Source organism: Astyanax mexicanus, chromosome 13 (genome assembly GCF_023375975.1).
Source record: "Astyanax mexicanus isolate ESR-SI-001 chromosome 13, AstMex3_surface, whole genome shotgun sequence".
Taxonomy (NCBI): Eukaryota; Metazoa; Chordata; class Actinopteri; order Characiformes; family Acestrorhamphidae; genus Astyanax; species Astyanax mexicanus.
The window spans coordinates 43,480,038-43,550,297 of record NC_064420.1 but is presented as its reverse complement, the minus strand read 5'-3'; the positions used below and the strand labels follow the sequence as shown (position 1 = coordinate 43,550,297).

Genomic DNA, 70,260 nt, shown 5'->3' with positions numbered 1-70,260 from the left:
GGTCAATTAAATACTGCATGAGACAGAGCACTAAAAGCCTGTCCCGTGAGGAGAGGAGTGCTCTGTGTGTGTGTGTTCATGTGTGTGTGTGTGTGTGTGTGTGTGTGTGTGTATAGTGAAGCATCAGTGCTCAGTGCTTTGATTAAATTTGATGAAGCAGCAGAGTTTTTGTGAAGTGAAGGATCTAGTTTTCTTCGCTTTAACAAGACAGCAAAGACACTGTTCCTTAAATACACACACACACACACACACACTCCCACACACACACACACACACACACACGTTTATCTCAGCCCTGGTCACAGTCAGTCTGAATGGAAACTGTAATAGGAAGTGTGTGTATGATTGTGTGTCTGTTTGGGTATTTTGTAGTGTATGTGTTTGGTGGTTTGCTCAGATTTCAACTGCACAGCTGTAAAAGGATGTAATGTGAATCTGCGTCTTTACAACCTGTCATGATGAATGGACCAATGGAAATGCTCCAAAATTGCAACAGAATTGAATTCCAATTAAAACATAAAGTGTTTTTCCTCCTACTGTAAATGTAATTTTTATGACAGAGGTGACAACATGTACTGACTCATATTAAACATATTAAACATATTAAATAGAAATTAATAATTTTTTTTCTGTAAGATTGTATGTTAACAAGTTTGTACGTTTGAAACTATTTTAGAGCAGCGTAATTTACTGTATGTTCTACCTACATATTTTAACAGCATCAGAACTGTTCTACTTAATGGAGGATTATGACTATTGTACATTGGAATAATAAGAGCCACACATTTGAAGTTGCAGTCAGTGCATGTGTGTTAAAAATACACGAGTGACCTAACCTAAATACACACACACATATATATATATATATATATATATATATATATATATATATATATATATATATATATATATATATATATATATATATATATATTTTGTAGATGGTTTCATATTGATTATCAAATTATATCAAAGTAGAACAGTCCACAGTAATAGTATGTAAGTTGTATTTACACCTGCTGTCCGCTCTTTTCTTACCCCTGTGGTGTGTTTACAAGTGTCCTTTGTAAACTGATATCAAAATCTGCATGTTAATGAGGTGATAAATATTGATGGGTTTCTTCCTCAACACCTGACTCACTATCCTAAAAAAACAAAAGCATTTTTAATAGTTAAAGAGTTTTAAATAGAAGGGTTAATATTTGTCTGTCTACCAACAGTACAACACAATGAGTCAATAATAGTGTTATTAACTCAGTTGCCTGAAAGGTTGAACTCTGAAATTCTGATACTCCATGGACTGAACACAAGTTCCTGCAGATGATCTGTTTCAACCAAGGCTATCAATGATTTCATTTCTAGGTGAAAAATTAGTATTACCTTAAAATAAGGCTCTCTCATAAAGGGACTATGAGTATAAGTCTATAAATGTTTTTTTCAATAAGGTTGTAAAAACTATAATAGACATGGTGCTCAATACAAACCAATCAAAAATGGCCTTTTAATGCATTTTATTTAGTGAATCCATAATGTGAATCAATCATTTTTGATGCTCTGCTTGCGTGAGCAAACTACATTACAGAGAATTTTTTAATGCAAGGAAAATAAATGGTAAACATTCATTACTGAAACTAAAAATTAGTTACTGCTGTGCTCTTGGCTTTAAAACTGGCCTAACTAATTATATGTCCAAAAAATCTGCTAGAATCTGTGACAGAAACCATAAGATCAGTAAAATAATATCAGTGTAACATATCGTAATCACAGTGGGATTTGATTTATATGCAGATTTAAAAAAATATTTTATTATTATTATTATTATTATTATTATTATTATTATTATTATTAATAATAATAATAATAAATTATTATGTTAATTGTTTTTTATTTTATTTTACTTCGATTAAATTTTAACATATATTGTCCTTTGTGAACTATTTTCTTGTACAGGTTGAATAACAAAAAAATAGTGTGGGCGCCTTTAAGACGCTGAGAAAACTATTTCAGGTGACTCTACCTCATGAAGGCACTGAGATTAAAATACCAAGAGTGTGCAGATCTGTCCTCAAAGATAACTTAGAAGAATCTAAAGTATAAAACATATTCTGGTTTGTTTAACACTTTTTCTGTATAAAAAACATTCTGCATGTGTTATTGTATAGCTTAAATGTATTCAGTATTAAATTTAGAATGTACAAAATCATAAAAAGAAAACACTTGAATGAGAAGAGGTGTGTCCTAACATTTGACTGGTACTGTACTTCTGTATCTCTATATTTTCTATAACTTTGCACTTACCCAATTAAATTATATATATTTTTAATTGCTGAGTGTTGTGTGTGAACTCCACTGTGTTTGCTACTAAAATTTTGTTGTAATGATAATATGATAAAGGAATCTATCTGTCTGTTCATCCATCTACTGTATCTTGACCTGTATAAGAACACAGGCCTGTAAGGATGCTATACTGACGCTATGCACTCTTTTCGTTTTGTGGAGTCATTGTGTAGCCATTATCACGCTCCCTACCGTATCAGTGTCGGCTAATTCAGAAGATGCACATCATTCCATTGTCCTCGTTGCGTCCTCATCGTTAGTGCTGGAAATATGAGAAGCTCCTCCTATTTTTACCATTGCATATGCAGGAACCAATGACAAAGAATCCTCGGGTGGATCTCCAGTGACCGGATGATTAGAAGTGTGCTTAGCCTATGCTAAGTATTGTATAACTGCAGTGGAGGCTAACGCTGCGGGGCTAATTTTAGAATGAAGAGGTAGCAGTAGATGCTTATGGGAGACGAACAGCAAGGCAACCTAAGAGGAAAGGAGGAGGAGAGGAATGGCTCTCCAGGACAGGAAGAGCTATCAGTGTGTGTATAGCTGCTGTATTGATTGACTCGGGGGCTAGCGGGGGCTAGCTGAACCTGCTCTGCAATCGAGATGAAAGGTTATTAAAGTTCATGATGTTTCTGCTGGATTGGCTTTCAGCGCATCAGCGAAATATCTCCAGGCTTTGGCCTCGTGTGTAGAGCGCAGTCATGTGATATCACCTATGGCTTCTTCCGAGCTCTTCTGGTGGGTGTATAAGAGCGGAACACTGTATGGGTCTATTTTAGGGTGATAGGAACTAGGCAACAGCAATGGAGAACACCTTGAACGTCTGAACTGAAATAGCAACATCCGCTGTAACAATCTGTGTTTGGGTGAACCATTACTGAGCCATAATGGACTGTCCTGAAATACAATATGTGGACAAAATTATTGAGACACCTGCTCTTTTAGTGTCTTCTGAAATCAAGGGTATTAAAAAGGAGTTTAACCTACTTCTGTTGGAGGAAAGGCTTTTTTTTATTTTGGAGCATTGCTGTGAGGATTTGATTGAATGATCACCACCCCACCAAATTCCTTACTCCACAACTCATCAAAAGTACAGAATAAAGCAACATAATTGCAAAATACACAGTTCTACACCTCCATTTGCTTTATAACCCTCAATGCCAATAGTCAATGCCAATAGTCAATGCCAATAGGTTCATGTTTAGCTGCTGTAGAGTTCTATTTTATTGGCAATCCTTCTCTACACGGACTAGATGAGCTGTGTGTGTGCTTTTGCACATCTGTGTCAGCAATGGGAATGCACAAAAGGCATGTACTATATGGGTTTGTGCACTGCTGAGTGTCCATGTGTGACATTTTGTAACAAGAAAGGGTGTAAGCATGTAGAGGATGCACCTGCTGACAATATACTGCCAAGATAGCAATGAGTGTCTGACTGATGACATCTGTCTAGGTTGTTTTCAATCAGTGGCGCACCTGTGTTTCTCGTTGCCAAGATAGCAATACGTCAGAAATATACCTGAACCGCCATTTCCACAATATTCAACAGCATAGATACAGTATATTCACACATAACTTTGCTATTTAAATGACGCAGGCATAAGGCGTACAAATAGGCTGTTGGGGTGTTGTAAGATAGCAAGGAGCCTTACACAGGGTGTAAGATTTGGGCCCATGGTGTTTTACATGTTTATACATTTGAATCAAGTCAGTTTGCAGCATTTCTATTGGTCCATTCATTAGGAAATTATAACACAATATAAAAAACAACAGCCAGATTCACATTAGGCCCTAAGTGAAAAGTTAAAAACAATGTAGCTAGATAGGTTATATATCAAGCTGTTAAAATGATCACAGAGAGTTGGCCCATTGGTTGTCCTCTGTTTTGAGGAGAACATTTGCATTGTTCTTCAGATTCCCACCACGAGCACCTTCCACCCTGCCCCAGCCCACCCTCCACATTACAACGCTTCATCAGCCTGCACCCGGGCGGCCCGATCGGCCACATCAGCCAGAGGAGGAAAGAGAGAGAGAGAGAGACAGAGAGAGAGCTATATTTAGAGACGTAGAGAAAAACACACAGTCTTCTTCCTGTCAAGTCCGAAGGCTATGAGAGAAAAAGAGAGAGACAAAAGAGTAAAAGACAAAAAGAGTGAGGTTTGCTTTTCTGTACATTTACTCAGCCTACTCTTTCTTTCTTTCTTTTCTCTTTGTGTCATTGAGTTCAGAATTGATACTTGCATGTCTTCACATACAAATAGTGGTAATAGGTAATAGTTAAAGATGAATTTATCAGGTATTATCTACAGGAATGCCCATTCCAGGCATATTTTAATCGATCAGGTATCAGTAGTTTTGACCCTGATCCAAGTTTTAACCTCAGTATTTACAATGCTACCTTGTGAATAGAACCCCAGTCTCCAACATGATGTATTATTATTTCTATTCTATTCTATTCTATTCTATTCTATTGATAATACTTCGCATGAACAGGGACTAGACATGTTGCTTGTGTGCATTCATTAGAAGGGGTGTCTGCAAAAAATCATATCAATATATGGGAATTAATGAAAGCACTAGGATTATCTAGTGGGTGATGTGTGCAGGAGTAAAAGGAGGACAGTCTATATTGTGATATATTTATTGTGTTACTGAATGCAGCTTTCATTGACTATGAGGGCTATGCAATTCATTATATTGTTATCGTTATTGTATGAATTGAAAGAGTTATAATTGATAATGCTGTGGATAACAGCAAAGCATACAGAATCTAATGCTGTGTTTTTTTTTTTTTTATTTGATCTTGAATGTCAGAATATCCTAGTTCCAAAAAGGACATTTTTACTGGAATGCTATTAGGTCGTAAGTAGTTAAATCAGTAGCATTACACAGTTTATTTGCACTATTTGTGTTTTGTATTCCTGGTCACAGCCTACCATGATACATACTTATTGGGGAACCATATTTTATCTAACCATAGTTTTCTAGATTTATATTTTTTGAAGATTGGGTTAAAAATTGCTAATCAGATCAATAATGGCCACAGCAACGCAGGTGTTAGGTGTTGGGTCATCAAGTTTGGTTAACTGTTGCTAGTCAGATCACAGGGAGAGTACAGTGTAGTGGAAGGGAATGGGCCCTATGTGTAACCCCAAGATGATAGGAGCAGGTTTTCTCATCTTCATATTCTCTAGTAATTTTTTGTATATCTAGATTTTTCTTTTTAAATATTTCCTGACACTTCTTCTGTTCGGTCCTCTGTGCTGCTGTAACATTGCAAATTACTCCTCTGTGGGATTGATATAAAAATATATTTTCTTATCTTATCTTATCCCATTAATTAAATCAGTTGTTTCATTGTGTTTGGATGCACAAAATATTGCACAATGCAATAAAACATTCAGCTGAGATCTGAATGTTTATCTGGAACACAGTCAACTCCTGTGTGATGTCAATCTGAGATCTGACATCTGACATAAATTGAACACATTAATAATTTAGCTGGTTTTATATTAGTATCTGGATATCCAACAGTGTTGCATAAGATTAAAGCATTAAATCAACACAATCACAGCATTTACGGCAAAAGTAAGTAAACTAAAGCCAGAACAGTGTTGATGAGGAAGGTAATGAAGGAAATGTCCTACTGAGGATGGAACTGAATAATGTGGTAATAATCCCTGTATGAGGTAAATGTTGTACTGTAATGAAGGATGCAGTCACTCGGCTATAAAAAGGTTCCTCTGGTCTGTGTAGTTGCCTCCAGCTTCATTGTGTGTGTGTGTGTATGTATATATATGTGTGCGTTTGTGTGTGTATGTAGTGAATGCACTGGCATGTTCATATTATTATTTTTTTCTCTAAGCTCTGAACATGCACGCGAGCGCACGTCTTAAATGCCGTCAGAAAGCATGGCTCCGGGACATTACAGGCCGAGAGCTGCGCTGGAGTGCACTTAATTCTCAGGCAGGCCGAGCTGAATGAGCAGGAGCGCATGCTGCCAGGATAATGGACTCCAAAGTAGGACCCGTATAGCTCGACGGCAGCCTGAAGGCCTGCGCAGCCACACAGACTGAGCAGGGTCTGGAGAAGGCGAGGGCAGGAATGTGGCACTGCTGGAACGCAGGCAGCCCCGCTGAGAGCTGGACCAGCCCGGCTGCTGACTCACCTTGCGTTTCTGGAGCGCTGTGCATCACCCTGTTGTCAGAATTGCACTTCAAAGGCATCTGTCCCACTGGAACCTGCCCGCTTCTCAGAATTCCTCCACTGTGTGAGTTAAAGGGCCAGCATCCTGTTTTTCCTGAGTGGCCCATTTCTGTGGGTTTAAAAAAATGGTTGGATAACCTACTTCCATTCACCTTCAGCATTTTACTGAGAATTACAGTTCTTTTAGCCGATGCTCCCAACAGGTTTACAATTGCTTGTGATAGGGGCATAGTGTTTCCTGTACAAACAAATCCCTGATTTTTACACCATTAACAACCCAAAATAGCTAAACATTCTATTGTTAGAATTTAGAGGGCTCTGATATTTAAAACAAGGCAACGAGAACTTTGAAATTGCACATATCGTTTTTTAAAAACCCTGTTCATACACACAGTACATTTAGGTAGATATCTGCATTTAGGTGTACATTTAGGTGCTGCCATCCTAAAATTAAGTCATGATAAATCAGATAGCAAAATTAATTAAGTGAAAATGCATGAATTCCAGCTGTTGCTAAAAATATCTCTATAATATCCATACATTTCGACTGAATTAATTTTGCTATCTGTTCCTCTATCCTACCTATTCGTTCGTGCTCATCAGGCGACTTATCATGCCTTAATTTCAAGATGGCGACAATTTATTTGTGTTGGCATCACTATGCCCCAATAGTTAGCATTGTAAGTTTGTTGGGAGAATTCGGTGAACAGAGGTGGGCTATTTGACAAAAGTTTGTACTTGTTTTCATTCCATTTCACACCAGATTTCTCCTTTAAGATCACTGATATCTTGATGACCTATTTGTTCCTTAATCAAAATGCAATCTAGTCTGAAACCCTACTTATAACTTCAACATAAATGGGTGGGGCTAAATTGGTATAGGATTTTATTAAGCAAAATTCACTTTATGTGATCACCACAAATGAGAGAATTACACATTTACATGGCAACATACATCAAACAGCACTTGGTAAACTGATCATAAAGTGTTATCTCAGAGCATAGGGCTTGTGAACACCCACACCTGCACATGTTGTGAGTGGTTATGTTATGTTGTCAAAGTTGGAACGAGGCCTGATAGTTGGTGTCAGATACAGATACAGTATGGGACTTTCCATTTCTGAAGTTGTGCAGACATTTAACATTACTGTATCTGTGTACCACAAATACAACATAGAGGGCATTACCACCCACAGTGGGCAGTATATCCCACAGGTCAGTGCAGTGTCCATGAACTACCATAAGACATGACATGATCTCTAAAGAAACAAAATTAGCTAAGAAAAATATTTTTGTTTTACTCAGATTTTATACATACAGCTCTGGAAAAAAAATAAGAGACCACTTCAGTTTCTGAATCAGTTTCTATGATTTTTCTATTTACAGGTGTATGTTTGAGTAAAGTGAACATTCTTGTTTATTCTATAAACTACGGACAACATTTCTACCAAATTCAATATTACAATATTGAAATTTAGAGCATTTATTTGCAGAAAATGAGAAATTACTGAAATAACAACATATTCGTAAAGTTTTAAGAGTTCAGAAATCAATATTTGGTTTTTAATTACAGTTTTCATGCATCTTGGCATGTTCTCCTCCACCAGTCTTACACACAGCTTTTTGATAACTCTATGTCACTCCTGGTGCAAAAAAAGTTGGTCAAATAAAAAAAACTCATAATTTTTAAGTGGTCTCTTATTTTTTTCTGGAGCTGTATATGGTAGTGTGCTTTAATATTATGAGAGTTTTCCAAAAATTAGACTTAACCAAATGCATTATCACCCTGCTTACATATAGATTAAATCATAATTTCTGTATAATGATATTGTAGCCACAGACAAATTGCTGCATCACTGCTATATTGCTAACTACATCAAAATGTAGGATTTCTTTTTTTGTCTCCAATCCTCTAACCCTAACTTGATCACACCTATTTCTCAAGGAGAAGCAAACTTGAAATTAATTGTGATTCCAGATTTAGTTCACCATGGGATCAGGCCTGAGGCTTCAGAGCATGCTGAGGTCCCATTAGCATGAAATGCAAAAGCTAAACGGCGTAAGGCACCCAGATAGTCATCGCCTGTGGTGTTGGATCTGTCTGCTCGCCCGTGAGTGTGATGTCAGACATACGTCCGAGATTAGCAGAGCGTTCTGAAGTGCGACGGTGGCTAAAAACGCTAAAAGGCAAATGATGCTGTGTTTCTGACTTTAGTTTAGGATGGCAAAATGTGGTGATCCTCAGAACACTTTCTAGTGAGCGAACTAAAAAACTTTACTACATCCTGTCATCCTGAGTCTCTCTATACTTCATATTAAATGGTTTGTAGAATGTTAGTTATATTAGAGTTTGGCGAGACACTTTCAGCTGTTGTGCTGAACTCTAGCTCTCTGATTCTGACTCCCCTTTATGTACATGCTTTCACCCCACAGCAAAATAAGTGTAAAAGATTCTCTTCAGATTTCTTTATTTTTTTATAAATAAGGGTTAATCCACTGTTACAGTAAATTAATTAATTCCCAGTTTAAGCGTTAGTGTTCATACTGCTGCGTGACTTTAGTTTCCACTTGTTCTCGTTTTTCTGCCCATTCTTGGGCTCCCTATCTCCTTATTATGGTGTTTTTTTAGCCGGGGGAGCGGTACTGTTTTGGGCCACGACCCTGGCAACCCAGGTTCGATCCCATGTGAGAAACGATGTGTTTATTTGTTCCTTTCTTTTTGGGTTTACCTACTTTGAGATCAACTGTTCTGCAATTGGGTTCAACAACCCTCTGGGCTGGAAAGTTGCTAGTCTGTACCACTCCATCCCATTACACTTCATTTTACCCTAATCTTACATTTGAATAATTTTAAAACACATTTGTTACACACTGAAGAACCTCTCATCTTTGCTGACTCAACCTTTAACAGATACTCCTTTTGTACCAAATCATGATTACATGACATCACCATTACTATTACAACTAGGTCCAACAGTGGACTGTGGCTGTTGGTCAGCCTGAGATAATCACCTTCATTTGCAATGGTGTTCTGAACGAGACAGCTGAACTGCTACGGACTGGTACTACATATTCAGGTTCTGCTTTGGATCCGACGGTGGTCAGGTTGATTTCTTCAATTCTACCTTTGCTGTGAGGTGACACATTACCTACACTGCTGGTATGATTGTGTATGACAGTGTGTCACCCCTAGTAGAGACACGAGGAGCATTAACAGCTCAGAAATATGTGCAGAACATTCTGCGGACACGTGTGTTTGTTGCATCTCATGTGGGGGCTGCAATTTTACAGCAGGATAATGTTCGCCCACACACATCAAGGGTTTCCTTGGAATGTCTTTTTTCACACTTTCTTGCAACAGTTTCTTGACCTGCCTGGTCACTAGATTTATCGTCGACTGGTCCATGCAACCTTTTAACCAATGGAAAACCTGCAAAGAACCTTACTTAGAGCTTTGTAGTGCTTTAAAGTGATTGGAACCTGTTTATCCATGGCACTTTTTAGCTTAAATCACTTATGGTCCACATGACTTGACTGTCTGAAAGAAACCCACCTCTGAATCTGAATTTCTCCATGATCCACCAGTACAGGACATCTAAAGCAGCTTTAGATGCTGCTGCAGCCTGTGTGAGATTCAGAGCAGAGCAGAGGCAGGCAGTAGAAAGCTGCAGAAGCAGTGGGAGGGTGTGTGTGCGTGTCTGTTCGTGTGTGTGTGTGTGTGTGTGTGATTGTGTGTGAGTGTGTGCACTCGCTCGACTCGGCGCAGCTCCACTGCTGCAGTCAGGGCATCAATTTTGTATAGGCGCTGAGCAGGAGCACTTGCTAGCACCAGGCCCTGCTCTCCTCTTCCATTCCCTTCATCCCTCCATCCTCCTCCTCCTCCTCCTCCGCCGCTGCTGCTGCTCTCTCCTCCGCTTGGTCTGCCAGCCTGCTGCTGCTGCTGCTCTCGCTCCTGCTGGCCATGGAGAGCGGCTCCATCCGCCTCTGAGCCATGGAGCCGCAGCCCAGCCTGAGTGTACATGCAGCATGTCTGCGTCTGATTCCAGTGCAGCGCTTCTTAGTGGCAAGGTAAGACCACCTCTTTCTCTCTCTCTCTCTATCACTCTCTCTCTCTCTCTCCCTCTCTCTCACTCCTTCTGGCTCTGTATTCATCTCTCCATCTCTCTCAGGTGGTCTTATTCTTTCTATCTGTATCTCTCACTGTCTCTCTCTACAGCTCGCTTTCTTCATCTATACCTCTCTGTATCCCTTTCTCTTTCTTACTCACTCTCTCTATTCCTCACTGGCACACACTGTTTTTTTTCCTCTATCACTTTCTCTCTTCATTTCTACACCTCTGTATTTCATGCACATTTCCCTTTCTTTCCTTCTTGCTCTTTCTCTCTTTAACTCTCTCTCTCTCTTGTTCTATCACTCACCCTCTTTCTCTAGCTTGTTTTCTTCATGTATATCTACCTGTATCTCTTACTCATTCTATCTCTCCCTTTCTTTCTCTCTCTCTTTTTAGCCCTTGGCCTCTCTTTCTTTTTTCTTCTTTTTATCTCAGTCTTGTCTGTATCTGTTCAACATTCTTATACCAATTAACAATTTATCTACTTCTATATCTCTCTCTCTCTCTCTCTCTCTCTCTTACTCCTTCGGGCTCTGTATTCATCTCTCCATCTCTCTCAGGTGATCTTATTTCTTCTATCTGTATCTCTCACTATCTCTCTCTATAGCTCCCTTTCTTCATCTATACCTCTCTGTATCCCTTTCTCTTTCTTACTCACTCTCTCTTTTCCTCTCTGACACACACTCTTCTTCTCTATCACTTTCTCTCTTCATTTCTACTCCTCTGTATTTCATGCACACTTCCTTTTTTTCTCCTCTTTCTCTCTTTAACTCTCTCTCTTGTTTTCACACTCACCCTCTTTCTCTAGCATGTTTTCTTCATGTATATCTACCTGTATCTCTTACTCATTCTCTCTCTTTAGCCCTTGGTCTGTCTGACTCTCATTCTCTCTATATATATCTCTTTTTATCTCATTCTTTGTCATTCTTGTCTGTATCTGTTCTACATTTTTATACCAACTACCAATCTATCGCTCTCACTCACTTACTTTATCTCTATAACTCACTGTCTTTTCACTGTCTCTTTGTATGTCTCTTTTTGTATTTCTTTCTTTCCTTCTTTCTTTCTTATTTTCCCCTCTCTCTACAGCCTAGTGCCTCTTGTTGGTATCTGACTGTCTGTTGCATGCATCCACATATATACTATTCTCTCTCTCTCTCCCTTTGTTTTGCCTTTTCTGTGATTCCTTTTACTTCTATCTCAATGGCTTAAAATCTGCATCACTATTCTGTCTCTTATTTTCTCTCTTTCATATCCACAATATTCTATTTTTCTTCATTCTCTCTTTCACTTTGTTGTCCTCTTTTTTATTTCACTTCTTCTCGATTTCTCTGTATACCATACCATGAACCCTTCCCTCTCTCATATCTCTCATATTTCTCACTTTCTCTCTCTCTCTCTCTCTCTCTCTCTCTCTCTGCATTATTTTGTCTATCTCTCTTTCTCTCTCTCTAGCCTAGTGCCTAACACTTTCACTCCTTCTTTATTTGTCTTTCATTCTTGTTGGTATCTGTCTGTCTGTTGCATGCATCCACATATCTACCTCTCCCTCTCTTTCTCTCTCTCTCTTATTGTTTTTTTCTGATTCCCTTCATCTCTCTCTTACTTGCTTCAATTCATCATCACCCTTCTATGTCTGCATTATTATGTCTCTCATTCTCTTTCTCTCTTTCATATCCACAGTATTCTATTTTACTTCATTCTCTCTTTCACTTTGTTGTCCTCTTTTTTATATCACTTCCTCTCGATTTCTCTGTATACCATACCATGCACCCTCTCTCATATCTGTCATATTTCTCTCTTTCTCTCTGCATCCACACAATCTACCACTCTCTCCCTCTCTTTCTCTTTCTATAATAATTTCTGGCCAGTGTAATTAATGCATACTTCACTCTCTGTCTCTCGCTCTCTTTTTCTCTCTCTCTTTCTACCTTTAGTACCCCTCTATATATCACACACACTCCCCACCCTCTTTCTCTCATATCTACATTATTCTGTTTTACATGCGTCCACGCAACCTACCATTTTCTCTCTCTCCCTCTCTCTCTGTCTTTCTCTCCCTCTCTTTCTCTCTCCCTTTCTCTCTTTCTCTTTGATGTCTCTTTCTCTCTCACACACAGTTTTCTTCTCTCACTCAGTGACACTGTTTTCCTCTATGTTTTCCTCTTTCTTTTACTTTCTATCTCACTTTCTCTCTTCATTTCTACCCGTTTATCATTACCCCCCCTCTCTCTCTCTTTCACTCTCTCTCTCTCTCTCTCTCTCTTTCTCCCCTTGCTATTGTCTAATCCATCATTTTCAGTGCTTCCATGCTGAAGCGAATGAATTTTGCATGCATGCAGCACAGGGTTAGGTTCTAATAATAACAGTACGTCTTATTTTTTGAGTTACGGACGGCTCTGAATTTGTGCATAACAGGGTCTTATATAAGCCCATGCTGAGAATCAGAGCCATGCAGATATATGTGATTCATGGCTGTGCCATTGACAGTGAGCGTGTGGCTTCATTGAGAGTTCTGCTCGTCTTCTCTCGGTGCTGGTTCTGTTGCACTGTTGGTGAATTGGAAGCTACAGTGGCTACAGTGTGAGCTTTATGATGCTGAAAGAGAACACATGCCACTGCTTTAGGCTACAGGTTGTTATTTTCACTGGTTGTTGCATTTGCACACAGAAGTCTCGCATGCATGTTACCATCCCCAATGCAGGCTTGAATCTCTGCTCAAGAGGCATAAAGCCCCCCAAGCTTGTGAGCTGTGGAGCAGTGGAATTGTGTATTATTGTGTACAATATTAGTAGCTGACCTCACTAATGCTTTTTTGGCTAAATGCAATCAAATCCTCAGAACAATGATTTAACACCTAAAGTAAAGACTTTTGCCCGAAAGGGTGGAGGCTGTTACTGCAGCCGCAGTGGCTAAAGTGTGAGCTTTATGATGCTTAAACCGAACACATGCCACTGCTTTAAGCTACAGGTTGTTTCTTCTCAACATTTGAACATTTGCAACATTTTTTTTTTTTAAAACAGGCCAGGATGTTTGTCTGTCTGACAATACACCACTAAATCTCAAGGATTTCTATTTAAGCATTACATAAAAAGGTTTCATGTTTAATAAGGAACATTACTGAAAAGCATAATTGTAATTGTAATAGAAAATATAATAAAAAATATTAATGTTAATCTGCTAATGTCAAAATATAATGAATAAGATCATAAAATTGGCATTTTCCTGAACTTCCTGAATTTTTACATCAATATTTTCCTGAATACAAACCAAACAGTTAATGTCTCCAAATCTTTAGGTTTGATATGTTTGTCCGGTTTTACATCATTTTTTTTAATTATTAAGATTATTAAGTGGAGTAGAGAGAGAACAGGCAGCTTCTCCAAGTGTCCTGTAGGAGATTTCAAAGCCCTCAAATTTTCAGAATGTAAATAAGTTATTTTACTGCAGAAAAAAAAGGATTTTGTATCACCTACAGCTGTAGCCTGTATATGGGACAAGGCATTTTAAGGGGTTACTGAATGCAATCAAATCAAAGTGAAATAGGATTCTGTCTGTTCATATGGACAGTTCTAACCAGACACCGCCAGTCACGATCATTACCATCCACTGCACTGTCCACTGTGCCTTCTATGACGTATTTCCTGTACACATGTGACTCTGTGGATTGAGGAACGTTAAATGTCTGCACAAATTCAGAAATGGAATATCCCATCCATCTGGCACTCCAACGTCTATAGTTCAAATTGACTTGACCATAGTTCAACCTCACTCACAAGATAACACCTCACAAGGTACACAGGTATGGGCATGCCCAAGCTGTCCCCAAAGGTAACATTTCATGATCAATTTAAAAACTGCTGTCCCATGACTTGTGGCATCTCAGTGCAAAGTCCATAAATGGAAGCTAAGCTGCAAAAAGCAGTGATGTTTTTTCTGATGTCATGAACACCACCTCATTTACATATGCCGACTTATTTAGCCTACAGCAGCTTAGGTCTCGACCTTTCACAAATGCTACAGCCAAGAGTGCTTTTTGAATGAGGCACGATACAGGGCGGCCAATCAGCGCATAGGTCATTTGCATACATTTTTAAGTCACAGTAACAAAAACACAGACATTTTTTTTGTCGCTGACTAAAATAAATCCTTGTATGATTAAATAGAAACTTTTCATGAAAAGGAAAATACCATTTAAGCCTGCAAATAAAATCAATGTAAAAAGATATGTTGGACCTTTAGTGTGTGTCATGCAGCTCCAGGGTCTTCCTCTCTCTGGTCACTGTCTGTGAGATGTTTGTTTGGTGTGTTCACATGGATTTCTTTCCTCCTCCTAAAACACATTTTTTTTTGTTTTATTATTTGGCTATTGAATATCTTCAATAGCCATTATTTACCCTGTGTCCTCTTATGAGGGCGTTATATTTCTGCATTTCTGCATCATGATTCTACATTTTTTTTTATGTAAACCCTTTGTCCTTATATGGAGACATTGCCTGTACCATCTGGTGGTCGCCTGACAACATTACAACATATAATTGATTAAAAATAAGATGGTGGGAATCCCAGGCACAGGTTTCTACAGCCAGTTCAGACAGAAACATGGGCCAGGTAAACTTTCTCATCCAATTTTACATTTGAAACTAGTTTATTTACTTACTATAGATAGATAAAATTTTGTTTTTGGACTAATTGGGTTCTTCTGAACATCTTTAAATGTTAAAATAAACTATTGTGTCCTTATAAGGACAATGTTATTTGCAAACGACTTTCTGTACAAAGACAAAGTTTAATTTTTAAACTGGTTCGGTTCTACTGATCCCACATAGAAATAATACATTAAAAATGCACACCATAAAAAGGTTTCTCAGGAGGATATACTGTATAAAGGTGCAAGTTAGGGCTGAGCATCCTCATTAAAATGTGTACACAGTTAATATTCACAAGGCAAATTTTATGAAATGATACTGTGGTGTATTAAAATGGTAAAAATGTATTCATATGGAATTGTATAAGGAGTCTGTCTGTCTGGAGTGAGGGTCCTCTGAGAGATGGTGGAATGTTGGGCCAAGAGCAGGAAAAACACCATTACATCTGTTTTACGTTAAAAATTGTTGGACTCAGGCCTGAAAACATACATGTCCGTTTATGGTAAAGAAACGTGATACGCGTTGATCTTAACGTATAAATACTCTGGGAACAAAGAGAGACGGAGGGAGAGAGCTTCAGACACCGTGAATTAGGACAACTCATCTCTCCACTGTACCTTCTGAAACTCTGTTATATAATAAACTTAACCTGATTGATAAAACTAGAAGACAGTGTGTTAAGTTTCATTTCTTCAAGAACCATCCATCAAGAGAAGACACCACAATACAACTTTCTTGTTGTTTGATACAAAAGGAAAAATCACACTGTTCTTATTTTTTCAGCCACATCTACATATCTGCCCAAAAAAGATTACTTGGGTACACAGAGGGCACTATTAATACTGTGAAATATGTCACTTCTGTTGAAATCTGGTTAAAGATCCTGTATTTCTGTAATTTTGTAATATACAGTGCTGTGAAAAAGTGTTTGTTTAATAGTTTAATAATTAGATCATCAAACAAACTTTAAGATAACCTGAGTTAAAATAAAAAGCATTTTTTTAAATTATCTTTTCACTCATTAAAGGAAAAAAGTAGGGCTGTCAACAATAAAGAGTTAAAGCCAGCAATTAATTTGGAATCAGTAACTTGATCTGACTGATCTGCTGATAATTCACAGTTTAATTTGATATATTAGCCAGATAATATACTGCTATGAACAAACGCTGTCTCTGCTGCTCCATGTTGTTTTACAGAGAGCGCAGTATGTGCTGCATTCACTGCTTGCAGCCATGTGACTCTGTTTACTACATCTGCACTGCATGTCCCATTGAAAACACTGTGTTTGTAAGCGCAGCGGCAAATTTTTAGTGTCCTGTGTTAAAGCAGCTTCACACTGCATTTACTTCTCATTAACTGATCCGGACCATAGAAACCACTAGAAAAAAAAGCAATCCAAACCAACCCTCATTTCAAGTATGATAAAGTATGCTTTATTGAAGTATCATAAAATAAATATAAAAAAAGCAAAAACAAAATAAATCTTTAGGGGCAAACTACTCACTGTGGATTTATTAAGAACATACAATTAAACTCCAACTCGTGCCAAATCAAAATCTCAGTTTCTGGAGCACAAACACTTTTTTTGTGTAGTATGTAATTTTTTTAATGTGTCCCTTAATTTTTTTTGATGTCTTCAATATTAATCTACAATGTAATTGAGTAATTATAAAGTAACTGGAGTGAGTGATAGAAGGCTAGACCCTCTAGTCAATTCACTGTAAATTTCAACACACAGCAATTTCTATATTCCCTCAGTTCTACTCCAGAATGACAGTATTTGGATGTGAATGTATAAATGCTGCATGCTGTCGTTCCTCAGAACAGTGTATATCTGTGTGTAGGCCGATCCTCTTATTATAAGCGTGAAGCCTCTAACTGTCATCTCCACGTACTACACAGGAGCTGAACAGCATGTGGTCACGGCTCTGGGAATCAGATTCTGAGCGTCTGAATCAAAATAGGGCATGAAAGTGTTTGAAGTGCTGATGAATGAATGTTTGTGTTATCTAACAGGCCGGGTACGACGGGCGAGCTGCGCTGCCCCCTCTGCTGGCTGTGTTCTGGCATGTGGCGTCTGGGTGTGTTGGACTCTCAGGTTCATTACAGGATCCATTAGCTCACTGCGCTCGCGGACAGCCCACTCTGAGAGTCTGAGAGTCAGAGAGTGATGAGGGACAGAATGAGCTTCACCTGATAAACAGCTCATTCACTCCTGAACATGTGTTGTTCTCTTAACTAGGGGTGAAAAAAGCATCAGTGTGTTTCAGACTGATGAGGCTTGGAGGTGACGAGTCCTGCATCAGTTTTGGACTGACATAGCAATATAAATCTTTCAGTAATTATATATTGCAATATTACAAAAAAATATAGATAAAAAAATAATGATTAATAGTTAGTGATATAAGTCAAATATAATCTGTCTGGTAGATATGTTGAAAAATGTGGAAAATAAGAACAACACAAAACATGTAGCATGATATGTTTGATGTAATCTGAGATTGCTCCTGACATTGCCATCATATATATTTCAAAATGAACAAAAATATATTGGTCAAATAAAGTATATTTAAAACTCCATTTTAAATGTATTTAAAATAAATATTTGTAATACATTAAATTGGCCAATTCATATATATTTTTAATTAAATATGTTTATAAATAAACATTTGTCCTAGTTTTTAGTTTAGAAATAATTCAAATAAACTGCACCTAGAAAACGTGTTAGCATTTTCAATGAATATTTGCTAATACTTCATATAAAATAAACTATATGTCTGGTTTAATATTTAGTCATACAATACATCAGTCAAAAGTTGGGAAACACCTCTCAAATAATGTTTTTTTTTCTTTATTTTGTATACTGTATATTAACATTGAAAACATCTATAAATTAATGCATAATCTATAAATTAATGCATACAAAATTTATAAAGTGAAGAAAAAAGTGTTAAACAGGCAAAAATATGTTTTATACTTTAGATTCTTCTATGCATTACATTTTGCTTTGATGACAACTCTGCATTTGCATTCTTCTCTTAGTCTGTTTTAATTGCTAGAACCTGGAATATATTGGTCAAATATATTTAAAATGCAATTTAAATATTTATTTAAAATAAATATTTGTAATATATATCAAATCAGCCAATTAATATATTTTTATTAAATTATAAAAAATACATTTGTCCTAGTTCTTGGGTAAGATATAATCCAAATAATCTAAATGCATTCTTACATGCTAGAAATGCTCCTGAATCACTGCATCATCAGTTTCTCTCTTTTTTTAGCTTATTTTAGAGCCAGTGTAGAAGGTAATATTGCGAGCATTAGCATTTTCTTTGTTTCAGGTATTCACAGCTCGACCGTCCCTTTCAGAGGTCAGAGCCGCCCCAGACCAGGTGCACTTTTAGTCCTTGATGCAGATTTGAGCGTCAGAATTCACCAGGGTGAACTTGAAAAACAGTTTAGTGCACAAAAAAAAAAAATCTTCCCCACAGTTTTTGCAGTGTTTCCAAAGGTTCCTCCTACTTTAAAGATATCTCACCAGAGAGATGAAAAACACTATTACTTTTGGGGCAGTTTTTCAGAGAGGGATTAAGCCTAGTCTTGGGCAGAGCATTTTGAATAGAGAGGCTTAATCCCTTAGTCCCTGTCCAGAAAAGTGAGCCTTGCACAATTTCACTTTTTCATGACTGATACTGATACTGAATATAATAATCAGGCAAAAACAGATATCAAGCTGATTCCATCTTTTCCTTCTCTTAACAACAATTTTATAACTTTTATGAACATTTGGTTCTGGAAATCAGGCCAGAACCAGTTCTACAGAAGGTAAAACATTTAATTAACTCTTGTATTGTCTTGCAGGTCAAAAGTGACCCACTACCATGTTTAGCTGTAGAACAAATACCTTAAACTATTTTTATTTTATTTTTTTTAATTAGAAAAAGTGATACTTCACAGACGCTCTCCATACAACAGCTGATTTATAAAGAAGAATGGGCAAAAATCTCTAGAGTCTCTAGATGCGCAAAGCTGAGACAAACCCCAAAGCACTTACTGTTGTAATCAAAAGTCAAAGTCAAAGTCAAAGTGTTTTTTATTGTCATTTCAGCTATATACAGAGTACACAGTGAAACGAAACAACGTTCCTCCAAGGACCATGGTGCACATAAACACAGTGTAGACAGAACAATAGTGCAACAGTACAAAAGTGCAGACAGACAATACAACACAATACAGACAAAGAATAATAAATAACAAGACAGTGTGCAAATTTTGCAGTGTGCAAAAAAGACCAGTGAGGTAATATTACTCTATTACACAGTGTGCAATAGAGTCCAGTTGCAATTGCCAATTGCAGCGAATGGTGACTCTACTAAGTGTTGCTATAGTGGAGATGAATACTTTTGCACATCACAGTTTTCAGATTTTTATTTGATAAAAAAAAAATTAAAACCACGTATCATTTTCGTTCCACTTCACACTTATGCAATACTTTGTGTTTGTCTATCACTTAAATCTCAATAAAACATTTTTAAGTTTGTGGTGGTAAGGTGACAAAATTTGGAAATGTTCGAGGGGTATGAATACTTGTGCAAGTCACTGTATCTCAGATCAGCAGGTGTCTATATACTATTGGAGGCGTGGAGCATGCAGTGTGTGGATGTTGAGGCTGAGTGATGAGCTGAAGTGGAGATGTGAGAGTTATGGAAACACTCTTAGTGGATGAAGTTGCTGTGCTGTGTGTCTTTTAAAGGATTGCATTACTCTATTGATCGAGCTCTTGCTCTGCTAACTGCCGTGTCTGTCGGGTCATCTAAAAAAGGCCGGACGTTAATGCACAGTGTGTGTGTGTATGGAATGCATAATGTGAGTGTGTGAGTGTGTGTGTCTGGTCTCGACCCGACTTTAGTTTGTACTTGGCGTGGCTTCTGTTCGCTTTGCACGGCTTACTGGAATGACTCTGCTCTTTAATGAGGTTATGGACGATGGGTTCTTGTAAACTACACGGCTGCCCTTTTCAGTGCTGTTCATGACTTTGCTGTTACAACTAATGTGTTTCCTCAGCTTTCATTAGTAGCTTGGCTGGTGTGACTGCAGCAGAGCGTAGAGTGTGTTAAAGGTTCTTATTCTATATTTTTCTTACATTATTATTTTTTTTTCCCCTGAGGTCCACTTATAACACTTGTAACACTTTATACTCGGGTTTCACCAGACCCAGAAATACTTGTTCTGGTGCTAGATTTATGCAAATTTTATATATATATTTTTTTGTATTTTTACCCAATTTTCTCCCCAATTTACAAGGCCAATTACCCGATTCACCCCCTATCACTAGTGATGCCCCAACACCAGGAGGGTGAAGACTAGGGGTGTCACAATTCTCTAAATGCTCGATTCGATTTTATTTCCAATTTTAGGGTCACGATTCGATTCGATTTTCTTTTTTCTTTTTTTGACAGCAGAGAGGCCTATGCCAGTTTTAGATCAGTCAGTCATTATATCAGATATAAGTGATGCAAAGTGATACAAGTGATCTGTAATACACCACATTAGGCACTAATGGTCAAATTTAAATAATTTAATTAAGATATATATGTAATGCCATCTAGTGGCTTTTTTGGTAGCAGCAGTGTGCACTATTAAAACAGCAACATAACAAAATAAATAATAATAAAATACAGGAACAGTCATGTACAAAATAATAGAACAATAAGAGCCTCAACAAACTGAACTCTTTCCTACTTTTATTTAATAAAGATATATTATTAACTTTATCTGAGAGAAAGATGCTCCTTAAGGTACCAAAACTATGAACATATTTGAGGCTAGACAAAGCAACTGTTATTTTTATATTTTCAAGTTTTTCTTTAAGCAGATGAGAATGTCCACATTCTCTGAAGAAAGGGCTGCTCTGGAGAAGGGTCAGCTACAGTGTGCTGCGCCATTTGCGAAGCGTGCGCCATGACATAATTTTGATCGATTTCGATTAAATATCGAAATCGTGACACCCCTAGTGAGGAGTAGCACACACCTCCTCAGACACATATGAAGTCAGACTTCTTATCTTATTGTACTGCTGCTGATGCTGACGCAGCATTGCCGAGTAGCATCAAAATGTACTCGGAGGAAAGCGCAGTGACTCGGGTCCGATACATCAGCTCACAGGCGCCTTGTGATGATCGGCATCACCCTTTAGATCGATGAGGGGAAAGATCGCCATCTACCCACACAGAGAGAGCAAGACCAATTGTGCTCTCTCAGGGCTCTGGCAGATGATGGCAAGCTACATGAACAGGATTCGAATAAATGATCTCCTGATCATAGTGACAGCGCCTTAGTCCACTGAGGATTTCAGGTTTAACTTGTTACAGTGCAGATGTAATTAACTTAATTCAATGTTATTTCAATGTTAATGTAATTGCCAACTTTTACCCAATTTGGTTCATCAGGCCTGCCACCAGAATTTGGCAGGTATGGATCAAAAAGTACCAGAAACACTGAAATGGTCATCTTTTCCTTCATGCTCCAGTAGAACATTTAAATACAAAAATAAAGTTAAAAATTTGCATTGTGGACAATTATCAAGCAAAAAAACTGTTTTCTTTTGATTGGGCAATTGCCAGATTTGAAGTTTGGAGTTAGATTTTATTTTGCTGCACAGCTGCATCTGATGGGATGTTTCTGACTACTAACTTTAATTAATCGTCTTGTTTCTATAGGGTTTATGTAAAGTGGAAATCAGGGCTGTAACAAATACTCAGCCAACAAAATTATTTGGATAAACACCAAGTATTTTTTGACTGAATAACTTTAGTTGATGAAAATGCAGTGCATTACAATCATCCACATTACATGAATCGTGGAACTGTGTAGAATTGAATAGATCAAGTAATTTATATCAAAATATGACATTTACTTTGAAAAAATAGATGTAGGCTATGTGATTATAACAATGGTGAAAAAGTGGCAAAATTAATGAAAACTATTATCAGCCTTTGGTCAAATGTTTGGCTTGAGTTAAGGACGACAATTTGAATTTTGGTGCATTTCTTTGGTGAATGTGAATCCATGTCAAATTTTACATCATACTTGTTCTTTATCCACTATACTGGAAGACAGAGCCAAAACAATAATAATGGTGCCACTGTCCAATTACTTACATAATCCACTGTACCTCTAAATGTGTGTGTGTGTATGTGTGTAACTATTGTGAGCTTGTCAGAAAAACAAGGCCTCTTAAATATTCCTCTCCATCTTTTATCTGTGTTTTTCCCTTCAGTGGAGAGACAGAGGAGCTTTGCTGTTTGCTGGTGAAATCCAGCACTATTCTTGTTATTCTCTCATTACGCTGCGTGGAACAGGATCGTTCTGGCTCTTTTGCAGGGCCAGCGCTTCTTAAATTAAGCCGTTCATTTAGAGAGGGGATATATTTTAATCATACATAAGAATCTGCTATCTGGTGTGCGCATCTGCCTAATTATCCTTTTGTCTCTTCCGGTGGTGGAAGCAGCGGGGCCTGAGGCCGTCTTTGATATTTAAATGATATCAGCCTGCTCACCATCGGAGGGTGGGGGTGGGGGTGGGGGGGGGGGTGGTATGGGTTTAGGGAGAAGGAACAGAGAGAGAGAGAAAGAGAGAAAGAAGGAACATGCAAAGATGGAGTAAAAAGAGGATACACAAAAAGATTGTGTAGAGATTGATAGATGGAACAAATATGGAGAATAAGAACGAGGGCACAAAAAAACAAAGATAACATAAAACGGTGTACAATAAGAGACAACAACTCAGAATCAGATAGAGGGAGAAAGAAGAATAGAGAAAAAGAGAAAGTTTTAGACAGGGAGAAAAAACAGGGAAGGGGAAGAAACAGAAGAAAAAAGTTTTAAAGTTTTTAGAAAAGGCATTAGGGCTGTAAGATGAATACATTTTTATTGATATCCAGAAATCAATAAATATTGATTTCCCAAGAAACTCATTGAAAAAGCTGTGATAACATTCTCAATAACTGCAACCCACGTACAACAACAGAGGGCGCTCTTCTGACTTCAGACTGTGCTTCTGTAACTAGGCTGGAGGCAGAGTGAGGTAGAGTGAGATAGCGTGCAGTAGAGTGAGGTAGGGTACTGTATAGTATAGTAGGGTGTGGTAAAGTAAAGTAGAGTGCAGTAGAGTGAGGTAGAGGTCCACAGTGAACGCACTCACCAAACTAATCTTCTTATTCTGAAAAAATAAGTGCAGCCAAGCAAAGTGCCAAAAACCACTGGAGAGCTTAAATTATTTGAGGATTTATCCTGTTTCACATTGATATCGGGATACCCAGCAGCTTTATCATACAAGTATGATAAAGTAAAAGTATCATACAAGTAAAATAAAGTATGCCTTTGCTATCATTTGTTAAACAAATGCAGATAAAATAGACAAAGTTTTCTACAAAAGGGACTAGGCTTACAAGAGTTGTGAGGGACAGGCAGGGTCAGTAACATAATGGTAATTGTGTAAACAACATAGCAGAGAGTAGTCAGGCAAAGGGAGGACAGGTCGAACCAATTAGTAGCTCGGAGATTGAGAACACCATAGCGTCATGTGATTAGTGGAGTGAGGGAAGTCCGGTGTGGGTGCATGCAGGGAAGTGGAGTCTGGAGCAGGCAGACTGACAGCATCAGGACTGACATATTTAAATTTTTCTCCGACACTGTTTTCTCTATCCGTGTATTTATGTTGGTCAGTAACTATGTGAATAAAATATATTTTACTAGAGTTGTGAGGGACAGGCAGGGTCAGTAACAAAATGGCAGCAGGTGTAAACAACATAACGGAAAGTAGTCATCAGGCAAAGGGAGGACAGGTGGAATAAATTAGTAGCTCGGAGAGCGAGAACACCATAGCGTCATGTGATCAGTGGAGTCAGGGAAGTCTGGTATGGGTGCATGCTGGGAAGTGGAGTCCGGAGCAGGCAAACAGACAGCGCTTGGACTGACATATTTAATTATTTTTCCCTAACACTGTTTTCTCCATACGTGTATTTATGTTGTTCAGTAACTATATGAATTAAATATATTTTACTAGAGTTGTTAGGGACAGGCAGGGTCAGTAACAAAATGGCAGCAGGTGTAAACAACATAACGGAAAGTAGTCATCAGGCAAAGGGAGGACAGGTGGAATAAATTAGTAGCTCGGAGAGCGAGAACACCATAGCGTCTTGTGATCAGTGGAGTCAGGGAAGTCTGGTGTGGGTGCATGCTGGGAAGTGGAGTCCGGAGCAGGCAAACATACAGCTTATGCTTCATCACAAAACACTGTGTTGACTACTGGTGGTTGCTATTTTATGTACATCACATCATTTGTTCCTTACTTTAAATAGAACGAACCAGTAGTGTAGGTGCAGGGATCTTATGGGTTAAGGTTAAGGGAATATTTTTTCTCCACTGATATAAATGTGATGACTTTAATTAAAATTTTCTCTAAAGCCTTAGTCTGTCTTTGCCTTCTGTCGCTCAGTGAAGATCTCCCCCTATCCTCACACTCTATTTAAAAGATAATACCTTGCTAATTAACACCTCTCTTGAGTGGGGCGTATCTGCAGGCGGGAGTGTAGAAGATGGAGAAATGAAGAAATGTGCTGTGTCATTGCATAAAGAGAGAGAGAGAGAGAGAGAATGTGCTTATCTGGCTACTTTGTCGCCCTCACTGGCACATGCCATCAATAATACATTACAATTGAGTGCTTAGCCTCTATGACTGGTTAGCGTTTGCACTCCGTCACACTTATATAAAGCACTTCAGCTATCTGAGCTGGTAACACTCACAGTCTGAAGTGTTCCTCCTGCTTTAGTCAGGGTGGCCCTCTGGTGCTCAGATTTGCTGCTGCTTTAACCCACCAGACTTAAATCTTCAGCTAATTATGAAGCATGTCATGAGTCAGAAACTAAGGAAAATTGCTAAGGGGGGCAAATTACTTGCAGGCCACAAATAGAATCAGCATTTTTAGCTAGGAAATGAAAAATGCCTCCTAAAATGTCTTTAAATCACAAAATAAATAAATTAAATTACATTCAGTTTACATGCTGCAGTTTACATGCAGTGTAATGTATGAGTCGGGCCTTCGGATGGCTCTTTTTGTTTTTGTTCACAAAAGTCACTCATCTGTTCACAACGAAAATTCTAGCTAGTCACAATTATTATCAGCCACGGTTCTGTGCATAATTCCAATTATCTCCCATGCTACTTGCCTTGCCATGAGCCATCTGGCCTGTATTCAGCCTCACTCACACGATAACACCTTACAGCTTATACAGACGTGATGCATTCCCAAGCAATCTCCTCTGTAACACTTCATGATGAATTTACAAACTTCAGTCCCATGACTTTTGGCATGTCAGTGTTAGCCCTGTACGTTCAAGGGTATTCAGATAACTCTACTAATTACCGAATGCGTCCAATGCACACAGCTTTCATTACTGTCATAAAATGACAAACCTAACAGATTAACCCCTTAACAGGCCAGGATTTTTGTCAATTCTCTGACATTACACCCCTAAATCTTCAGGATTCCATTCAAGCATTAAATAAAAAGCTTTCATGTTTGATAAGGAACAATAGTGAAAAGCATAATTTTAATTGTGATAGAAAGTATATAAAAATAGTCAAGTAAATCGGCAACTATGAAAATATAATGAATAAAATCATAAAACTTTCCTGAACTTCATTTTAAAATCAATACCTAAAATCCTAAAAACAAATCAACCAATTCATGGCCTCCAAACCTTTAGTTTCCTTATGTTTTCTAGTTTTTAAGTCTATTTTCAAACCTGCAGAATTTGGATGGATTCTTGTTACTGATTAGAGAAAACAGGCAGCTTCTCAAAGTGTCATATAGGAGATTTCAAAGCCCTCAAAGTTTAGAATGTAAATAAGTTATTTTACTGCAGAAAAAAGGGTTGTGCACCACCTACACTTGTAGACAGTATAGGGGTCAAGGCATGTTAATAGGTTAACACATGAGCCTAGGGTCACCATACTCAATGCCAAGTGTCAACTATAGTGTTATAAAGCTTGGCAGTACTATACCAGTATCAGTACCATTGGGATGAGTTGGAGTTCCTCACAGAACCAAACACACCATACTGTCCATCACAGAAAAGAACCATTAAAACAATTCACATACAAAATGCAGTTGTATATAGTATGATTGCATTTGCTGAGGAACCAATAAAGAACCACTTTAAAAAAAAAAAAGCACTAATGATAAATGTAATCAAATCATCACAGCAGTGTTCTGACATCTGGTGTTGGAGAAGAACCACTGGAACTGTTCTCACAGTGCTATGTACAGTTTAACTATCGGCTGTACTAAAGAACGCTTGAAGATCCACTTTTTAAGAAGAATTAAGTCACCCAATATCTGTAAATACGGGTAAACGCAATCAAATCCTGACAACAATGTTCCTACATGTGTCATAAAGCTTCTCACTCTTTCTCTGGCAGGGTTCGGCTGATTCCTACACGAGTAGACCCTCGGATTCCGACCTGTCCCTGGAGGAGGATAAGGAGGCGTCTCGGCGGGAAGCCGAGCGCCAGGCCCTGCTGCAGCTCGAGAGAGCCAAGGTCCACTTAATTCACCTTTTACACACACACACACTGTCTCACAGTCACACACACACACACTTCCAGTCACACTCCACTTATACAGTGTCCTCTCCTCTCCTGTGTAGACCAAACCTGTGGCTTTTGCAGTGAAAACCAATGTCAGCTACTGTGGGGCCTTAGATGAGGACTGTCCTGTGCAGGGCGCTGCCATCAACTTCGAAACCAAAGACTTTCTACACATAAAAGAGGTGAGCTTTAGATTTTAGACGGCAGCATCTACAATTTAAGATAACATCTCTAACTCTCACGCTATTATCTGTGTGACTCCGGACCATAAGATCATCCAGAAAGCACTCTAAGAGCTGAAACACTTCTGAGAACAGCATCATGAATGAGCAGATATATGTAAATTAGCTTTTACTTGTGACATCAATGATGTCTTTGCTGTTTTAAAGGCTGTTTAACAACATATTTTACATATATATATATATATATATATATATATATATATATATATTTATATATATATATATATATATAGTCCAATAGAGCAAATCATTTTTCAAAGGAGTCACATAAACTTAAACTTTGGCATTTGTGGAGGACTGGACCAATAGGTTGATCCCAACTTGGCTCAATATTAATTTTATTTAAAAATCGGTAAAAATACATGGTTTTGATAACATTTACTGGTAAGAGTTGGGGGAATAATAAAAACACCAACATTATACACACATTTTAATGTTTTTGCAGTAAGACCATTATTAAATTATACAAAATGTCACACCTGCACACAAGGCACCTTTAAGATCAGCCTCTTCAGAGTATGAAGAGGCTAACTCCGCCCCTTCTGCACACCTATTGGACATCACTTCATTAACAGGACTATTTATACTGGGACTCTTGCTTAGTCAAGTTGCTAGTCAATACTGCATTTATCGAGTGTTACTTTTTTCCTGTTTTTTTTTCTCTGTCTGCCCTTGACTGCGATTTTTGCCTTGTGTTCTATTTCTGTTTTTTGTTTTTTTTGTTTTTTTATCTCCTGCCTGTTTTTTGACTACGATTTTGCCTAGTGTTTTTGGATAAATAAACCTGCCTTGCATTTGCATGGAAACAACCTTGGTTGGTTCTTACACAAAATGCTATTTTTATTTAGTTTGTAGTGTAATTACCTCATAGCAGCCTGTACTGGCACACACTTAAATCATCAAACAAACATGAATACATAAAACAGCAATTTAGTTGTATTGAATGCATAATTTAAAGTGCCTTAAAGAAAAAAGGCCAGGGAGGCTCCGTTTTCCATCACTCTAAAGATAACTGTACTATTTGGTAACTACAGGCAAATTGTACCTGTGTTAAAACTGCCTGGAACCATTGATAGATCCACAACGTTTTAAAGATCAGTGTTGGGAAGTAACGGATTACATGTAACGGCGTTACGTAATCAGATTACAAATTATGAGTAACTGTAATCCGTTACAGTTACTGCTTCAGTAAATGGTAATCAGATTACAGTTACTCTGCTAAAATAAAAGGATTACATTGCGGTACTTTCCTATTTTTGCTCTTCCAATCCAACACTGACAAAACGCAAATAACATTTTGCGGTGAAATCGCTCTGATAGGACAGGGAACTGTCTGCCCCTCCTCCCGTCTCGCTGCACACACACACAGGGAGGAGGGGCAGACAGCGGCTCCGCACACACAACGAGACGAAATTAACTGACATTTTGGTCAACGAATAAAAACGAGACGAAAATGTTTGGCAGAGACGAAATCCAATCAGACTGATTTAGTTCTGTGAAAGGTAGTGACCAGTTAGGAAGCGATCCAATCACTGCTACTTTAGCTACTTTAGGTGCAGTAGCGCTGCGCGCTCAGTTACAAACCCGGGAATTAACCTGTCGTTACGGAGCTCGACTGGAAGTTAACTCGACAGTGTTCAGCAGGGAGAGAGAGAGGAGAGGCGATATATTTCTACGTCGCGAAAAACAAGATAATGTGTAAACAGAGACTCCATCTCCGGTAAAAACACCACTAATCTTTCAGCTTCTGCAGACCAGAGTCACACAGATCTCCATGCAGAGATCAGCGTTTTAATGCTGATGTTATTTCATGAGCTGATGTGTTTAACTCGGCAGTGCACTAAAACACAGAACTGATACAGAACTCACTCATTAAGATCAGATCATCTGTTTAGTCTCACAGTGGGAAAGATATAGCTAGTGTTAAAGCAGGAACAGGTCAGAAAGGAACTCAATAATATAACCAAAATAAAACAATAAAATAAGTGAATCTATGAACCTAAAAGTCTGTGTAAATTCCTTACAGCACTTTCTCATAAGTTTCTTACTTTAACTCATGAAGTCTCTCAGTACATCCTGAGAGCATCTCTACAGCACAGTGTGTGAATGTGTGTTCATTTATAGACTGTAGCTCCAGTAGGTGTGCTGGAGATAAAACTAGATCCTTTAAAATTGTTTTTGCATCTACAGCTCTGTTCAAACTATAATTTAACTATTCAGATGTTTTATGACCTGATTTCTAGAGCAAAATTTTAAATGTAACATATGTATAGTCACACACCTATAATAATAATAATAATATACATTAAATCATATATCAATATATTTCACTTTCAAACATTAACAATATTACTCAAGTGGTTATTACACGTTTCATTTCGTATACGTGTAGAGTTAATAATTCAAGGGAACTGATGAAAAAGCATTTACATTTACACCCTTTACATTTTAGTCAACTAAATTTACTGTAATTTTAGTCGACTATATTCTTATGACATTAAGTCGACTAAAACTAAAAACATTTCAGATGACTAAATTGTGACTAAAACTAAATACTATTTTCGTCACAAGACTATGACTAAGACTAAATCAAAATTTGTTGTCAAAATTAACACTGGTGGCAAACCTGCAAATAGATAGCTTACAGTTGTTGTTACATTGTTTGGTTATAAATGTTTTTTTCATCAATTTATAGAAGTGTTTCATAAAATTGTTTGATGAAATGGTTTCATAAGTATTTTTAGAGAGTGATTGAAAAGGCTAGTTAATTTGTTTATCTATTTGTTAACTGGAAAGAAAAATAAAATAATAATATGCAATATGTGGTTGCTACATTCATTCAGGCTTATAAAAATGACAATATTTAAAGTAATCCAAAGTAATCAGATTACGTTACTCACTTGAAGTAATGTAACTGATTACGTTACAAATTACATTTTGAGTGATGTAATCAGTAATCTGTAAGGGATTACATTTTAAAAGTAACCTTCCCAACACTGTTAAAGATACATTACCTTACATTACATAACATTTGGCAGACGCTTTTCTCACTTACAATAATAAAGTACAAATGTAATAGAAGTTAAAGGTAAAAACATCTTTAGATAGGGCTTAAAGGAGGTCAAAGGGAAATAATGGTGTAGAGGAGTGAAGGAGGGGAAGGAGGAAATGAGGTTAGAAGTAGTTAGTTTAGTTAGTTAGAGGTGTTATGAGATTAAGGGCTCTTTGAAGAGCTCTGTCTTCAGGAGAGATTCTCCTGATCTGGTAGTGGAAGGTAGTTAGTTAGAGGTGTTAGGAGAGTAAGTGCTCTTTGAAGAGCTCTGTCTTCAGGAGTTTATTAAAGTTAGCGAGAGATTCTCCTGATCTGGTAGTGGAAGGTAGTTTGTTCCACCATTGGTGGCATGACAGCATGACCTAAGACATATAAGGCTTGTATACTAAACGCATAAAAAAGTGTTTGGGCTGTTTTGCTGGGGGGCTGTGGTGTTTAATTTGTGTTTAACTTGTGTTTCCTCCTGTTACAGAAGTACAGCAATGACTGGTGGATCGGACGGCTGGTGAAGGAGGGGGCTGATATCAGCTTCATCCCCAGCCCTGTTAAACTGGAGGCCATGCGCCTCAAACAGGAACTGAAAGCTGCACAGAGGTACGGCAAGCTTTTTCTACAGGACCTCCAGGAAAGCAGCGTATACTTCTCTATCAGTCACAATAATAATAATATATAAAAGAAATAAACATTTTAAATAGATCACTCTGTGTGAAATACCTCTATATAATATATTAGTTTCACATTTTGAACTAAATTACTGGAATAAATGCCTGGTTTAAACAGACTGCATTTCTGTGATCAGAGTCTCACAGTCAACCGGAAATAAATCTGTAATTATTACTGTGGATTTTATCCTCTCTCTTTTTAGTCTCTTTCTCCCTCTCTCTCTCTTTCTTTCTGCTGTTTGTTGGTGTGAGAGTATTTGCGTGCTTGTGCTCATGCTTATTCACCAGTAGACAAGAAAAGTATTAGATTAATACAGTTATGCTAGTTGCATTTTTGGATTGAGCTGATAAAGGAACACAAGAACCATCTAATTTTCAACTACATTGTACTTTAAGTACTTGTAATTGTTTTACATGAGACATTAATGAGATATTACCTGGTCACACTAGGGACAAATTTTAATAACAAGTGTAAACAGAATCCAGTCACAGCTCACCATTGCCAGTTCTCTTCTCATTTTGTCCTGGTGGGGGCAGCATTTGTGTGATTGGCCACTGGCCATGAATTAAGGACCACTAACATATGTGCTCTCCACTGGATCCTGTTTATCCTGGGTTTTCTCCATTCATTTTGTATGAGACTATATCAGACAAGTATGGGACACCCAAACTGGGCTGCACCAGTTTTATAATTAGAAATATATATATTTTATGCTATAAGTTGCTCAAAAACATAGATCCATCTCTGACCAGTCCATTCCTTTCCTGATTCTGCATATTCTGTATATTCGTATTGTGAATGATTTTATCAGTTCTGTTCAGTAAAAAAAATGAGATTTGTAAAGTAGCTTACATTCTGGATCATCCATTGTCTCTGTACATGGAATTAATTATATTTACATGATCTCTTTCTTTATGATTGATTTAATTCCACATTATTTGAATGTATTCAGTCACAAAACACATTTCACAAACTCTGACATTACTAACTGGTATGAGGTTTAAATTTAGAGTACAATGAAGGGTAATAAACTTGCTTGGCTCTTCATGCTCTCATATTCTGTTTAAACTGTGCTTGATTTTCTACAGAAAACCAGGAGGAAGACCCACACCTCCATCTTCAGGTAAGAAAACACCACAAATCTAAATTTAAAGGAATCTGAATTAGGTCACTAGAAAATTTAGCTAATTTGCTCAAATGGCCTCTTAAATATACCCTATGTAATGTAGCATCTGAAGATTCATAGTTGTGTTTTATACATTTTCTTGTACAATCAATGTCTATAATATACTGTATATAATCAATGTCCAATGAAAAACAAGTATCTCCAAAACAACAACTTTACAGGATACAGAAAAAAAACGTTCTAAACTTTTAATGGAAGTCAGTGTAAAGGGAATTTATTTCAGGTCATGTTAAAGTACCTCTATTGGTCTGTTCATCAAGAAATTTTGGCACAGTGTAAGGGACAGTAGTTTCAAATGATGTAGTAAACTAAAAATCGCTGTCCAATGAAAAACTAAAGATACTTGTTTTTCATTGGACAGCGACAATATATTCTATTTTTCATTTTACGTTGTATACAGTATATTTGTGATCTGCTGCACACTAATTGGGATCAAGCACCTACATTTTTTACTCACCAGTATACCTGTGATGTGACAATAAACCTGATTTGATTCTTCTTCCCCAAATTACACTCTAAAAAACAGAGGTATGATATACTTTTTTGTACTCAAAGGTACACTCTTTATAATTGTACCCTCAAAGGAACAATATTGGTCTTTACAGGGTCAGATTTGTTCCCTCTGAAGTACAAAGTCATTTCTAACAGCAATAAGTACAAATTTGTACCATTTAACCAGCCAAAGGGTACATTCAGTATTCTGTATCACTGTACTAATAAACAATATATATTTTATTTGCACATTTTTTATTTGAAAGCCAGACCATTTTGGATCATCAAGTTTTTGAGCCATGTTTAGTTGATGATGATGTTTATAATTTTTATAATCTATACTGCCACAAAAACCATGGGTACAAAAAAGGACTTTCACTGAAAGGTACTTTTTTGTACCTCAATATAAGGTACAGCCCCAGCGACAAGCTTTGTACTCTTTTAAGTACAAATCTGTACTTACATTTCTTAGTGTGTAGGCAAGACCTGGTTGGTGCAGTTTTGCCAATTTATACATTTTGTGATTGTTCAGACCCTCTACTGAGTTTCAGTGTTTAATTTCATAGATTTTATAGTACTTTGTGTGTATATATGTGTGTGTGTGTGTGTGTGTGTGTGTGTTTGTGTGTGTGAGAGAGAGAGTTCTTGTATTTTCTCACTTTCACAACTCAACTCTCTCACAAACTTGTATTAAACATGTTTTTTTCTCTTGCTCTTTAAAAGCTAAACAGAAGCAGAAGCAGGTAGGAAGCTCACGCTGCTCTTTCTGACTTTAGTAAACAGTAGACACCAGAGCGCCGCACCGCACAGACCCCACTGTATATCATTACTGACGCTGGGAGCTGAAAGCCCACAGGCTACTCATTAGCTGCTGGAGGAAGTTGGTTAAGATTCAGAGCGTACCCTGAGATCTACAGCTTCAAAGAGGCTGTTTGTGTGTGTTTGATTATTTCAGACGGAACATGTTCCACCGTATGATGTCGTACCGTCCATGAGGCCAGTGGTGCTGGTTGGGCCCTCACTGAAAGGATATGAGGTATGATGGACATTTCTTTTTTTTGCATTAATTACAATTTCTGCTTGTTTTTATCATTAAGATGTACGTAGATTAATTCAGGGTGGTTTGATTTAAAAATGTAATTCAACCCTGCTTACCAGAAAGAGCATCATGTCTGACAAATGGTTTTACAGAACTTTTTGAGTTAAAGTTAGAAAACACTGATGGAAAAAAGCAGCAGAAGCAAATCAAAGACTGAACTGACCTGATCTGAATATTATGTGAACTGAATGTTTAATTAGAATTTGTAATACACAGAATATATATATATATATATATATATATACATATATATATATATATATATATATATATATATATATATAATCAGTTTTTTGGTATTTTACATTTGAAAATAGCCTAAATTTGTATTTTGAACAAAAATTAAGCACTGAATATTATTAAAATAAAAGGAATGTTCTGTCTGCTCAGTGACCTGCTTTTCATACTCTAAATTAACCTGTATTATTATTAATATAGTAGGTATTTACATACATTTGCATAAAATAAAATGCATATATGACCTTTACTTTGAGTGAATACATCCTGACCAATAAAAATGTCCCATAATTTGCATTAAATTGAGATATAATTTTTCTGTTATTCTGCTTTATAAATTACATCTGATATAAACTAGACCACAAAGAATAGTTATACAAAGGACCTTTAATTTAGTGCTGTAGGGCATCAATGCTTTTTACATCTTATTAATTTGACTAAATATCTAAATTAAAATATATGATTAATTTCAAGAATATAATACTGCAACAAAATAAATATAAAAGATTACATTTATGTAAATGTAACCAAAAAAATCTGTATTTATCTGTATCTATTTTGTAGACAACAGTAACTTAAGAGTACTAAACAAAATAATAATGTATCAAAATGAAAAATTTAACATAATAATGTAATGTAGCAACAAAATGATCAAAATACTAAAGTTCTGAATATTTAGTGCATGCATATACACTGCAATCATAATGTGTTGCTATTATAATCATTATATTGAGTATTTAAATCACAGTATTACCTTGTCATAATATATTACATACAAGATGATATGGCAGACCACTTATGTGTGTGCATGTGTGAGTCTGTGCATCCATGTGTGTGTTGGTGTGTGTGCGTGTGTGTGGTGCTTTCTGTGTGAAATATTGATGCGTTTCTGTAGCTCTGTATCTCAGTAAGGCTCTGGAGGGAGCAGCAGGCTGAAGAGCTGAGGCTGTTCTGCTGCGTCCGCTGCTGCCCCTCTATTTCAGGAGACATCCATTTTTTAGCCCGAGTCTAAATTAAAGCACATCACCTCACCCAGACCACATTAAACTTTCACACAGCTTCTTCTCTAAAGCCCCACTGCTGCTGCTCTTTATCCTGCTGCAGCGCATTCAGTCCTGTATTGTCCCACAGCAGCTGTACATGCCGGGAGCAGAGCCAGGGAATGGAGTCAGCAGGACTGTGTTAGATTTATTGGACATCTTGTATTTTATTTCTTTTTTTTCAGGTGACAGATATGATGCAGAAAGCACTGTTTGACTTCCTCAAGCACAGGTTTGATGGAAGGTAAGTACAAACAAAGTTCTTATGAGCAAGTTTGTTTACTTGGCAGCGATTTTTGCCATGCCAGTGTTTCCATTTCGCCCTATCAGGGGGTAGGTCCTGATTCTCATTAGGCTAGAGGGGTTGGGGGAGGAATAGGGCTTGTTAGCCCTTCATACAAAGATTTTTCAGATGCACATTTTAAATCGAGGGCTATGTGATTTTTGGTGTGAAGTTGGTGGAACAAGCGACCAAAGAAACACAGAAATGTACAAAAGTATTGTCCTCGTTAAAAGTGACGATTAGTACTATATTACCATAGTTTAATGTGTAGTTTTAATGTTTTATGTTCAAATTCTTCATAACAAGCATAAAAAAGATCGTTAGTACTTTGTCTCATTAGCTAGCTAACTAACTTTCCAGTTCCACCTTAAATAGTGCAACAGGCAACAGAAGCTGCCGCATTTAAGGTGTAGCAGAGAATTAAAATAAAATAAAAGCTAACCAAAGCTAATTTTGTCCACATCACAGAAGAATTAAGGAATAGACAATAATAATTCATTTCTGCACCAGTCCACCCCTTTCTGAAGACACATAAAGCCCTAAAGTTAACTAGTTAAGCAGCAGCAGCTAGGTTACTGAACGCACAGATCAGCTGCATAATATATTGATTATTAACGTGTCAATATATAGCAAAATAATAAAGATACTAAAATTTTGTCCATATTGTACAGTCCAAATAATTTTGCTGTTTCTTTGGCAGAATCTCGATCACACGAGTGACTGCGGATCTGTCTCTAGCCAAGAGGTCTGTGCTAAATAAGAAAGCCATTATGGAAAGGTCCAACACACGCTCCAGTTTAGGTAAGTGAAGTAGAAGAAAGAAAGAAGATTGAAGTCTGTGTTCATTAGAAACACAAAAATACAGTACAGCAAGTTTTGGACTTTAACCTCCACAATTAAACTATCCATGAAAGAGAACACACACAAGTGAATTCTAGTTAATTTTGGAGTGAGAACATACACACCCTTATCACCTTGAAATCAACTGGGGATTAGTTCGCTTGCTCAAAAGCACTACAGCCCTGAATGTTTAGAGATTGATGTTCATTTACTCCCCTTTACACACGTTTCCTGCCAGTCCATAGGATCAAACCAGTCCATTTCTCTAACTTTCTCTGTCCTTTTAGGCCAAGGCTGCTTCCTATTGCCTAAGAAGTTATTAATATAGGGTACTAAAGCTTTAGAGATGTGAACAATCCCATGCAATATCTGTGTCAAATTAACATACATTACATACATACATACACACATTAACATCAAAATCCCAGCCTGCCGCACCTACAGAAAATTTACTAGAGAGCACCAAAAGTTGTTAGCTGACAGCAGACTCTTGATGCTTTCCAGAATCTCTCCAAACCCAAATACTAACAGGTTTACAGAGAAGTATCTCACTTTTATGATTGATACTTTTATGAATAATTTCTTATTCAGTGGAAATGCTGTATTTCACAGCTTGCTGAAGCATTTAGTCAAGGTATTATAAAAAATAAATGAAGTGCTTTTGTGTATTTGTGTATATTTCTGCTTTGCTCATAGAATGTGCTCTGGTCTATTTTATCCTTATGATGTGACATTAACAACAACACTTATATTACAAATGAATGATATAAAAAATATATGTTAAACAAGTAAAAATTGTGCATCAGTCCATCACAACTTACGTATATTATAATAATGTTATTAAATGTAACTACCATGTAATTACTGTTTTAATGCAGATTTTGTTCTGATTTTATTCTGCATATTGATTTTTAGCGGAGGTTCAGAGTGAGATAGAGAGGATATTTGAGTTGGCGAAGTCTTTACAGTTGGTGGTATTAGATGCAGACACAATTAACCATCCAGCACAACTGTCCAAAACATCACTCGCCCCCATCATCGTCTATGTGAAGGTGTCATCACCCAAGGTACAGCATGAAAATATAATCAGTCTTTCAGCCACTGTTACTGCTTAACTTATAGAGGTGTTATTCTTATACACTGCTCTCACTAACCCCTGAATGTTCTTTACCAGGTCCTCCAAAGACTCATCAAATCCAGAGGAAAGTCTCAAAGCAAACACCTGAATGTGCAGATGATGGCAGGAGATAAACTCGCCCAGTGCCCACCGGTTAGTCTGATTAAAGCAGTCCTGTCTCTGTACTGCACACTTACTTGCTTGGCTGGATACTTACTCTGTTTCATTCTCTCTATTTTTTTCATTTTTTCTGCATCAGGAAATGTTTGATGTCATCCTGGATGAGAATCAGCTGGAGGATGCATGTGAACACCTGGCTGAGTATCTGGACATTTACTGGCGTGCTACCCACCTACCAGGTTCAGCTCCTGTGAACCCTCTACTGGAGCAGAACGTGGTGACACCACCCTCGGCTAACTCCAGCCAACAGGTGACACCAAGCGTTCAAACTTTCTGACACCTAGCGTTCAAGCGTTCAAACCTGCTTAACAGCGGGCCAACTTTCATTCTATTTCTAAAATACCTAAGACACCCCTGCTTTGAACTGTGTTTTCAAATTGCCTCCCAGTTTCTTAATCTAATGCTTTTTTCCACAGTTCTCTGAGACTCAAGAGTTGATTGAATGAGTGTTACTACAGATCTGGGTGAGTACCAGAAAACATTTTTTTTCTTTTGTTTTTTCAGTATTATCATTTAAGCACTGCAAGCATAGTGAAACAAATTAAAATGGAACAAAAAGGAGAAAAAATTATATGATTGTAGCAGTTTATATAGTTTTTATAGCCAGAGCGTGGTGAGGACAGTTCCTTAATTGAATTAATAGACTGGAAAAACTGGAGAAAGCTGAAAGGGGTCCAGTAGAGGAAGAGGTCTGGTAGCCTTTGATTTCTGTCAAGGTGCTGCGGATCAACACAGAGTTACTGCAGCTTGTTCTTACAGCCTACAACACAGAGGCCAAGCAGTTAATCATAATATATGATCTTCAAGTATACTTAAGGTAGCCCGGGGGGAATGACTACACACTGATGGTGAGTGTCAGAAAATGGGCAACATACCCACCCAGTATCCAAATAGTGCTAGAAGCCAATGAAAAAGAAGCTGCCAATGGCAACAGACTAAAGTATAAAAGTTATTATAAGTTGGTGCAACTCAAAGATCTCTGTTTTAATGTGTATGTGGCCACAAATGCTCAGCTAACTCAAAGAAGTTGAGTGATGTTTAGAAATATCCAATTTTATGTAAAACAGACTTATAGGTTATTGGTTTACAGTGTACATTACCTGTAGATTAAAGCTTTCTAAAGAGGAATAAAATGAGTCCAATAGTAATCTGTTACAAACAATTTGCTGCGTTACATTAAGTGTGTGCACTTAAAGGGAGTCTGATTCTCGCAAAAAGGCAGAATTCTGCCCAACACCTGGAAAGCCAACTCGCAGAACTGACAACATGCACATCCAAGTATAGGGAGACGCAGCCCACATATGTGATGATGACAGGACATAGCTTAGTGTATTCAGTCCGAATTGAGTGGAACTGAGCCTTTTACATTGTAAAAACATGTGAACCATGGTTCAGAGTTTAGTCTTGTCGGACTTTCAGGTGTGAAAAAGCATGCTTGCCTGGGCAATAGAACACTCGCCATGCAAAAATTGGTGGTGTTCTGAAACTTTTGACTGGAAATGAATGTATTTTATCTCCTTGTGCTGCATCATTACTAAAATATTATGTCTGACACAGAGAAAAGCTAAGCATGCAGTACTATCTAGCCCTGCTGATCTCATACTAACTCCAGTCTATTCTCAGCTTGTTCTAAGATTCGTCAGAGGGGCACAGATTGTTCTGAAGCCCCTCCCAGTCCATCTCTCAGAGGCCAGCCACTCTCTGCCCCTGAGCGGGAGGAGCTCAGAGCAGCTGCCCCCTGAGGAAGAGGAAGAGGAGTAGGAGGAGGAGAAGGAGGAGGAGGAGGTTAGAAGAAGAAGAATAGAGGAGGATAAATAAGGAAGGGGACCAACCCCACCGTCCTGAGCACACAGGAGGTGCAGCTTAACGCCCACCCAGCACAGCCACACGTGCCAGCCGCTACGTCTCAGGACCGCTCCGCTGCAGCACAATACACACACACACACACACACACACACACACACACACACATACACACACACAACTGAGATACACAATACCTGCCAGCACATCTTTACAGACTACATACAGTCTATGTCAAAAAGTGTCCAGACAGTCCTTTTAATTAGCGGACCAGTAGACTATTTAAAGCCCACTCAGTGCTGACACAGGGGTTAAACTGCACACACATAACTGTGTAATATCTACAGAAAAGCATTGCCTGTAGAAACACTCTATAGATCTTTTTTTATGCAATGCAAAGCATCAGCATGAAGTGGAGTGATGCTCAGTGGCATTGGATTGTGGAGAATCACACTCAGACACACAAGTGTCAGCTATGAGGTATGGGATATGGGATGAGTTAGAGTGATTAAGCTCCATTGAAGAACTTGAAAAAGATGAGTTGATGAGACTGATTGAGTGATGATGCTGCATTAAAATAATTTGGACATACTGTATGAAGCTCTATTTAGGACCTTTGGTATCATTTAGGATCAGTTGCAATGTGTTGGAGTGATGAAGCACTATTGAAAGGCTTTGAGATGAGTCAGAGTGATGAATTGCCATTGAAGACCTCTGGAATGAGCTAGAGTAATTAATCTCTATGTAGGATCTTTGGTGTGAGATACAGCAATGAATCACCAGTGCAGACCTTTGAGATACAGGAGGTCTAATGGTCCATTAAAGACCTTTGGGATGAGTTGGTGGTGTAACATTCCATTGAAGACCTTTGGGATGAGTTGGATGTATAACAGTCCATTGAAGACCTCTGGGATAAGTTGGAGGTAAAACAGTCCATTGAAGACCTTTAAGGTGAGCTGGACCCAAAGGAACATTAATTGAAGACTTGTGGAATGAGCTAGAGTGGGGAAGATCCACTGAACATCTGTGGGATGAGTTAGAGTTTAACACTCCATTAAACAGCTGCAGTGATGACGTTCTGTTAACAACTTTGATATAATTTTAAGTAATGACACTTCATTTAAGACCTCTGAGGTGAGCTGTGGTGGTGAATCTCAATTGAAGAACTGTGGGATGCGTTAGAAAGTTAAAGCTCCATTAAAATCTTTTGAGATTAGCTAAATAAAGAAATGAAGCTAAGTTGAACACCTTTTAGAGGAATCAGAGTGATGAAACAGTATTGAACATCTTTGGGATGAGTTGGAGTTATGGTGCGCCATTAAACATATTTTGGATGTGGAGTGATGAAGCTTAAGTTGAAGATCATTTACAATAATTTAAAGATCTTTGAGATGAGCCAAGTGATGCAGCTTATGTGTAGAGATGAGCAAAATGAGCCAGAGTGAGCAAATACCTCCAAATATGATTTTTCACCAAACTCACTTTGATGCACTTGATGCTTTTTATGTTAAACATAAAAAGTAGGGGTCTGGACACTTTTGGACATACAGTGTACAAACATACACATACACACACATATGCATACACACAAACACACACTGACATACACAGTCAGCACACCTGGTCTTAGCTGCCCCACTGAGACCTGGATTAAGGCCCACAGTGGTTTTCCCCACTTCCTGGGTGAAGCCTTCTGTCAGAAAGGCTCTGCCAACTTAGTGCTGCTCTCTGGGGTGAAGTTGGCACTGGCATCAGAGCATTAGTGCCACACTGCCCCACAGAGGAAGCCACCCCATGAGAAAAAACACATCCTCTTACCCTACTGCCACTCCATAACACACATGACATGTCCTGCACACCTGCCGCGCTGACTATCTAAGTTTGCTACTGCCACTTATACTGCTAAATCCACTGCTAAATTTCAGTTATGTGCTGAAATAGCCTGAACTAAAGGAGAATTACACTGATTTTTTCTACATTTCAAGCCAAGGGGTTACAAGTCAAGAGGCTTTTATCGTCATTCCTACTGAGTACAAGTATACAGTGAAACAAAACTGAGGAACTGCATACCTCTAGGAACATGGTGCACCATGGAACACACAGTACAATATAGACAGCATAAAACATGTCAAAACATAAAACTAGCACCAAAACACTACAATTGTGTTAAATATATAGAAACGTCTTGACTCACAATGTCTACAAGAGAAATTACAAGAGCCACCAATTACCACCAATTACATTATGACATTGCATGAGTTATATTTCACAGTAATAATGGTAAAATAATGTTTTTTCTGTTTTAGAATTATTACATAAGGCAGTGTCTTTTACACCAGGAGTTCCCAACCTTTTCCAGCACCATGTTTTACAGCCCGCACAAAATTCAATCAACCATTTACAAGCTAAACAATTACAGCACAATAATCAGTGTACACTATATGATGAATTCCTAGGCTCAAATTGTAAAGGAAGTTTCATCATAAAAGAAACTGCTTTTAACTATTTAGCTATTCTATTCCACCAGATAGCTTTGTCAGTCATGCGGCTGTAGTATGCCAAACCAATCAATGAGCCTGACATAAATATCATGAGTATAAATGACAAAATATCTTAGATGTTTTAGATCTTAAAATTGCTAAAAACAGGAATTTCTTTTAGGTCCAACAATCCATTTGCAGTATCTCTGTGGCCCACTGGGGGCGCTGTATCCCACTGTCTTTGCACCATCTTAAAACAATTATTATATTGCATTGCAGAGAAATGTAGAGAAATTAGTGAAATTCTCCTTATATAAATGCACTAAATTTACACAATGCAAACAAACATGAAGAAATATCAAATTAAAAGTGTAGCAAATATTGTTAAAAAAATTAAATACACTGAAAAATAAGTACTGTGACACTATATTAACATTGAACAAATGTGTCAGTTAAATCCAGTGCACTTATATTTTGTAGTAGGCTCTTTATTAATATATCAATGCACATAGTATATCAAACACAGCTGTATAGTATAGTGTTTACAACAACCACAAGCATGCCAAGTAATTGGTTTATTGGACCACTTCCAAATAAATTCCAAAAAATGTTATTTCTATTTATTAATAGGAAAAAAGACCATCCAAAGCTTTTTGAGTTATGTAGCCTGTAGAGAAGGTTCTATATGTTCTCATTTTTTTATCCTAAAAAATCAGTCCCAGACTAAGTTACATATGAAGCCTCGTTTGTTCTTTTTTTATCCAGTCATTTGAAATCATTGAAGTAGATAAACTGGAAATAGACGCTAGATGTCTGTTTTTCTTCCTTAATGTTGATACTGATACCCTGAAGTACAGCCTTAATGCCTGTGAAATATCTTGACGACACATCCTCTGAGATGACACTGACCTCTACTGGTTGCTCATCACTGTGGATCTGGTAATACTGAGACAATGTGACAAGACCAGCTCCCAACACTAGAGCTTCACTAGCTGTTTTAGCTTCCTGCAGTTTCACACTATGCTGTTCCAAACACTAGCGTGTAGCTGCTTTTCACATGGATGTAAGGATTTTCCTCCACGTTGGCACTCATACCTCAAACCTGCACACTGATTTCTACATATTGTTTGCTATGCTGCAGTACTTAAATATTTAATATTAAAGTGTTTCAAATGTTATTTTAAGTATTTTAAATAATATATCATGGCTTTCAACCTTAATGGACTTAATACATACATAAGAGGGGATAACTGGTTCTGGATTCATCCATAGATATTCATACTAGGGAGGCAGATAGCTGAAACATTTTTGCACAAGTACATGCTTGTTAAATATTTTTTTAGGCTTTTCCAAATAAACTGGCCATTTAATTTACAAGATGACTGCATATAAACACGACCACAAACTCTATTTAAACTTTTTACCTGTTTACCAACTTATGATTTGTGATAAGTTGGGGTGTGTCAGTAAGTAAACAATAGTTTAAGAGCAGCTGCTGCCAATTTTTGAAGGTTGCATGAAAAAAAAATATTCTGGCCGGTCTTATTAAGGCGTTGGAATGAGTTTCTAAGGTCTAAGGTTTTTAAAGAGGCATGGAAACGAGAACCTAATGCGTTGGGAAAAAGATAATTAAGACCATTGGAACAAGATCCTAATGCGTGAGAGCGAGATAATTAAGGTGTGGCCATGACTTACTAAGACATAGGAATGGGTTAATTAAGGCGTGGGAACAAGGTAAATAAGGCAAGGCTACGACTTCTTAAGGCGTGGGAACGAGAACCTAATGTGTGGGAACGAGATAAATAAGCCGTGAAAACGAGAACCTAATGTGTGGGAATGAGATAAATAAGCCGTGGAAACGAGAACCTAATGCGTTGGAAAGAGATAATTAAGGTGTGGCCATGACTTACTAAGGCATAGGAATGGGTTAATTAAGGTGTGGGAACAAGGCAAATAAGGCAAGGCTATGACTTCTTAAGGCGTGGGAACAAGAACCTAATGTGTGGGAACGAGATAAATAAACCGTGGAAACAAGAACCTAATGCGTTGGAAAGAGATAATTAAGACCATTGGAACAAGATCCTAATGCGTGGGAACAAGATAATTAAGGTGTGGCCATGACTTACTAAGGCATAGGAATGGGTTAATTAAGGCGTGGGAACAAGGTAAATAAGGCAAGGCTATGGCTTCTTAAGGCGTGGGAACAAGAACCTAATGTGTGGGAACGAGATAAATAAACCGTGGAAACAAGAACCTAATGCGTTGGAAAGAGATCATTAAGACCATTGGAACAAGATCTTAATGCGTGGGAACAAGATAATTAAGGTGTGGCCATGACTTACTAAGGCATAGGAATGGGTTAATTAAGGCGTGGGAACAAGGTAAATAAGGCAAGGCTACGACTTCTTAAGGCGTGGGAACAAGAACCTAATGCGTGGGAACAATATCCTAATGCATGGGAAAGAGATAATTAAGGCATGGCCACAAGTTATTAAGGCATAGGAACAAGTTAACAAAATTAAAGCCATTAGGCCGTGGCCACAAGGTAATTTTGTTTCACAGCTAACAAAGTGAGCAGCTCTCAGGGGTTGTGCACAATATGACTGCCTAAAAAAGGTGAATAGGTCTGCATACTGTCTGCATCTGAGCCAATCAGCTTTTAGTATGAGAATTAAGTGTCTTTTAACTTAGTATTATGTCATGTTTCACTGCAAGAGAATCAAAAATATCTCCATAATTCATTCCAAGATTTAAAAAAAAAACAATTTAATCTCCATTTTTCCTACAAAAGATTATCCTTGGATTAAAGGAGTTTTGGTGTAATATTCAATTTCTTAATTGGCATTAATTTACAGCAAAGCAACCTTAATTATTCTCTGGCTTAATTATCTCATACACATGCCTTAATAAGCTGTGGCCACGACTTAGGATCTCATTCCCAGTCCGTCACCTTAGGGGCTCTGTAGGTTTGCTCACATCCACATGTGAAAAAAGTCAGATATACCTACCGACAAATTCCACTGGATAATAATATTGCTCATGCTCACCTAATACTCTTAACTTTAATTTTTTGTGAGTTAGTTTTCTTTGCAGTGTTTGTTAATATCACTTAAACAGAAATCTTGTTGTACTTCTGAGCGCCTCAGTTTTAAGGTGGAAATATGGGCAGCGTAAAGTAAGTAGCTAATTATGCTAATTGCACTAGCCAGCTAAGGTAGCTAATGACTCTTCGATACATTAGACCAGTTGTTTAACGAGGACTCAGAGCCCCAGATTGGCCTAATTTTTCTCTATTTTGTTTGTTATGTGTGTGTTTGGGTAGTTTCAGGTCTTTTTTATGTAAGACTTGTTGAATAAATGACTAACGTGGCAGGATAAGGTAGCTAACTAATGCTTGCAGAGGGAACTAATCAGCTACATTGGGTGGGTAGCTAGCTATGGTAGCTCTTTGTAACTCAAGGTTAAGGTTTCCTCTATGTGTGTTGTGAGCATGTCTGTTTAGATTTGGGTCTTTTTCATAAGGATTTGTCAATTAAATAATAAAACTGGCAGGTCTAAATTAGCTAATGTAGCTTTGGACAGGAAATTCTTCAAATAATTTTTGATCAGTTGTTCTAAAACCAGTTCTCACAACACCAAATTGGAATCCAGAGTTTCCCTCCATGCATGTTTTGAGTGTATCTTGGATATCAATAAGCATTTCACAGTATTTTGTGCATCTAAACCCTTTGGAAACATGTCCAAAGACAGGTGCTGGACACTACTGTCTGTATAGTTGATTTAATGAGCCTCAAATAGACAGAAGTGATAATAAACTGTATATTACTACTGCTTTTACTACTGTTGATTTGTGGGGCAGCCATTTTGGATTCTGAATTTGGGATTGATGAGGCTCTAACCACTTTGCGAGTAGGAATTCTGACTTGTAGGAGCTCTCCAGTTAAAATTCCTACTCGGAACTAGAAAATTTTGACTTTCCAGTTCAAATGATACACAGTATAGGTCTTTTTCTTTACGATTTGTCAAACAAATAACCACATTTCACAGTCTAAAGTAGCTATTGAAGTGATTAGCCTAACAACTAGCTAGCTAGCATGCAAAATAGCATATTTGTTTTTGCTTACTGTAATGGATTTTTTAACACATTTATTTCTTTACACATGAAATGACTTGAGCACAACACACGTGAGCATTCTTACATTATATTTTTTAATAGACAGCCATTAATTTTTCAGCACGAAGAGGTAGCACCATTTTAAAGGCTTGTGTAAAATGTACTAAAATGCATTATCAGCTATCTAGGTCTCCTAATATGTGTATCTATGGTTCTCCACACAATGTTGCATGACATCTGACCACCTCATTCATACATGACATACATGATGATGCTCTTGTTTGTACATTGTTTGCCTGCTGTTTCCGCACAAAGTACTGGCACAACTACATGTGTTGGAGTGATAGGTAATGAAATAAATCATATCTTATTTGCAAGACAAACTCTCAGCTAATCTCCCACCACTGTACCCCACTGTATACACGCATCAGATCATCCTGTATAGTATAGATAACTACGAGCTTGCATGGCAACTGTATTTCCAGTCACTAGAGGGGTTTTGTAGGTTCACTCTAAACCCCCGAAGGAATAGAAAGAGCCTGCCAGAGCTACAGAGCTATCATCATTACAGTGAGCTAACTCATTACAAGCTACTTGTGTAAATGTACAACTTCAACATTGAAGGAATGTTTCACTTAAAAGTGTACGTAGCTGGAAGCTAAATGATAGCAGTTATCATGACTTCCTTTTCATAATGCTATCTAGAAAAAAAATACATAAATGATAAAATACTGATCCTGATCTTTGATTACAAAGAATATTTCTGAGTTTACTCAACAAAAAAATGACTTTTGTTTGTTATAAATGTGCTAAAATCTCACATCGAGGTATTCTTGTTCAGTAGAGTAGCTGCTATGACACCACAGAGATTTTGATATGCACCAAAATGAAAAATTAGAGTCTAAATTAAGAAACTAAATTGAACATTCAACCAATGGTCCAATGCTAAATACCAAATGTATACCATCAATTAAATAGACAAAAAATTATAAATTGTTGCCTCGCAATTCAAAAATGTCTTATTACTTATTCAGTTCACATGAATGTTGGACATCATAACAGCATAACAGCAAAAACAGCATAAGAAATTCAGATTTGGTAAGAAAACTAGATTTGGGCCACTTTATCTGCTGTTTGAACAGCTGTGCCCTTCCTGGGATTTGGATTTAATATTACATTTAATATTATATTTATTATCACATTTATTGAGCAGCAGTTAGACTGTACGGCCACCCTAGAGCCGAGATATTACAATACATAAAGATAGTTCTATGTAAAATCACGAAGTGAAATATTCCTTTAATACTCATTGCACGTGTATCCATGCTTTGAAGCATTCTCAAAAAATAGCAAATAATCAAATTCTTCCTAGTGCAAGCTGTACATATTTACTGTCTCTTTACTTATGTTTGGCACTAATGTTGTTTGGGACCATGCAGAATCTATTGCAACTACCAATTCTTCCTATGAAATCACTCGGTGAGGCACTGGATGTGGTTTGAAAAGCAACATTCAAGCGACACTCTAAGCACAGTGAAAATCTGTTCTTCCTGCTCCAAGACCCGACTGACTTCCTGCTAGAGCATTTCTAGAGCTAAACACGATAAAGACTTGATGTCTTTTGAGACGCAGAGTAGGTTTATTTTATCAATCCGTCACGTGACACGACTAAATTCTGTATGCAATACGAAGTCAAGCAGAGAGAGAGAGAAATGGATACTCAAAGTATCAAGTGAATCTCTACTTACAAGATGATGGGAATCAATACAATTGCACTATGTTTTGTTTTCTTTTGTTTTTGTTTTTTACTTCTGCTTTATAATGCAATAAATGCACTATGTAAGTGTGTATCTCCTTTATATGATGTCTGAAAGAAAAAAGGCATTCACTCTGTATCCACTTCTCCGAAATGGAAATAAAAAAACACATTTTCAACAAAAACTATACTACCCAACACCCTGCACTGTATCGAACGATTCCCTGCTCCGGAAAGGAAAAAAATTACAATAAAGAGTTACAGTAAGATATCTGTTTCAATCTTTTTTAATTTATTTTGCTTCTTGCTTCCTATTACACATTTTTCTTGATGAATGAATGAATGTCACACTTTTAAACTTTTAAGACTTTTGTTTGATGTGCATTTTTTTATTTTTCTACTAGTTATTTAGGATTAGCAGGACCTAACAATTAAAAAAAAACTAAACTTTGTCTTTGTACAAGAATTCATTTTCATATGGGAACACACACATATATACTCTACAAAAAAAAAGCATCAGCCAATCACACACAGCATACTCTTAACTGGAAATGACTGCTCACCTGGAGGACTGCATCAAGATCTAGACATTGACCCTGTAAGAAGAGCCAGTCTATGTCTTGTCATACAGACATTTTATAATTTATTCATTTATATGATTTTTTTATATTTATATGATTTAAAAATATATATTTTTATTATGAAACTTTAACAAAAGTAGTCTGAAAAGATAAACAGAGGTTGGGAAATGCTCATTCAATAAATGTAAGTATATGGTGCCTAAAATTACACAAAAAAGCAGATTTAAGAGACAAACAGGAGCTAAGTTATTGTTTCATTGGTTTATAAACTTTTTTATTGTCTCATTTGTAGTCTATTCTGATTAACAATCGGTCTTAGTTAGTGTAAATCCTGATGTCCATTGTAATGGACGCAGGGTCTGAAAGGGTTAAATTTACAAGACTAATGCAATGGTACACATCTGTCCACTAGGGGTCAGTGTGTGAGCAATTTAGTTTAATGTCTTCACAACCCTCATAAAACAGAGCTATAGTAATATAACCTTACTACTGGGCCATATATAAGTATAATAGCTTACTATTAAACAGCAATATGGCTTACTTTAGAAATAAGGGAAATACATATAAAGAAAACAGATTTTCTGTTGTTTATAAATGGGTAAATAACATATCATTAACAGAAAGATGGCATGCCTAATTTGTTTATCGTATATATGGCATCACTGACAAGATAAATTATTAAAGAAAAACATATTTTACTTACAGCTGAATCTCTTCTCCACCATGTTGGTCAGACAGCTAGATTGGTCCACTTTGATTGGATCTCATCTTTACCTCAAGACACTTTGGGCAAGAGGCCACTGCTGAGTCTGCATGGATCCAGTTCTCACCAAAGGGCACTGTGAGAGCACAGAGAGGGCACTTGTTAAAAGTGAAATGAGACACCCTACAGAACTGCAGCCCTCAACATACCCGCAAATGAGGGCCACAGGGCCGCAAGCGTGGCAGTTGGGACAGGGCTAATGGTCACAGTCCTGGTGCTGAGTGTGACGTGATGCTGCTGTACACAGTGCTGTACCAGGTAGAGGAGCAAACCTGTGTAACAATAGTGCACAAAAACATTTTCTAATACTGTTCAATATAGTCCTTCAATGTAGGGAATAGTGATCAGGGGACTATTTCTCCACTGTAAGGAATAGTGATAAGGGCACTATTTGTGTTCCCTTATAATAGTGTTCTATATAGCTAGTGCTTCACTGTAGGGAATAGTGATTAGGGGAACATTTCTATTCCCTTATAATAGTGTTCTATATAGTACTTTCAATATAAGGAATAGTGATAAGTGCACTATTTCTATTCCCTTATAATAAGTGTTTTATATTGCTAGTGCTCCAGTTTATTGAATAGTCATCAGGGGACTATTTCTGTTTCTTTATAAAAGTGTTCTATATAGCTAGTGCTATACTGTAGGAAATAGTGATTAGGGGACTATTTCTGTTTTCTTATAATATTGTTCTAAATAGTGCACCACTGTTAGGAACGGTGATTAGGGATCAGTTTCTGTTCCTTTATAATAGTGTTCTATATAGTGCACCACTGATAGGAATAGTGATAAGGGGACTATTGCTGTTCTCTTATAATTGTGTTTATATAGCTAGTGCTCCACTGTAGGGAATAGTGGTCAGGAAACTCTTTCTATATTCTTATAATAGTGTTCTAAATAGTGCACCACTGATAGGAATGGTGGTTAGGGGTCAGTTTCTGTTCCTTTATAATAGTGTTCTATATAGCTAGTGCTCCACTGTAGGAAATAGTAATTAGGGGAATATTTCTCTTCCCTTATAATAGTGTTCTATATAGGTAGTGCTCCACCGTAGCGGAATAGTGATTAAGGGACTATTTCTGTTTACTTATAATAGTGTTCTATATAGCTAGTGCTCCACTGTAGGGAATAGTGATCAGGAAACTATTTCTATATTGTTCTAAATAGTGCCTCACCATAAGGAATAGTGGTCAGGGGACTTTTTCTCTTCCCTTATAATAGTGTTCTATATAGCTAGTGCTCCACTGTAGGGAATAGTGATCAGGGCACTATTTGTGTTCCCTTATAATAGTGTTCTATATAGCTAGTGCTACACTGTAGGGAACTGTGATCAAAGGACTATTTCTGTTCTCTTATAATACTGCTCTATATAGCTTGTGCTCCACTGTACGGAATAGTGATTAAGGGACTATTTCTGTTTACTTATAAAAGTGTTCTATATTGCTAATGCTCCAGTGTATGGAATAGTGATTAAGGGACCATTTCTGTTTACTTATAATACTGTTCTAAATAGTGCACCACTGATAGGAATGGTGGTTAGAGGTGTCCGTTCCTTTATAATTGTGTTTTATATAGCTAGTGCTCCACTTTAGGAAATAGTGGTCAGGGGACATTTTCTGTCCCCTTATAACAGTGTTCTATATAGCTAGTGCTCCACTGTAGGGAATAGTGATCAGGAAACTATTTCTATATTGTTCTAAATAGTGCATCACCATAAGGAATAGTGGTCAGGGGACTATTTCTGTTCACTTATAATAGTGTTCTATATAGCTAGTGCTCCATTGTAGGGAATAGTGATTAAGGGACTATTTCTGTTTACTTATAATAGTGTTCTATATAGCTAGTGCTCCACTGTAGGGAATAGTGATTAAGGGCTAGTGCTCCACTGTAGAGAACAGTGATTAGGGGACTATTTCTGTTCCCTAATAATAGAGTTCTATATAGTGCTACAATTTTGGGAATATTATAGCTTTCTATAATAGTGCCATACATGTATATAGTGATTAGAACCCTATTTTTTTCTTTTAGTGTTTCATGTAGGGATAATTCCAATGTAGGGAATATAAGTATATTACAGATCATTTCTGTTCCCTATAGGGTTTCTCTGTACTGATCCAATGCACAAAAAAAAAGTGAAAAGTGGATTTCTATTCCCTGTCACAGTATCTGACATGGTGATTAGAACAGTTTTATCTATAATAGTGTTCTACATAGTTCTCCTCTGTAGGAAATAGTGTTAAGAGGTTGTTCCCTATAATAATGTTCTCTATAGTGATTAAGGCCATTTTCTGTTATGCTGCTCTAGTGAAAGCTAGTGATAGTGGACTATTTTAAACACAGTATTACAGATTTAGTAGTTTAGCATGTTTTAGGACGTGTGACCTGTGTTCAAGTTGCCCTTTCAGTAAGAAGGTGGGCTCCTCTGTGTGTGGTGGTGGGTTTACAAGTGTGGAGCAGCAGTGGAGGTTCCTGCAGTCCTCTTCCGCTCTGTACAGCAGGTCACCCCGACCCCAGAGCTCATTAGCATGCTAATTAGCTCCCCACTGTGTTTCTGCTGGAGCAGGTGGGAGGTTACAGCCAGGTCAGAGGGGGCTGGTGGTGGGTCTCTCTCTCTCTCTCTCTCTCTCTCTCTCTCTCTCTCTCTCTCTCTCTCACTGACACACATACACACCTCTATCCCGCAAATTCTCTCTTAAACGTCTCATCTTTACCCATCTTTCTTTCTCATTATTATTCTGCCTCTATCTCTCCATTTCTTTATCCTCTCTCTCTCTCTCCATCTCCCTTTTTTACTTGAACCTTTTGGTCTCTCATTTCCATTCCCTATAGCAGTGTTGTATTTAGTACACCAGTGTAGGGTACAGTAATTTGGGTACCATTTCAGCAAAGAATAAGTGTCTTATCTGTGAATTAAGTGTTTATTAGCTCAGTAAAACACCAGCATTACAATAAATACAAACAGCAATTTTACACAAAGCAGAGCTTTTACAGCCCTGTTTTTCTTAAAACATCTCCTTATCTCTCCTCCTCATCTGAGTTTAATAGAGTTATTTCTAGTTCTCAATTTGGTAAATCAGGTGAGCTGCTGCCGGAACTGAACACAATAATATACACATGCTGGCTGAGGAGCATTCAGGAGAAATCTGGAATCTCTACACTTTGTTCTTCAGCTTGGCTCACAGGATATAACATACTTAGTTAAAAATGAGAATTTCTTGTTATGTTTTAATGTATGTATGTTTATTTGCATATGTTTAAATCATATGTGGTGCTTTTTTTAGGTTAAAACACTTACATTGGATAAATGGATTAGTGTAATTTGCTTTGGTGTCTAAAACGTCTGCACAGTACTGTAGATCTAATAGTGCTATGGCAGGATACCACAAAGGAAGCCTATGCTTAGTAAAATAACATTGCTGCACATCACAATGATACTGGCAAAATGTTTTGTGGAATTATTATAGACACTAAAATTAACTATTGCTGCACTACATGTGGAATAAAAAAACACTGCACATCACCATTAAATCATAATCCCCACTGTAAAGTATGATGGAGGGAACATCATGGTCTAGGCCTGATTTGCTGCATCAGGGCCTGGCCAGTCTGCAATCATTAAGTGCACATGATAATGTGAGCATCTGTTCATCAGCTGAAACTTTGCAGAGGTTGGGTTATGCAACAGGACAATGACCCAAAACACAATAGAACGGCTATAAAAAAAATTAAATCTGCCTTCTGGAGTGGCCAAAATCTCAGTTTAAATGTGTTCAATAAAGGCCCGCAAGATCATATTTATATTTTGTGTTATTAATTTAGGCACACTATATTTGTCAACAGACTTGACAAATATAATGAAGATTAGATCACATTTTATGACATATTTATGCAAAAAAAAAATTGCAAAGGGTTCTCTCATTCATTCTATTTTTTGTCCTTCTCTTAGATCCTTCCTCTCTCTCTCTCTCTCTCTCTCTCTCTCTCTCTCTCTCTCTCTGCTGATGTGTTGTATGTGGCAGAAGTTGTTTATCTGTTGTTGCCTGAATTGCTCTCTGTATCTTTGTCTCTTAAATAAAGCCCACAGCTACAGCTGAGCCTGCAGCAGAGCACACAGTCGGACAGTGGGATTTAGTCACCAGAAAGCAGAAGAGTGAGAATGAGAGGGAGAGAAACAGAGAGAAAAAGAGAGAGAGAGTGAAAGATAAGAAGAAGAAGAAGAAGAAGCAGCAGGGCATAAACACTGACCCTTATTGCACACTCTTTTTCTCCATAGCTTCACATGGTCTATACCATCTGATCACTGCCACCGCACATATGCCTGATTTCCATCCTGCATTCGTTAATGTTGCATGGTCTTACTCCGGGCGACAGCCAGAGCGCTCACTGTTCACATCCACATGACAGAACCATCTGTCACACAGGGACAGAGAGATTTATTCTTTATTTTATTCAGCACTGCTGTCCATAAGGACAGAGAGACTGTGTATAATAAGAAAGACAGACTGACATGTCTAATATGCCGTTCCTCCTCAGTTAAATTTAAAGGGCCCACGACTCACTTTATTTTCTCTGACTGTGTGTGGGTTTATTTACCAGAGACACTCAGAATTATATGTTCAATAGCGATTACTGACAGTTCTTTATTTTCTTTAACAAGCCTTGGCCCGTATACAGGCCACAAGTGTAGGTGATACAGAACTCATTTTTTCTCTGCTTCTCTGCTATAATTTATTTACATTCTGAAAACATTGAGGGATTTGGAGAATCTCCTACAGGAAAATTAGAGAAGCTGTTAATTTGTTAATTTTCTACTCCACTTAATAATTTCAGATCATTAACAGGAATCAACCCTAAATACTTGCACTAACGAACCGCGACAACCATGACAAAACAAAAGGTGTGAAGTACACAAAATGTTTGACTTGTATTCAGGAAAATATCGATTTTAAAATGTCCATGAAAAGTTCGAGAAAGAGCCAATTTTAGGATTTTAATTCATTATATTTTGACAGTTGCTTTTTCTCTCATTTTTTATATTCATTGCAATTACAATTATGATTTTCAGTAACATTACTTATTAAACATGGAACCTTAAGTAATGTTTTCATACAAATCCTCAAGATATAGGTGTGTAATATCAGGCAGAAAAGGGACAAACATGTCTGAGTGTTAAGGGGTTAAATTAAACAGGCTGTTTATATTGCTGAGCCTTTAGACTACATCTGTTATAATTGACTGAACAGTACACCAGGCTGAAACACTCTGTATAACTTCAGTGTGAATGGGCCGGGCTAATCTGTTGTACACTGAACTGGAGAGCATTAGCATTATAACTATGATTTTAAGAATTCCCAAATTGTTTATTTGTTATAGTAGTAGAGGAACAGTTTTGTTGACATCATGAGATGTTCTACAAGGAGTTCTACTTTGCTCAGCATTGCTTCTGGTAATGGATAAAGTCATGCCAATCAGCCAATCAGATTGCTGGTAATGCTGCCATTGGTATTGTGGAGTTAGTGATGAAACTCCTCCCACATATGGAGATCTGCCCTGGCCAGAACTAGTGCATTATTGAGCCGAACGCTACAAACTCTTTGTGAGGTGTTTTACCAGATAAAAACACCAGCAAAATACATACAGGTATTTGCTTCAACCCTTCATATTTTAGCTCCACCCACTCATATTACATTTCTAAAAAAAAAAAAAAAACTTATAGCCAATAAGAACAGAACACATTATCTTATTTCTGTCATAAAGGTAAAGCCAAATTTGGAAACTGCACAACGCTTGTGATTGTAAGGAAAAAGGTTGCATATGAGCCTTTTTAACATTACATTAAATATTTCTTACATTCATTTTTTTTGTATTGGTTGTTATTTTCAGGCGTACATTAATCTCAATATAATATTATTTTATTATGTTTATTATTATTATTATTATTATTATTATTACTATTTTATGTTGTTACTATGGAATGAGAGCTCGATTATGGAGTACCCCCTCCTTTCTAGCTGTGCCAGATTGTGAGGTGACACCGGAGGCTGTTGATTATTCAGTGGCACCTGCTCTGTCGTGAGCTGCTCTGGGGGCAGCAGGGGGGATTCTCTCTGCAGACTCTTTACCTGAGGGGCTCTCACAATGAGGCACACGCCTCATTCTTTTCTGCCTTAAACACCATGAAAAACAAGGCTTTGAACTCACCTGATTCAAGCGTGTCAGTCAGTCACATTAGTTTTATATTACAGCTTTCTGTGTGTCTGGGTTTAAACTTCCTCTGGCAAGAGCTGTGCTGATGTAACACATTTTATTCACATGCAACCAAGTGACACAAGTGAATCGACCTACATGGCAACATACAGGTAACATAGGTCAGGTAATTTGGGGCCATGTTAGTGTATTTACTGCATTTTGTTTATTTAAGTTTGAATTTAAAAAGAGATGATTTGGCTGCAGTGCAGCTACAGTGGGCCTAGTGGTGAATTCCCTCCTTGGTGTGGAGATCTGCGCAAGGGCAGCAGTCAGAAGACGCTGAATAATTAAGGAGGTTTACATACACATGTGTTGAGGTAGTCATGTAAATGTGTTATTACTATTGAGCCAAACACTACAAACAGTTCATAATGTCTTTTTGTCTGATTTTATCAGTGGTTTAAAACTTGTATTTTAGTGAAGATGTCTTATAATTATATAAACTGCTTTTTTAAAAACTTAACACAAATTGCATATTTTTCTTTTAAACTCAAACAACTCAGTAAAAAGCAGGTTAACTTTGTTCATATTGCCACACAGCTCTCTCAAAACACACACAAACCCACTGTATCAACCTCCCAACACTGTTAATTATTAAATAGACACGGGGGCCATCAATTTAAAACTCTATATGCTTTCTACAGTGCATATAAATTAAACAATACTAAACAATACTAAAGCAAATATAGGCTGGCATGTGAAATGCTTGTTAAAACTGAACAATTAAAGAAAAAAACATCCAACTTCTATTAGTGGAGATATACAGTACTGTGCAAAAGTTTTAGTCGCCAAAGCAATTTACACTAATCCATTTATCTCAGCAATATGAGTGATTTTACCTGAAAAAAGCACCACATATGATTTGAACAGATGCAAATAAACATACATACAGTAAAACGTGGAGGAGAGATTAGGAGATGTTTTAAGGAAAACAGGGCTGTAAAAGCTCTGCTTTTTGTAAAATTGCTGTTCTGATTCAATATTTTTTATTTTGTTTTCATGAAAAATCACATCACGTACAATTTAGTTGCTTTAAATTATACATTTGCAATAAAAGGATAGTAAAATTGCTGTTTGTATTTATTGAAATGTTGGTGTTTTAATGAGCTAATAAACACTTACTTCGCAGATAAGGCACTTTTTCTTTACTGAAATTCCCACAGGGGCCTAAAACATTTGCACAATACTGTATATAAGTACATTACATATCCAAATGTTTTTAGACACCTCTTCAATTGAATGTATTTACAACTACTTTAATTTGCACCCATTACTAACATATATGTGCAAATGCACACACAAACACAGCCTGTATAGGGCCTGTACAGAGGTACTGTCAATAGAATGGAACTGTATCTGGAGCACAACAGACATTAAACTATTGAAACCATAATGCCAGGTGTGGGGTAGAGGTTTATGAAGACGGCAGCACTGAGCTACAGAGCAGTAGAACTGATGGAGCTCCATCCAGTACATTTGGTACGGGTTGAGGAGTGGTGATCATACAACAGCATGATTTCAGTAATGCTCCTCACAGTACTTGCACAACACTTTAAAATGTTATAAAAGACCTTGCTTGGACAGTAGAAACAGTTACTCCAACGAAGGCAGGATGAACTCTTTTAATATTCTTGATTTAGACAGAAACATTGAATGAGCAGCTGTCCCAAAACTTTTGACCATGTAGTGTAGTTCTTCAGAAAAAGGTTCCCAAGCTACGTCCAGCTGTATCCCAAAATATCAGAGCAAAAAGGAAATGAGTGATACAGTCTATCCCAACGTACAAGCATGCACTCTGATCACTGATTTAATTCATTATCCTCACTCACAACACCGGAACACTCTGTACAAATGAATCACAATCTAATACACAACACAAATCTAAATCACAGGTAATGGTTAGCCCATATTAACACTGCACTGGTTAATTAGTGTTAATTTAATTCACTGTAAGAGTTCATTCATCATAGGGGGGTCACTGTGCTCTAAAAGGGGAGAGCAGTCTAGACAGCTCTGTGGGAGTCACCCAGTCTAACGACCTCGCAAACGTCACTAGACTAACAATAGTATATCTAATGCACAGACAGACAGGGGGCAGAGTGTGACTTATTCCAGCCAGCGAGGCACATGAAAGACCCAGCTTTCATTACATGATGAGTCAAAGGACTTTTAGAGTGTTTCATAATTGAGGAATTGCCGGGGGGAAGGCCCACCGCACGGAATTTAATGGTAAAGTCACTGCAGTTATACTGGTGGAGGAAAGAAATCAGCATCTTGTGACTATGAGACGCAATTACAGCAGAACTGCTCACCTCAAACTCGTCCAACTCGTTCAGCTGGTCTATCTTACCTCATTAGCAGAGGCTGAAAGTCTGAAATCATTCAGGTGAAAACCTGTATACCTTATGCTGGTAAGCCAAATGGTTAACCCTAGAATACTAGCATTAAAATTAGTAACACCATCACTAATGCTGGGTATACACTGTAATTAAATTATTAAATTATTGGAAAATTAAGTAATCCTTAACAGGTAATGTCCTAACAAAAAAAAATATGCTGCTGGGAACTTGGTCTTTGGTCCACCCATTCCTGGGACATCTGATTTAAACACACAAACACCAACATCAGGTAAATTACAATCATAAAATATCTTACTCTTAGGCCTGTTACGATTTTTTGCAAACAATATGTTGTCCCAAAAATTATTGCGATAAACGATATTGTTGGCATTTTAAGACCATTACATGGCACTAATTTAATAATAGATAGATAGATAGATAGATAGATAGATAGATAGATAGATAGATAGATAGATAGATAGATAGATAGATAGATAGATAGATAGATAGATAGATAGATTGATAGATACAATCAAATAAGAAATAGAATATACAGTGTAAATGTACAGTCTTCGTGTGTGTGTGTGTAATGGAGATGGAGAATGGAGGTAGTGCAGTTGAACACAATAGACAGTGAACACCAGTTGATGTGCATAATGTGAGGATAACTGATGTCAGCCAAACAGAAAGTGCAAATACACAGTTATATAATAATTTAAATTAAATTAAGCAGTGCAAAAGATACGTAAACAGTGCAAAAGATACGTAAACAGTAGATGAATTAACTAGTGAATGAACCTTGGTTTTGGAGATGTTCAGCTGCAGATGGTTCATCTTGCACCACATCACAAATTCCTCAACCAGGCTTCTGTACTCCCTCTCATTCATTACGCACACACCCCACAATTGCAGTGTCGTCAGAGAACTTCTGCATGTGGCATGACTCCGAGTGGTATTTGAAGTCTGATGTGTACAGTGTAAACAGGATAACATAATATCATAACAAAGGAACCCTTTTGCACCTTTTTAAAGACAATAAACTTTCCATTTCTGTTTACAGACTTAATTTTGGAACCCGAAAATTTCCCAGCTTAAGCCAAAGTAGGTTATAGTCATAAATAATATATATATATATATATATATATATATATATATATATATATATATATATATATATATATATATATATATACACATTGCTTAGTACGGAGGCAGGGGAACCGTGGGTTTGCCCCACACCATGACATGCAGCCCCGGTCTGTCCCAGCTGGCCTAAGTTGGACCAGCATAAAGACTTTGCCTCTGCCTTCACTCGAGAGATACGCTGATGGTGAGAGGAAGGCTGAGGCAACACGAACCTACAGGACACTAAAGTTAAGCGACTAAAGCCAGACTGGGCCGTTCCTATGCTTCTTTAAGTTTGTTTTGGGTGTTGATTTTTCCATTTTTCCTAATAATGGTACGTTTTGAGTTATGTAATGATATGTAAGTGCCTTTTGTAAGTCCTAACACAGTATACGATTATTAAAATGATTGAGGTTGTGTTCATTTATTGAACAATAAGTCGATAATGTAATCATTGTAACAGACCTAGTTACTCTCTATCACTAATGTCGGATGAAAATCACCTGAACGCATGCCTCTTGAAAAAAACATAGATGGAAGGAGGGAATCAACCACAACATTAATGACATCAATGAGCCCTGAAGCTCCCCAAAGTCCCATATAACTCAGACAGCAGCAGCACAATGAAAATCACATTAAAAAATTGTGTGAAAATCACCCTGTGTTAGCGTTCTAGGGTTCAGCAGGTTGATCAGTTAAGTTTATGGTTTGATGGTCAATTAGAATGACCAACCTGATAAAGCTGGAGGTAAAACAAGTCAATCAGCTTCATTTGCTAAGTTGCACCAGTGTGATTAAACTCCCCTGCTAAAAAAAACAGCCTGGTTCATCATCAGCATCATCCACCTGACCAAATCTGGTCTTTTATAAAGGTCAGTGTGGTTAGTGAATTTAATACTTTTACTCTGTTACATGTTTATTTGCTGTATTGTTACTCGTTACAGTTATAAAAATGTTAGGAATCATTTCAACCCACATTATCACTAAAGCCAGAGCAATAGATGCTCTGTACTGTCACCAGATTTAATGAAGCTGCTCATCATTGAGTGAATCAAGAGATCAAGCTGTTCTTATAAGATATCCTTGCTGCTCCCGTTCTGGCTTTCACTCCAACACATACGGTAAATACAAAAAATGTTGAATATTTTAATGCTTTCTTTAGTAAGTAGTTTTGCTCATACTCTTCATGGTGGTTAACGAGCTCCATCATACTATTTAACTAGCATCGTCAAGTTGGTCACGCTAAACCAGGGGTTCTTCACCTGGGGTGGCGTCCCCAAGGCCTGACACCATCTCTCAGGGGTCACAAGGGGGATGATGCTTCCCTATCTATGTGACTGGAACTGTTGAAGCTTGTCAGACTGCAGTTCAAATGATGATAAACAACAAAATATAACCACCATCTTTACTGCACTTTTATTTTACTAAACTTAACCAGAAATGAGGGAAAATCCTGCCGTGCTCCCATGTTTTCAACGCCAAGTGGCACTTTAGGGACTATAGGAGAAATAGTGGACAAAATGTGTAATGAATAAATCTATTGCTTTCGCTAAATGTGACCATGTTGTTTCAAACCGATGGAAATGTACAGCTCTGGAAAAAATTAAGAGACCACTCCACTTCTCTTGAATCAGTTTCTCTGATTTTGCTATTTATAGGTTTATGTTTGAGTAAAATGAACATTGTTGTTTTATTCTATAAACTACGGACAACAATTCTCCAAAATTCCAAATAAAATTATTGTTATTTAGAGCATTTATTTGCAGAAAATGAGAAATGGCTGAAATAACAAAATAGATGCAGAGCTTGCACAGAAAACAATTTCATATTTATAAAGTTTTAAGAGTTCAGAAATCAATATTTGGTGGAGTAACCCTGGTTTTTAATCACAGTTGTCATGCATCTTGGCATGTTCTCCTCCACCAGTCTTACACACTGCTTTTGGATAACTTTATGCCACTACTGGTGTAAAAATTTAAGAAGTTCAGCTTAGTTTGATGGCTTGTGAACATCCATCTTCCTCCTAATTATGTTCCAGAGGTTTTTTAATTTGGTAAAATCAAACAATTCATTTCACAAATCATTTTAAGTGGTCTCTTATTATTTCTAGAGCCGTATATATGTAGCTTTGTTTGTACTGTACTGTTGATTTATCATCACAAGTTCACATTTTGTTTATTAGGTTAGCAAGACGGAAAGACCCATCCCCCACAAAAGTTAACTGCAGCTCCTCTTCCCACAAATATTTTGGATCTTTAAAAGGGGTTTCACAGTGAAAATGTTAAGAACCTGTGTGCTAAACTATTGAACTCTACGAAAAACGTACCAAATGCAGGTCAAGAGCTAAACTAGTCAACCCGGCTTTTGCCAGCAGGATTTACAAAGTATAATTATTTTCTCTTGAGTGCACGTTCCAGCAATCTGAATTGCAGAAAACTGGACATGTTTTACAAAATTCAGTAAATTACTCTTACAAAACTCTTATTATTGTCACGGTCTGTGCAGCCAGCAGTGCTTACAAGCGTAAAAACGCCCTGGAAATGGACTGGAAATCAGCCCCCAGCGTTCTCATAAATTACTCCTAAATATAGCCCTTCATTTATCAGCTTTACAGCTCACTCCACACCCCAAACAATGTAGTGACTCATTATTACACCTTGCTGCGTAAAACCGGAACTTTCACAAGCGGTCCCATCAGACACAGACTGAATCACTGGAATGAACCGATTCTTTCGAACCAAACAATTCATTTTCATGATCTATGTAAATAATGCTCTGAGAAACTGCTCTGAGCATCTTGTAGACTATTAATAAGTCTGACTAGACTTGCTGAGTAGAAATGTCACCATCAGAATGGGAAAATCAGCTAGACAGTGTCATTCAATTTAAACAGTAAAACTGTGCTGTTTTATTTATTTTTAATTTGATAAATTGTATAAATTGTGAAAAAAACTTCAGCTTTGACCCATTTTAGAATTGTGGGTACATACTAAGAATAGAAATATCTGACTCATTTCTCAACTATTATTTAACTGTTATTGTTAAACGATTTAAAACATTGATTGTCATTTTTTACCATCTATTTTAAACACATTATTATTATTTATTAAAATTAAATGGGAGATTCACTCATTTTTACAATGAGATCTGACTAATAAGTAATATAGTATTGGTATAGTATAAATACTAAACATTTTATACAAAATAATGAATACTACTACTACTGCTACTACTACTACTAATAATAATAATAATAATAATAATAATTATTATAATAATGAGTCCAGGTCACTGTATTGTATATTAATTCAAATATGTTTTATTAATTCAAATTAGGTAATCTACAGATTTTTTTAGATATTCTGTAGAATAACTAAAAATAGTTATTATTTATTACATTTATTTATATAGTGTAAAACTGGAATGTAGAAATGTCAAAAATAAATCAAGAGTAAAATGAAATTATATTAATAATAAAAATAGATATTCTGTGGACTTTGTTGTATTTGTTTATTATATAATGTAGAAACGTAAAAAAAAAAAAACTAAAATCAGGAGAAAAATACAATAATGTCAATAATATGTAGGATGGCAGTTAATTAGATAATATTTTCCATATAAAATTGTGCCTAAAATTTACATCATCACTATTTAAAGTGGGAAAATTATATTTAAAAATCCTATTAAAACTGATTTAATAAAGGTTGATTTTTGGAAAAAATATATATTCAACAATATTCTACAGCATTTATTTTATACCTATTCATACTGCAAGCACAACAACTGTTTAATAAATTGCTCCAAAATATGTACATTAAGCATTATCAACTGTTGAGAATTAATAAAATTAATTGTATTTTTAAACTTGATTGAATAAAGAAAAATAACTCTCACAATTCTAAAATTACACTAATATGAATCTTATATTCACTACAAAAAGTTTGACTGATTCTTTGATTCACTGATTCATTTGTCTGAAAGAGTCGGTTCGCTGTTCCCATGCGAAAGAACCGATTCATCCGCGAGTCGAACGGCGAGTCTGGTATAAGAGGGCGCAGCGGCTCAGTCAGTCCAGACAAACCAGCTGCGGGCAACGAGCGAAGAGCTCGGACGTGCTGTCGTTCCCTGAATTCGGATCTTTTTTTTGTTGGTGTGAACCCTGTAAAGCGATCATGAAGGAGAGGAGGAACACGCAGCCCTTGGTGGTCAGGTGTAAACTGGTGTTGGTGGGAGATGTACAGTGTGGGAAAACGGCCATGCTGCAGGTTCTGGCTAAGGACTGCTATCCAGAGGTTAGTGCTGCTGTATGGGCTTCAGTGCATGAAGTTCTTTTTTTACAATTAACAATTCCACCTTAAATGTACGTTATAGCCTATGTAATGCTGCGCCATTTAAGGTGGAACGGAGCAATTGTTATAAGGTGTCTTGCATGTCTTGGACTGTAGTAATGAACTGTGCATGCACTGACTACAGCATGCATTCCCTTAGATAACTCTAGATAAAGTAGATAACCTGTTGTTTTAGAGACAGTCTTGGAAATGCACTGTTTAGTGCACTATGATGATGATAAATGAATTGTGCAAAACCTCATAAAACCAACATTTAGCAATAACTTATTTAGAATTGAAATCAATTCTTATTTTTGCTATTTTTCTATTTTATCTGAAATTAAGATGCTATTAGACATGTATATCCTGCCTATTGCTCGCATGCGTAGTAAGAAAGGCGAGGCTGTATATTTTGAAATATAATGTCCAAGGTTGTCTTCAGTAGCTCTGCATGGTTTTGCATTAGCCTAGTATAATGCAAAATGCATAATTAGAAGAATGCATCAGAAAAAAATAAGAAATATAGGCTCATTTGCCCATCTTCAGTATCTACATATCAACAGCTCTCCATATCATCAGCTGTGTGTATTGGGTGTGTGGGTAGTGTGTGGTTTGCACTGATAAATAAGGGTGTTGTGATGTTGTGTTCCACAGACCTATGTCCCCACCGTGTTCGAGAATTACACAGCATGTCTGGAGCTTGATGACCAGCGTGTGGAGTTGAGCTTGTGGGATACATCAGGTAAGACCTAACCTGCCAACCTGATGAATGGTGAATGATGTTAAAATGTTAAAAAATTAAAATACTCCAGTGTATGAAGAGCTGTCATCACCATTGGTTTACCATTACTATGCAAGTGAGAGTGCATTATAGGGTTTCCAGTGAAGCTTACATCAATATTGATGCTAGATATGGATTTGATGCTGTACCTGTTGTACATTGTGGACCATCAACAGAATCACAGTCCATCTTCTTGTCTTGTCGCAGCTTATATCTACTGAGCGTTTATAGAATACACATGCATAACACGGCAAACACCATAAAATCAATCATCTTTCCCAAGACACTCAGTCAAGCCACATGAGGTGAAGGCTTGCACTCGCATGCATGCTCAATTGTGATGTCACGCTGCAGTATATAAAGGAGTACACATGCATCAGGTCTGAATGCTGGTTTTCAGTCAGTGTCCCTCATCTGTAAGCGTGTTATCAGCTCTAGTGACCTTTGAAGTGAGCTAGTACGCCGTGGCGAGAATGCCGATCTGTGCATGTTGCAGCTTCGCCTCAGTCTGTGGGTGATTTCTGGGTGCGTATTTGCACCGGAGTGATGGATGCAGGTGGTTTGAGGTGGCTTAGATTGGTGCATCATTTGGGCTTCTCTGATTTTTTTTTTGTTTGGCTTGTAATTGAAACAATACTGTAGCATAAGTCTTAATTTGAAAAGAATGAGATAAGAATTTTAAATATATATATATCAATATATATTGCAATAGAAAATGTTTCAGGTTAGTGTTTTGCATGAGCTGACCAATATAAAAAATAGCCACCAGCCAATTGATCTGTAAAAAAAATAAATAAAAAATAAATAAAACCCATAGTCATCCAAAAGCCATAAAAGCGATCTAATTTTAAAAGCACTTATTTTATGATAGTTTGGACCCAAATAAAAAAAAAAAATGGCCACAAGCCAATGTTTCAAAAACATTTAATAATGGAGTAGAGATGCACAGTTTTATCAGAACCTTATTGCATCAACAGAATTTACTTTTAATCTGACAAATATTAAGATTTAATTATGTATTTGTTGTATATTTGTGTATTTCAAAGACTGAAAAATATCTGCATATTATCAAATTTACTGTAAAATTACTGTAATGCACAAGTTAGTGTTATATTTTTCAGCTGTGCGAATCCAGGTAGATGTAGTTGCGATTTTTATGTTTTCCAAATCTCTATCAGCATAGACAACTGATATATAACAGTTTTTTGTTCATTAATTACATGCATGTTCCTCTTAATTACAAATGCTGAATTGTAATGGCTGCTCCAGGCTCAAATTTACGACCATACTGTATGTAAATGAAGTGGGTCCAACCCAGTCGCTTTGATTTCATTAGGCAAACTGCACAAACCAGTTCACACAGCAAGCCTGAGTAGTAACACTGAGACTCATTAAGTATGCTAATGCTCGGCTCCCGCTGCTGGAGTGAAGCACACAGAAACGCAACAGATGCTCTTTGTGCAGTGGAAGCTTTTTTTTAAAGAAAGCTTATGCATAATCTTCAGCAGGAGATAATGTGATACTGGGTGGAGTCTTGAGTCGTCAAGGTCCATCATTCTGGTCAGACTGGTCAACAATTAACTGCACAGTGTGTAAATCGATATTGCGATATTGACCTTTGCAGTACTGATTGCAACCAATTACAGTTTATTTTACTGAATATTTGCTTTGAGCATCCTGACCAATCAGTGTGTCTGGATGAGTTTCTAGGGCTGTTTGTAGTAAAGTGGTAGTGTAATTTAACAAAGCTAGTAGAGAGGTTATGAAGGATGGAATGATGGCACAGTATTGAGTCATCAGTGTGCATCTTGTTTCACTAAAGATATATATAACGTATAACTGTATTATTGCAATTTTAGTATTTTTGTATATTATAATTAAGCCAATAAATGTAGTACATAAAGCAGGTCTGCACAGTATATCATTTTTACAGTGTTCTCATGTGTAATAGTCACACTACAGGATGTGCAGTATCTTGTACAATGTCAAATACAATTTTAAAAAAATTGCTTGAGGCAAAACAACAATTCACACTGTTCTCAGTGTAATAAAAGAAATCAATACATTAAAGTATCACAATATTATGTTTTGACTTATTGTATTGATTCTGGAAAAAAAACACAGTATTGATTTTTAATTAATAGTTTACATGTAGATATATGTGACAGACAGTGGTTCATTTTGTCTTGTGTTTAAATCCTAACTGCTAATTAGCAGCGTTTTATCCTGAGTCTTTATGACACACTTATCTGATTAAATATAATGAATAAAACAAAAACAAAAATGACTAAAATTCTGTTTTAAAGAATCTTAATATATAACATTGCTTACAGTATTGCATAGGTTACCTGTATTGTATACGGAGGAGTAATACTTGGAGAGCTTTGGTTGCAATGCATTACCGGCTAATAATGGCACTCGTAGAACGGCTCTCAGCCAATCACATTGCAGGGTCAGAACTAACTGTGTTATAAATTAGTTAATTCGTTATAACCCCTGTATTGTGATATGCATTGTATCACCAGTTTTTTTGTAATCCATTTTTTTCAATATTGCAGTGTATATTGCAGAAAAATGTTCTTTCCATGCTGTGCAACCCTTATATATTTAAGAAATATATCATAAAATGATATACAATGTATCCTATACACACACTACACTGATACACTTATAGTACAAAGGAATTCTTGTCTTATCCCAGCTCGGACAGCTATATTATAATTCCCCTGGAACAAAAAGGGTTAAACAAGGTTCCTTCCTTACACAAGAGCCCAACAGTGACAGCTTAATGAACCAGAGAATTCAGCCTACAACCTTCTGATCAATAAGCCAGTACCACCAAACCACCACTGACCATCATTATCCTGATAAATACTAAGATTTTTTTTGGGTATGTTTCATTACAGTAATTTTTTTTTTCAATTGGTTGCATTTCTGCTTATTTTGAATGAAACAAATTGCATACAAGCATGGTGATTTAATATTAGAGTAAAATATGTAGCTGTTTGTTTGGTGTATTTTTGTTTTGCTATCAGCTGTTGTTGTGTGCGGTCAGGAGCTGAGAGAGTACATGGGCACTGAGTCAGTTTGACTGTCCCGAGGGCATCCTTTTGTAGCCTGTTGACCTGATTACAGTGAACTGTGTTACTGCGTGTTAGTCTGTGGCGCCTGTATCCGCATCCCCAGTGCTGGCACATGACACATCTGGGATGTCTGAGGGGAATGCAGGAGGGGAATGTGTGAAGAGAACTGGGATAGTACTACATTTGAAGATGTTTATTTACATTGTATTATTGTGTTTACTTCAATATGCATACATTTACTGTTCTACCTAGATTATAAGTTAACATTTCACTACCTATTTCCTCTTCTGAAGCTCTTATTAATGGAACATTTTGCTGTTGGCCTGTTCTAATGGTACAGATAACATTAGAGGTGAATAATCTGGTGGTATTTTAGCATTATCTTCATAAATTACCAGCAAAATATGTGAATGCTCTATTATTTATGGTATATGATGATTATTATAAATAGTTTTATAACAGTAAAAAAATGCCTAGCTGTTCTATGTTCTGCCTCACTGTAACTTTATACAGATATCATTTTATTCAGCTTTGGAAGTACCCACTCTATGCTCTGAAAAACTCTTTGGGTCTCACACCTCTTCTCATTTAATATGTTTTATTTCTATTTATGATTTTATATAAATATATTTTATACTTTAGATTCTTCTATGTAGCACATTTATCTTTGAGGACAGATCTGTACACTCTTGGTAGTTATTTTAATCTCAGTGTCTTCATGAGGAAGAGTCACCTAGAATAGTTTTCCCAGCGTCTTGAAAGAAGGAGTTCCTGGAGGTGCTGTACAATAGTTGCTGCTTTTCCTTCACGCTGTGAAGCTCCAGCTCATCCCAGTTAAATCACCTCAAATCACCATCTAAGTTCACCAGGTTTAGATCAGGGGATTATTGTGGAGAACTAACAATTTTTTTACTGTTTACTACGTAAATTGATATGTGCTCCTTAATAGTTTTTATGTCTTTAATTTTAATCAACAGTGTAGAAAAAAAATCAAATAAAGCAATAAAGAAAAATATTGAATAAGAAGGTGTGTGCAAATTTTTAACTGGTACTATATATACATAGTGGGTTTTAATGTGCCATTTTTTGCCCTGAAGAAAAAAGAGGATACAATTTTAAGGATATATTGGTCAATATATCAATATGTGGCAATATATCAATATGTGGCAATATATCAATGTCATATTGTCCAGTGTTAATTGATGCCCACACAATGCCCTAAAAAAAGCTCACTCTGACACAGTTTATCGTGATAATGGTGTCATAAAGTCTCATCTCCCATCCCTAAACCCAGCAACAGCCTCTCTTTCCTCTTTCATTAGCAGGGGGGTGTTGTCTGGGTGTCTGCAGACAGTGTCGGGTGTTTGATGAGTCCCCAGGTCTAAACTGCAGTCTTCTGTATGCGCAACATGTCTGCGCGTCTGCGTGTGTCTCCTACTAATGCTGTGCCCATGCGCCAGTATCAGAAGGGCTGAAGGAAGCGCGGGCCGCTGGGACACCTCCTGTCTTTAATCTCGGCCCTCGCTTTTTGATCTGATTGGTGTGTTTGGAGACGCGCCAGCCGAGGGGCAGAGTGTGCTTTAAGGGATGAGCGTGAGGTTTGGGAGGGGATGAGAGGGCAGAGCCGGGATCCAGACAGCTTTCAGCCGCTCGCCCGGTCTGAGAGTGCAGAATTAGAACACTTCTCCTCGCTGGCTTTTTGTTTCCAGACCTACTTTCTATAAATATGATCGTGTAATGTGGTGCAATATGGCATGATATAGCAAGATTACTGCTATTTTGTAAGGTTAGAGTGGGTAAAATGCAGCAGCAGAACTGTTATGGCAATTTTTAGTACCTAATAGCTAATTGGTATACATTATGTTGTATGGGTTTATGTCGTATGGGTAGGGGTGGGCCCTAAAATAATATCACAATATTTCATGCTATTTTCATGATATGACAAAATACTGAATTAAAAACAAAATATTTTAAGAATACACTACTGCAACTTAATGAAAAATGTATTATATTATTGCATAAGATATGATATGAAAGACCCCTAACTGAGATATAAAAAAATACAAGAATTTTATCAGATTTGTAACAAAAGTCAATGATCCAGAATATCATGATACTAAAAATGCACTCCAAATATCTCCATATATACAGGATTAAAGTAAAATAAATAATAATAAATGATACTGGACAGATATAATATGTCTCTAGTAAATATATAATGGGAAATGAGAACAGTGTACATTTTTCTTTTGCCAAAACAACAAAAAAGTAGTACCCTGATGTGATAATTAGTGGTGTGTGATATGGCACGATATTTCAGGGTATAATATCGTTCACGATATTCAAAAATGTTTGTGATATTATTGCATACGATATGATATGGCACACCAGTACATATGGGTATGAATTATGTCATATTGGCAGAATGATCGATAATTATCCAATTAGCTAGTGTACAGTTAAAAGTAGGGTTCTAATATGAATAAGAATGGTATTAGGTATATATAATCTTTTTATGCTGCGAATATGTTTTAAAAATGCGATTCAACATTGCACATGTCATTGCACTTCCAGAGTTTCCCGCAGCGTTATCTAGGTAAGGCAGACGTCTTAACAACAAAGAGTAACGCCCTCTACCCCCATCAACAAACAAGAAATAATTCAACAAATTAGATAGCAAACCTTTACGCCTTGGCTAACCAATTTTCTGTGGAAATCCCTGATTTACTGTGATGTGACTATTGTAATAGAGTACATCATAAATATTCCTGAAACAATATATTATGCAGTCCTAGTTAAAATGCATTTTATACAGTAATTTTAATCTTGTGATACATGCCCTGTCATGATAAGTGTTATCCACTTAATTTACAATATATGAACCATGGCATCCATAATTATTGCTGAGCTTAGGAAGAGCCCATTGACGTGAATAAACTGGTATGTTGGTTTCATTTTATTTATGTTTTATGTATTCAAGACATAAAAAAAGAATTCCAATGTATGTATATTCTTAATATTTAATTCAAGTTCATTGTTTAAAAAAGTCATGTGTAACTGCATTTGTAAGCTATTATATTATCATTATAACAATATCAAAAAATGACCTTAAATTGTCAATAATGTTGTTTATCTCAGTAACAGATAAGAACGACAGTAATAGTTATTGTGACAGGCCTGCATACAGCTGTTCCTTGTTCTGTACTGTCTGAAACATATAGTGTGATTTTAAAGGCACTACAGTCTCCCATAATGCAGTGGTCATTTGTAGTAAAAAGCATAGCTCACTATAGCAATAGACAATGGAATGGATACCATGGATACCATGGCTTTAAACCACTTGTTCCCCTCAAATACTGATACAGGAATCAATGGCAGATTTTCTAGTATCATTACAAATTCTGATTTAACTACTCGATAGGTGCCTACTATTGATAATATTAAAGGCGTCTCTTTTTTTATTTCA

At 37.0% G+C, this 70,260-nt stretch overlaps 2 protein-coding genes and 1 long non-coding RNA gene across 3 annotated transcripts in view; all 3 read left to right on the top strand.

The window, feature by feature from the left end:
• The first annotated feature begins 10,294 nt into the window (after nucleotides 1-10,294).
• cacnb3b (calcium channel, voltage-dependent, beta 3b) lies at nucleotides 10,295-39,647 on the top strand. Its single transcript, XM_007257869.4, has 14 exons — nucleotides 10,295-10,611; nucleotides 26,794-26,913; nucleotides 27,021-27,143; nucleotides 30,728-30,849; nucleotides 32,007-32,041; nucleotides 33,320-33,339; nucleotides 33,552-33,632; nucleotides 35,158-35,216; nucleotides 35,956-36,056; nucleotides 37,011-37,162; nucleotides 37,270-37,365; nucleotides 37,472-37,642; nucleotides 37,809-37,856; nucleotides 39,016-39,647. The coding sequence occupies exons 1-13, from the start codon at nucleotides 10,570-10,572 to the stop codon at nucleotides 37,836-37,838; spliced, it is 1,152 nt and encodes a 383-aa protein (XP_007257931.1). The 5' UTR covers nucleotides 10,295-10,569; the 3' UTR covers nucleotides 37,839-37,856; nucleotides 39,016-39,647.
• Nucleotides 39,648-43,274: 3,627 nt separating this feature from the next.
• LOC125806751 (uncharacterized) lies at nucleotides 43,275-47,814 on the top strand. The gene is made up of 2 exons (XR_007441569.1): nucleotides 43,275-43,611; nucleotides 43,828-47,814. It is a non-coding gene; the product is annotated as an uncharacterized LOC125806751 (long non-coding RNA).
• Nucleotides 47,815-62,658: 14,844 nt separating this feature from the next.
• Nucleotides 62,659-70,260, top strand: part of rnd1b (Rho family GTPase 1b) — a 22,531-nt gene continuing 14,929 nt past the window's right edge. The window contains exons 1-2 of the mRNA XM_007257870.4: nucleotides 62,659-62,894; nucleotides 63,585-63,672. Coding sequence (XP_007257932.1) covers nucleotides 62,775-62,894; nucleotides 63,585-63,672 — 208 coding nt within the window. The 5' untranslated portion in view covers nucleotides 62,659-62,774. The remainder of the gene's footprint in view (nucleotides 62,895-63,584; nucleotides 63,673-70,260) is intronic.

What these genes read in the sequence shown, in the direction of transcription:
- cacnb3b (XM_007257869.4), top strand. Translation starts at nt 10,570, where the DNA reads ATGTCTGCGTCTGATTCCAGTGCAGCGCTTCTTAGTGGCAAG. An exon ending in CAGCGCTTCTTAGTGGCAAG is followed by an intron (nt 10,612 to 26,793) that starts GTAAGACCACCT and finishes TTTCTCTGGCAG; the next exon opens with GGTTCGGCTGATTCCTACAC. An exon ending in CTAAACAGAAGCAGAAGCAG is followed by an intron (nt 33,340 to 33,551) that starts GTAGGAAGCTCA and finishes TGATTATTTCAG; the next exon opens with ACGGAACATGTTCCACCGTA.